Source organism: Haliotis asinina, chromosome 10 (genome assembly GCF_037392515.1).
Source record: "Haliotis asinina isolate JCU_RB_2024 chromosome 10, JCU_Hal_asi_v2, whole genome shotgun sequence".
Lineage (NCBI taxonomy): Eukaryota > Metazoa > Mollusca > Gastropoda > Lepetellida > Haliotidae > Haliotis > Haliotis asinina.
In genome coordinates this window covers 23,859,838-23,931,926 of record NC_090289.1, presented here as the reverse complement: position 1 = coordinate 23,931,926, position 72,089 = coordinate 23,859,838, and the positions used below count along the sequence as shown (strand labels likewise).

At 41.0% G+C, this 72,089-nt stretch overlaps 1 protein-coding gene across 1 annotated transcript; it reads left to right on the top strand.

The window, feature by feature from the left end:
- The first annotated feature begins 22,889 nt into the window (after nucleotides 1–22,889).
- On the top strand, nucleotides 22,890–49,389 carry LOC137254668 (uncharacterized). Its single transcript, XM_067792512.1, has 4 exons — nucleotides 22,890–23,011; nucleotides 38,369–44,522; nucleotides 45,378–45,419; nucleotides 46,340–49,389. The coding sequence occupies exons 1-3, from the start codon at nucleotides 22,982–22,984 to the stop codon at nucleotides 45,407–45,409; spliced, it is 6,216 nt and encodes a 2,071-aa protein (XP_067648613.1). The 5' UTR covers nucleotides 22,890–22,981; the 3' UTR covers nucleotides 45,410–45,419; nucleotides 46,340–49,389.
- The last annotated feature ends 22,700 nt before the right edge of the window (nucleotides 49,390–72,089 follow it).

Sequence of the window (72,089 nt, the reverse complement as noted above, 5' to 3'; positions counted from 1 at the left end):
AGTGAAGTGATGCAAATTTGCTCAGTAACTTATGTCAATGTGAAATGGACATCATAAGTGATGAAATGAAAGTTTGTAGTGATTGTTTCCTTTACCTTGTGCAATTCTCATTTATCAGTATAAGAACTTGGTATACATGCCAAGTTAGGCGACATGTTTCTTTTCATTTGTTATCCTATAAACATCACAAGTGAATGTCCACTGATTGACAGTGTTGGTTTGTTATGATGACCATACAAGGAGTGTTGGGATGTCATCCACTTCCTATCTCTTGTTGGCAGTGTTTGGCAGTGACTCATAACAGGCTCTGTATCCTGACACAGAATCCAGGAGGATCTTGTCAATATTCCTGTGGTTCATTAATGAGAAGTGGCCACCAATGCATCAAACCTAGTGTAAGAACATAGACTTGCTTTGGAAATCTGAGGGATATTTTCTCGTAACATGTTGGTTACACGGTCTGTATTAAGAGTATATAACTTTTATAAAGATAGCTATTTGAAAAATTTAATCTGATGCTCCACCTGAAAAAGGCAAGTAAGTGACTTGTGTTGCTGCACTCAAGTACTTGTGAATATCCAGTCCAGATTTCTTATACATGGAATCTTTCCTTTAACAGTTTCCACATGATGTCACGGGATGCATGGTTAAGTTGGAAAGACATGAATGAAGTCATTGCAACATTCCCACCCACAGACATACCCATGGTATGACTGTGTTCATCATGCAAGTGGCACTGTGCCTGCTCATACCAGTGACAACATAGTTCACTGGATGCCACCTGAAGTGGCAGGGCAGACATGTCCTAAAGAGAATTTGTTTAGCATTTTAATGGGCAATTTCTTTAACAAAGAATTGTATGACTTATTGGGCAAGTTGAAAATAGACTGAAATGAATTATGCATGTTAACGTTATTTGAAACTCTTCATGAGGAGAGTATTTTAGTCATTTTCAAGTGAAGTTGTACACAGAGTGTCATGTCACCATACAAGAAGTTGAAGAAGTGACCATTCCTGTGTTACAAAAAATGATTAGAAGCTGTAATGGTGCATGTGCTCCAACAACTACTGGCACAATTTTCAGGACTTGATTGGTCTGACTCAGCTGCTGACACAATGAAGGACCCATGTGCCAACTCCAGATTGTCTTCTTCTGAATTTTATTTATCTGCTTATCTCTTGTGACTGCTTCAAAGAAACCATGTCTAAAGAGTGCCCAACAAATTCCAGCCTTCAGAGTTGGAAGATTGAAGAGGTAACTGTGGTCATGAAAAAGCATTGCCATAGTTTGTAGAGTTCCAGTTCTATAACAAGAAACCTATTCCTGGCTACTCCTGTAAGCTAAGGGCCATTTCAGACAATTTATTTTTAGCTTATCAGCACAGGATGGCTGCTGACATGTGGTAAAACTTAGAGAAGTGCATGTGAAGCCACAGGCTCCTGTACCCTGATTGTCTTAAAGTGGTTGAAAGTCATTGTATTTAACAAGGAAAACACACTTTGTTTAATGAAATGATTCACAGGATTTGTTATTGCTTCTAACTTGACTTTTTAAATTGTCTTCCTGTCAGGTAAATTGTGTCGCATAAAATCTTTGCATTGTGACATGCATTTCAGTGGACACTGCATTTCCACGTTTTTGCATATAGTAGGATTGTGAAAGCTGGCTGATCTTGTAAATGCAGGCCATGGTGACATGAAGCCAATCCTGTATCAGCTGGTGCTGAGTAATGCTAATTTTAGTACACTTCAAAATCAAAATATTCTAATTGAAACCTTGGCACAACTCCAGTACCAGCACAAAAAAGACTTGGCTGTTGGTATGTAGACAGGGTCAGCCTGGAAGAAGGGAGTATGTAGACAGGGTCCACCTGGGAGAAGGGAGTATGCAGACAGGGTCCACCTGGGAGAAGGGCATATGTAGACATGGTCCACCTGGAAGAAAGGAGTATGTAGACAGGGTCCACCTGGGAGAAGGGCATATGTAGACATGGTCCACCTGGAAGAAGGGAGTATGTAGACAGGATCCACCTGGAAAAAGGGAGTATGTAGACAGGATCCACCTGGTAGGAGGGAGTCATGTAGACAAGGTCGACCTGTGAGAAGGGAGTATGTAGACAGGGTCCACCTGGTAGGAGGGATTCTTTAGACAGGGTCCACCTGGGAGAAGGGCGTCTGTAGACAAGGTCCACTTGGTAGGAGGCAGTCTGTAGACAGCTAGGGTCCATCTGGGAGGAAGGAGTCTGTAGACAGGGTCCATCTGGGGAATAGGGAATCTGTAGACAGGGTCCATCTGGGAGGAAGGAGTCTGTAGCCGGGGTCCACCTAGGAGGAAGGAGTTTTTAGACAGGGTCTACCTGAGAGAAGGGAGTCTGTAGACAGGGTCCACCTGGGAGAAGGGAGTCTGTAGACAGGATCCACCTGGGAGGAAGGAGTCTGTAGACAGGGTCCATCTAGGGAAAAGGGAGTCTGTAAACAGGATCCACCTGGTAGGAAGGAGTCTGTAGATAGGGTCCACCTGGTAGGAGGGAGTCTGTAGACAGGGTCTACCTGGGAGGAGGGAGTCTGTAAACAGGGTCCACCTGGGAGAAGGCAGTCTAGCCAGGGTCTACCTGGGAGGAGGGAGTCTAGCCATGATCCACCTGGTAGGAGGGGGTCTGTAGACAGGGTCCACCAAGGAGAAAGAAGTCTGTAGACAGGGTCCATCTGGGAGGAAGGAGTCTGTAGACAGGGTCCACTGGGGAGAAAGGAGTCTGTAGCCAGGGTCCACCTGGGAGGAAGAAGTTTGTAGACAGGGTTCATCTGGGAGGAAGGAGTCTGTAGACAGGGGCCATCTGGGGAAAAGGGGAGTCTGTAGCCAGGGCCCATATGGGAGAAGGGAGTCTGTAGCCAGGGTTCACCTGGGTGGAAAGAGTCTGTAGACAGGGTCCACGTGGGTGGAGAGAGTCTGTAGACAGGATCCATCTAGGGAAAAGGGAGTCTGTAAACAGGGTCCACTGGGGAAAGGGAAGTCTGTAAACAGCGTCCACCTGGGAGGAAGGAGTCTGTAGCCAGGGTCCACCTGGTAGGAGGGAGTCAGTGGACAGGGTCCACCTGGTAGGAGGGAGTCTGTTGACAGGGTCTACCCAGGAGGAGGGAATTTGTGGACAGGGTCCACCTGGTAGGAGGGAGTCTGTTGACAGGGTCTACCCGGGAGGAGGGAATCTGTGGACAGGGTCCACTGGGAGGAAGGAGTCTGTAGACAGGGTCTACCCGGGAGGAGGGAATATGTGGACAGGGTCCACTGGGAACAGACATGGTTTGCTTTGAAGACAGCAGTGAGGGGTGGTGAGATTGCATGATGGGTATTATGTTGGCTTATTGTTAAGGCTTTGGTTCAGATCCTTGTTAGCCAGTTTTGAAGTCCCACTTTGTTTATTTGTGTAAAAGCAGCATAGAACAACAGCATGCTATTTCACTCAGCTTCTACATCATAGTACATTCATTCAATCATGTCAGGGTGGATGATAATAAGAATTGGTGAGTTTTCCTTTTCTTGAACACATCTATTTTGTACCTTACCAGTATCAACTATGTTGGATGTATGCCCAGGTTTGAAGAGGTCATTTTAAAATTACAGTATGGTGACTATATTAGTAGACTAACAACTAGTGTCTGAAATGAACATACTTTAGTGAAAAAAATGTTCATAGTGAAAAAAAATAATATGATGAAATGGAGTCCTGAGACTTTCTTCATTTTCTAAGGAAATCTAGACTTGTCACATTTTCTAGACTTGCGTGGGCTTTCTTAGATATATATACTTCAGGGTTTGTACGACAGACGACTATATTAGATACATGAGTTAATTATTGAGTCTTGATTCATCACTGTTTCCGCCACATTGCTTATGATGCAAATGCTGAACAGTGCTTTCATAGAAAGACCACTTCCCATGACTTGGCTAGAACACCTAGAGCAGTCCCTCCTGGATTCCGCGATTCCACGGCTGCAGAAAAAATTACGGAATTTACCTTGCCATGCAGAAAAACATCTGGTCCGTGGAAAACACATTTTCGTGCAGAATTTGCCACTTTTGTGCCATGGAATTTGCTTATTTTAAAAACTGTGTGAAAACCGACTCAGCCGAAATGAAAAGTTGAGTTAATGTCTAAAGTAGGATTGGTTACACATAAAAAGGACTGACATATTTATTGTGATAACATTTTCAAAATAATCATAATTAAAGATACTTTATTAATAAAGCAAGTTTTAGGCATCTTTCTGCTCATATTAGATGAATTTGACACTGCAATTACATTCTCAAAATAGATCATTTTGTAAATTGAAATTATTTCACATTTCTTTTAGGTATAAAACTGTTGATTGCAAGAAACCGGAAGTTGTTCATCTGCATCAAAGTTACGATTGAGAGGAGAAAAATAACTTTCAGCGAGTGTTTAATTCTCAAACACAGAAAAAGGTGTGGGTACTTTGTCATCAAACTCAAGACGTGATGTGTACAGTCGACATAACTTTATATCTCTGTTTGAGTTTGAGAATGAAACCATGAAGGTCTGTATAAAGTTTTTGTCATTTTTTGTAAGTGTTATAACCGCAGAATGTTTTGCAGAATATTGAAAACTGGAGTGCAGAATTTGCTTAAATTTGTCGCGGAATTCTGAAAACTTTTCTGCGGAATCCAGGAGGGACTGCTAGAGCAAAAATGTCATACATCTAGAATTACCAAGTTATTTTGAACTGCAAGATGCAAGGCTTCTCAAGTGTGAAAGATAAGTGAAGGGTTATATTTATGTATCTATTTTGGTGCCATCTCAAAAGTAATCTATACCACCTTGTGATGTGCATGGCACATGTTGCTCCAATTAGGGCTTGCATTTAGTCATGGTTTGGCTGTCAGCTATATGTTCAGTTTTACTTCCTGTCTTGTTTCCCTTTGAAAGTGTCAGCATACAGGTATTTGTAAACAGGCATTTACATGTATTTACTTGCTTTAATGAACTACTGCCTGTGTGGAACAAACCACCCCATCCCATCTGACATCATTGTAGCAGACTTTCCAGCAAAGACAGTAGTGTAGTAGATAGAGAACTGTGCCTGAGATAGGGGTAGTGGAGGCTGATTTATAGGGTTAGATGAAGGGTCCAGTGCTAGAAATGGAGGTAGTGGAAACTGATGTTATTGGGTGAGATAAAGGACCCAGTGCCTGAGATGGAGGTAGTGAAAGCTGATGTCATAGGGTGAGATAGAGGATCCAGTGCCTTAGATGGAGGTAGTGGAAGCTGATGTGTAGGGTGAGATAGAGGATCCAGTGCCTGAGATGGACGTAGTGGAAGCTGATGTCATAGGGTGAGATAGAGGATCCAGTGCCTGAGATGGATGTAGTGGAAGCTGATGTCATAGGGTGAGATAGAGGATCCAGTGCCTGAGATGGAGGTAATGGAAGCTGATGTGTAGGGTGAGACAGAGGATCCAGTGCCTGAGATGGAGGTAGTGGAAGCTGATGTCATAGGGTGAGATAGAGGATCTAGTGCCTGAGATGGACGTAGTGGAAGCTGATGTGTAGGGTGAGATAGAGGATCTAGTGCCTGAGATGGAAGTAGTGGAAGCTGATGTGTAGGGTGAGATAGAGGACCCAGTGCCTGAGCTAGATTTGTGGGAACACTGTATTAGATGCTAACAGATATGTAATTGTTTCCCTGCTGGTGTTCGACATTGCAAGAATAAAACAAGGACTGGTGAGATGTGTCAGTGTGAGGTCCTTGGTATAACTACATCTGAACTAGTATACAGACATGTAATTACAATGTGCAACAATCTGGGACCTAACCAAACTATAAGTATGGCACTGGTACGTTTTTGGTGTTAGCTCATGTGGATTTGCACATATTCAAAATACCTCCTTGAAGAGCCTCCATCTCTGAAAGGCCAACAGTTAAGAGTAGAGCATAAGATATGACCCACCTACAGATACCTGCCTGACACCCCATGTCTGAAAGGCCCACAGGTGAGAGTGGAGAGTACTGTAAGATTTAACCCGTCCCAGATACCTGCCTGGCACCATCATTTAGAGCGTCCATGTCTGAAAGGCCAACATGTGAGAGTAGAGAGTAAGATGTAACTCACCATGTTGAGCCTCCATGTCTGAAAGTCCAACAAGTGAGAGTGGAGAGTAACATAAGATTTAACCCCCCTCCAGATACCGGCCTGGCACCGTTGTGTAAAGCGTCCATGTCTGAAAGACCAACATGTGAGAGTAGAGAGTAAGATGTAACTCACCATGTTGAGCCTCCATGTCTGAAAGTCCAACAAGTGAGAGTGGAGATTAACATAAGATTTAACCCCCCTCCAGATACCGGCCTGGCACCGTTGTGTAAAGCGTCCATGTCTGAAAGACCAACAAGAGAAAGGGGAGTGTATGATTTAACCCACCTCCAGATACTGGCCTGGCACTGTCGTGTAAAGCGTCCATGTCTGTAAGGCCAACAGGTGAGAGTAAAGAGTATGATTTAACTTGCCTCCAGATACCTGACAGACACCCGCATGTAGAGCCTCCATGTCTGAAAGGCCAACAGGTGAGAGGGGTGAATGAGACCAAATTATTTCTGAGGTAACTGCAAACCAGATGTGGGAAGAAGGTGCACGCAGGTCATTTAGGAGAAGCTCTCGGGGTTGAAGCTCCTGCAGTCTGACAACATACATGAACATTATTGACTCTCTCTCTCTCTCTACCTCCCACTTTTTCTCTCTCTTTTTCTTTCTCTCTCCCTCCCTCTGTCGCTCTCTCTCTCTTCTTTGTAACTTTATATATTATTCTTTGTGACTTTTTGTATAGCAAAAGAATGTTTCAGTTGATCGGGAAAAAAATGTTCTTGGTTAATTTAAAAGCCTGCATTCTAAAAGTAACATCTCTGGAAATATTCACCTGAGGTTGGAAAATGAATACACATTTATGCTTGGTTTAAATAACTGAAAGTAGTATGCACATTTTCTTTGAAAATGTCTAAATATGTTTCGAAACTGAAATTCTATCTCATGATGATATTCTCTCCCGAGTTTTGGATCAGTTAACATGTAATTGCCTTGATCAGACACAATCTGTACTAGACCTCTCTCATGGCCAGTTTAGTGAAGCCCACCTTAATTGATATCTCAGGGGTACTGTGTGTTATGCAATGTACGTATATTCAAAGAGAAGATTATTAACAGGGATCCATTTCAAGAAGCGATTATTACATTCTTCCTCCAGTGAGTGCACAGTGCATGGTTGTTGCCTACTTCAAATTCCTGCCACTAATGACTTGAGGGAGAGCAGAGAGCACTTCATGTTAGTTTTGTTGAGGAATGTGTGGAAGAACTTTGCTTTGTTCATCCCAGGGTTGTTTCGGTGAAGGAAGCGTTTCTTTATGAGATTTTATAGTGGAAACCAAACAGTTTAAGGATGTTTCTAGAGCATTTGTTCTCTCTACTCCCAATTCAAATCTGGTAAGCTTCAAGTCGAGAGTATGTAGCCTCTTATAGAAAAACTGGTCTGGACTATTGTTGATGTGTGATTCAGTCATGTACATTGATAGGAACAGCGATGCACTGAGATAGGTATTTTGTTTTAACTGGGTGTCATGGGGTTTGATGTTAGTTTAAAGAAAGTGTGTTTGGGTGGGATGATGGCTCAATGAGAAATATGTTGAAACTGAAACCATTTATTGTTTAGTCCCTTGGTTAAAACAATCTTTTTCTTAGAGTATTTGAGTGCATTGTGGTTCAAAGTGGCTTGTGGGTGGTTGGGTGGAGTGGGGTACTTGCTATCCTGATTCAATTCCTGTTGAAGGTACCAAATGCTAGCTCATTTTGTCACTGAAGCAGGAATGCAACATTATGAGCTCATATAAACTATGTTGTTAAGAATTGCTTGTAACACCTTTGTTATGTGGGTTGTTGTGTCTTCTACAGATGCTGCCATAGAGGATGTGATGTGGACAGCAGTCAGGCATCCATGATGAAGGAGATAGTGGTCAGTCTGCCCCTCACAGATCACTACAGATACACCTACAGGTAGGCTGGCTGTTGCACACTGTGAACATCACACTGTAGCCATCCAATCCAACAATATGATTATTATGTCTTGCAAATAGATTATCATGTTTTACTGGAGGGTTTAGTTTTTAACACTTGTATCTAAAATTTCAGGTGTACATTTCTACAATTTGAAATTTTGTAATGAGTCCTATTTCTCAACATCAATGTGTAAGTATAAGACAAAATATGACATGGATAATAGTCTTTGAATACCAACTTCTATATGCCTCTCAAGAACCTCATGATTGTGTAAGTATAAGACAAAATATGACATGGATAATAGTCTTTGAATACCAACTTCTATATGCCTCTCAAGAACCTCATGATTGTGTAAGTATAAGACAAAATATGACATGGATAATAGTCTTTGAATACCAACTTCTATATGCCTCTCAAGAACCTCATGATTGTGTAAGTATAAGACAAAATATGACATGGATAATAGTCTTTGAATACCAACTTCTATATGCCTCTCAAGAACCTCATGATTGTGTAAGTATAAGACAAAATATGACATGGATAATAGTCTTTGAATACCAACTTCTATATGCCTCTCAAGAACCTCATGATTGTGTACGTACTTCATTTGTATTGTGACAATGGGTTTGGTTTGGAAGTTGAACAACAAAACATCACAGTGCCGGAGTATTCATCAGTCATATGTTGTGTCTTTGATAATGTATCTTTGCCTTTCTTGACTGTCTCTCCTTTCATTATTCAATGAAGATGTTGAGAGGGCTGGAACTTGTATAGCCTGTATGACATCAGTTTAGTGTGTGAATAGAAAGAAACTGACAGTTTTGGATGCATGATGTGTGACAAGACTCACAGTGAGAGGGATTGTTGAAGCTTGCTGTCATCTGTGGAACAAGGGATGCAACTCTGTCATCCTTGTTCTACTGGTCACATCCCACATGTCTGTCTTCATGGCATTACACTGTTAGTTATGTGGAGCCTTCCATGGGTTAGTTATATGGATCCTATTGGTGTTATAACTCCTGAAACTTATTTCTTGTTTTTATGCTGACTGGAGCAGCAGGTTAAGTATGCTGTGTATTATCATGTTTCTCGTGGAGCAGTAAGATTAATATCTCCGATCTCAACAAAGTGTAGAGGGTATGACATATAGCTATTGTCACTCAGTGAATGTTCTCAGTATTAGTAACTGTGGTATACCTGATCCCTCTGTTACCACAAGGCCATTGAATGTACAGGCCCCCTGTTACCATGAGGTCACTGATTGTACAGGCCCTCTGTTACCACAAGGCCATTGAATGTACAGGCCCTCTGTTACCACAAGGCCACTGATAGTACAGGCCCAGTGAGTGAATGTTGTCAGCATTAGTAACTGTGGTATACCTGATCCCTCTGTTACCACAAGGCCACTGATTGTACAGGCCCTCTGTTACCATAAGGTCACTGATTGTACAGACCCTCTGTTACCATGAGGCCACTGACTGTAAAAGCTCTCTGTTACCAAGAGGCCACTGATTGTACAGGCCCTCCTTTACCATGAGGCCACTGATAGTACAGGCCCAGTTAGTGAATGTTGCAGGTGTTACTACCTATGGTATATCTGATCTCTCTGTTACCATGAGGCCACTAATTGTACATGCCCAGTCAATGAATGTTGTCAGTATTAGTAACTGTGGTGTACCTCAGTGCTGTCTAGGTTCCACCAGTTACGTTTATCTCTGTATCACCAGCTAACCATCACACAATCTGTTTATGATCTGACAGCACCTTTCCCCTTCCAGTCTGTTCCCCCACCTTACCTCCCATCTTGCCCTGCCACTTCCAATTTTAGACTTACTTAAGTTCTAGCCATGTACTGTCTGCATGGTACGTCCAGTGTAGAGTTGTTCTGTCTCAATAGTAGGCAATTCTAGATGGGGGGCAGAATGTAATGGCAGTCTTTCATAGTGACATATTGTATATATTAATTGTATACCCAGTAATCAAGATATTACTGTTAACTAATAATTATTCAGGTTATGAGACTTGTGTAAGTCAATGTCCTGCTTATCACAGTATCTCCCCTACTGACCATCACCCTACACAATCTCCCCTGTATCTGAAGTGCCCCCCTCCCCTTCCCTCTCTCTTCTATTTCTGTCCTAACAGTATCTGCTTCAGATGAGTAAGTGGAGACTGAAAAGTGCTATTTGTGGATAATTATGATTCATTTGTTTTGATAAAACTAAATCATCTGACCCCACTCATCCCCATTTTGTGCTATCGATAACGAAGTAGTAAGTTGTGATTATACCATCTCAGGGACCAAAACTATCTCAAATCATTTGTGTGTGATAAGGAATTCACTCTTTCAGAACATCACTATTTCAAATGGTCTTGAATTGTCTGTATGTTGTGAAAGAAATATCAAAACAGACGACCTTCAACAGATATTACTGAAAGTGTCTGATAGGTAGAAACTGAATATGTCTACAAAGATATGAGATAACCATTCATTCGGCACAGGAAGTCTTTAAGTTCTTCTGCACACTTGAACAGAATGTTCTGCATTTAGCAGCAGCAGCAGCAGCAGCTTCAACTCCTTGAGGAGAGATCACCTGATAACAGGAGACAGTTTTCACCATCACTGAGTTATGTAACATGCAGTGTTGGAGTTTGCTACACTTCTGTTACTATGAATGTCAGCAGTAGCTGAGACCGGGCTTCCAGATTACAGGATGTGATCATTGCCTTTACTGAGACCAGTGATACTGTCAGGGTTACATGACATTGCCTGGATAGCATTCATGTCACAAATGTGTGGACAGATTCACATTTGTCCTTTTGATAATGTGAGTGTAAGCTGGCACTGCCTGGCTGTGCCTGCTGCTGAGTGTGGAACCAACCAATCAAGATAGCAGGCAGTGGTATACTGGGGGAATGCTGGTAGGGAAACAGGCCTGAGAGTACTTTCAGGAAGTTCTGCTGTAAACTGAATAAATCTGACTCAAGTTTCATGATGGAATATATTGTTGCAGTTTTACATCCTAGTCCAGATAATATCTCACTGAATACTACCTGCTAATCTACAATAAATCTGATAACTGGTCATTGATACAGTTGACAATTTACACTAACTAGTACATGTTCAAATTGTTGGCTTGTCAACTATTCATGGTGCCAGATTGATGAATGACACACTGTTTGAAACTATATGTGATAATAGTGATTTAGGCAGTGATTGGCTTGTTTTATTGCTTCTTTGTAAAGTATTTATCATCAATTTTATAAAATAACATGTTCATAAAGTTATATTTCCTTAAGAAATATGATAAAAATATCAATATGTATATCAGTAATTGTTGTCACGCTTGTATGCGTACACAGGTACTTACATTAGCTCAACAAGAGTAGTGATGGAAGAGACATACTTTTTGCCAATTCAGTGAGAAAAGGCAATTTACCATCACTTTTCACCATGGAATCTAGGGTGTATTTAACCTGGACAGCACTGTCTCACTTAATGTATTGCTGTAATGTACTTCATGAATCCCATATAGCATCAAGAGTGTCTCAGCCATACCATCAAGGCAGAGAAGATAACATTGATGCAACTAGTCTAACTTTCCATTTGTTTGACAGCAATAATGTTTCAGCAGCTTTACTGCTACCTTGATCAAGAGTGTATCATCTGAAACATAATTGTGGAAGAATAAATGTAAGTAACAAAATCCTTTCTGGGAATCACAAGAAATCTCTTTTGAAAGTGCAGTCCTTTGCATGACTCTGGTTAAATTATTGTGCCATTTGTCATGTCAGAAAGCTGATAATATACTTGAAGTCACTTCACTTAAACTAGACATGCATATTTTTAGATGGTTCTAAATTTGATAAACAGTTTTTGTAACCGGTGAAAACGGAGATGAGAACAGCCTTGACTACATGATGCTAATTGGCTGATTTGCCACCTTGGGCAGGCAACTTAACCCTCTATATGCTGCAAAGTGATGACAGTCTCAACTAGCAGGTTGATATTGCCACCTTTACCTTAAACTGGTTGCCATGGAGATGTTATCTGAAGAATTTTAAGGTATTTTATCAGTGTTAGTCATGAGAAGGTTGTTATAGCCTGTTCACTGTGGGTTAGTGGTGGTCCCCCAAGATGTGGCATCTCATGAATACTGCAGTTTAGTGTGCCCGTCTGCTGCTGCTACTGCTGCTCTAACCTGCCTCCTGGATGGAACCTTCATCTCAAGCTGACAGGAACTTGCTGATGACAGATGTCTCATGGGAAAATATTCTTTGATGAAAATCAAAGAGAGTTGTAGACTTCCAAGATAGATAGGTCTAGTGTCTCCAGATTGTGTTGTTGTTTAACACCACTCTCAGCAATATCCAACTGCATGGATGTGGTCTGTAAATAATCAAGTCTGGTCCAGACCATGACAGATAGCATGAGCATGGATCTATGAAACTGGGATATAATGACATGTGTCAACCAAGTCAGTGAGCCTCACCCCCCAATCCTGGTAGTCGCCTCTTATGACAGAATGGCTCTTTATGGGTTAGGTCTCCAGGCATAACATTGGAATGAGTTTATTGTTATTTTACATACTAAGGGTCTTGGTACTGAAACTTGACATATTTCACCTTATGACAGCAAGAAATATGTAACAGGACTGGTGTACCACTGTATGAGAGTGTCAAGTTTCCTTCATTTGATTCTCAGTGGAATGGGCTATGATAAATCCTTGAATCCAATAATCATGAGGGCATTTAGTAGGTAATTGGTAAAGCAGTCATGTTATCAGCTTTTGAAATTAAGGACTGGAATTAAAATCTTAAGTAGTGTAGGAAAAGCATTTGAGAATAAAGTAGTGTTCATCTTGAACCTCTCTTGAGTGTCACATATTATTGAATCATAGCTCACCTGATTTGTGTATTGCAAGTAATAAGTCCATGTGAATATCTACTTCAAGAGTTGTCACGAGTCCAGATCATTTGAGCAAGATGTTGCTCAGAAACCTATGTATAGCTCTCAGTAATTCTACCACAACCTTTTCTTGAACTTGGAGTCTATCTGATAAAAGATATGACATGTATGTCAAAAACTGTAGTAACTTCAGCATTGTGTGGATGTTTCTGTTGTTCTAGCGTGTGTTGTGTGAGAATTACCCAGTAGAATTCACCCCTTTGCAGGGAAGTGGAGCAGTGTATATGTTGGGTGAACTACCTCTACCACCAGGTGGGACTGCCAGGAAGTTGAATCACCATGGAAATGCTTTACTGAGTTGAAAGAAAAATCCCCGACTTCCTGCTGTTCCCTGCTCCCCGTTGTTGCACTGTTACCTGGGAGACAAGTGGAACTCTCATAGTCTGAGATGAAGAAGCACTATACCCTGTTTTTGACATGTCACTGACAGTTTGATACCTAAACTGACATATGAACCCTTTGATACCATAGATGCCACTGAACCTATTGGCCAGAAGCATTACAATGAGGCTGTCTCTACCTGAATACTTAACAAGGAAACTTGGATGGGTGCCACTGAAACTTCTCTCTCACCAGAGGCCTGTTGGCGCTATTTTGGTTAATTGTATATACAAGGGTTAACCGCCTTTCCCATTTCATGATTTTGCATCCTCTCTCAACAGAGGTGTAATTAATCGCTCATCCCTGAGTCAAGAATAGAGCTTCATTTGTCACACTGGGCAACTACCGCTATCTCTGCCTAGCCTTTTTTACTGGCTGCTTATAGGGCAATGTGGCAGCCATTATGTTTGGTAAATTGTGATTGCTGTTTTTGAACAGGAAGCTGCTCGAGTATGTGCCCATAGTTACAGTACTTATGCTCATCTGTTTTCTTCAACCGTGTCAACTGGAATGTGTACTGTGTTATTCATCTGGAATCATCTCTATGTAATTCATATTCCTCATTTTCCTAATTTGTAACATTAATCATTACCCTCAAGTGTTGCTTGTAAATGTGTTCATCTGACTGATATGGTAAAGAAGTTATTTTGTTTGTTCCACAGTAACACACAATTGTTTTTTGTGATGCTGTTTTAAGTTTTGGCAGTGTGTCAAGAATCAAGTGGGGGTCTGAACACTTGTTGACTTCTAACTAATTTAGAAGAATGAGAGTGACTGGAATGTGAGCCAGAACACAGATAAACATAGCAGGATGACGCGCTGCCAGAAAACACTCAGTCCCACAGGACAGACAGTGTTCTGAAGGCTATTGTCCAACAGTACCGAAGGCATGTACACAGTGATGAGAACAGCCTATGCAGGTTGACAGGCAAACTATTTAAGACTATATATTACACTTGTGTGGGTCTGTAGAGACCAGCAAGGGAACTGTAAATTACCTGTTTTTCTCATTGTGAATTGTGGTACTGGAGAGTCTTTCTCCAGAATGCCAGATGCTTCATGGTCCTGAAGGATGCGTTAAGTATTCACCGTTGCTATGCATATTCGGAGGACATTTTTGAAACAGTGACCTCTACAAGGACATGTGACATTGATGAGTTCCAGTCCTATTGGTACAAGAACTCACTCTCCTGAGTGACTGCAATGGTAACCAAGTTGCCTAAGCCACTGAGGAAAATTTGGAAAATGCTCAAATGTGTTCGTGAAAAGATAAAGGTAAGACGTTCTTTGTACTGTTTTGGGTCAGTTTCTGTGGTCTATTAGGGGATATGTATGTGCATCAGGATAAAGCTGAACCTTTTTTTTCAGTAAGGGTAAGTGTGTTAAATATTGGTGAATGTTAATGCAACTGAACTCGTACTGCTAGTTAAGAAACCCTGCTTTCCAGATCATGACAACATTTATTTCTTGTCTGTTTGTTGTTTAATGACACACTGGGCAGTATTCCCGCTATGTGTTGTCAGTATGTGAGTAACTTAGTGTGGACCAGACAATCCAGTGGTTAACATCATGAGGGTATTGATGTACATAATTAGGATACAGTGATGTGTCAACCAAGTTAGTGGGCCTCACCAACCAACTCTGATGGTCACCTCTTTCCACAAGCATTGGTCGCTGAATACCAATTCATCATGGTTAACAATGATAGAGATGCATGCTTGTCAGACTGTTTGATGCACTACATTCGATGCAGCTTGTTATAGAGGTTTCTAGAGACTTAATGGTTAATGGTTTTAATGGTTAAGGAATAGATTTTGTTCCTTTTGTTCTTATGTTTGAAGGTCTATACTCCTTATAACTGAAATGGATGATTACTCTGGGTATAGTACTATCTGGGTATCGATACTTTACTGTATGTGCTTTCAGGAAACATATAAAATGTAGGCACTGAGTATTATTATCACATATATGAATAAATGCAAAAGTTTGTTTTGATGGTGAATATTGTAAATATGATTAAATATAAGCATAGAATGTACGATATGCTTGTTTTGTGAGGATAATATGTCAATTAAATTATTGTCAATTATTGAGAAAGTGGCATGTTGAGGATATGGGCTACTGTTATTGAGAAGGTGTACAACAGCGAAGGAGCTGTGCAGGCACTGGTCAGTGGCGATGTTGAAGAGATCCTAATGGCGTTCTGTGGTACCTAATGAGGTGGCCAGTTGAGACTTACCACTGTCCATCTGTAATGGATGATGGTAGCAAGCTAACTTCTGCACATCAGGTACTTTGTTAACAAGGATGCCATGAAAGCTTTTTGTTTCTCAAGACAGGAAGTGTGTGTTGCTTCAGTCCACTGACATTCATGCACAAGAGGTGTGAACTATGGTTTGTGTGTGTGTAAACAGGTCTGAGTTCTCGACAGACTGATAGCTTTTCCTTTTACATGTTGCTTGGGATCAGTATGCCTGTTTTCTTGTGCGTTGTGGTATACAGAACACAGTGACTAGTGTTTGAGACATGATCATAGCATTGTCATTTTACAATGCATTCAAAGAAAATATAAATCTGATCTTTCTATTCATACTTTACAACTAATATGCAATGTTTATATTTAGTTCTTTAATAATGTTTGCTTAAAGAATCAAAATTTTCTGTTGTGTTGATCATGCAGTTATGTTTTTGTCAGTGTATGAAGTAGCGTCTGTCTGGCGACCCACTGCTTGCTAGATACATAGGGGCTGACAACTTTATTTTATAATCAGCCCAATACATTTTCCAAGGGTATATATTTGACTGTGTCATTGGCATCAGGAACTATTTTGAAAATAATTTACAATTGTGCTAGCTAGACAATGTCTGTATAGTCATAATCATTCAAACCGAATCTCCCACAGATTAACCTACCCATTTATCTAACACTAAATGTGATTGGTCTAGAGATTGCTTTTAGCCAATGTACAATGTTGGTATTTTCTGCTTTTCTGATTCAGATGGCAGTGACATTAAATGAATCAACAGTGACCACCAAGTTATGCTTTTATTAAATTTGCTTTTGCACCTGTTTATTTTTACCTTATTACAAGGAATTCATTAATTACATTATTTTAACAACATATCTGAATTTCTTAATTTATGCCTGCGCCATAAAAGGCTGGGGGCATATAGGTTAACCTCCGTGTCTGTCCATCTGTTTGTATGTAACAGGGAATGTACCCTATCCACTTCTCCTCAAAATATTTGCTCTGAGGAATTCAATGAACTTATACATGGGCTAATGGTTTGCATCTCATTTTTTTTTTTTGTATTATATTGTATTTTTGTAGTTTATTTATTCTAATGCAGTTTGAACTTACATAAATTTTGTTGAATTTCTCTCTGAATATAGTATTATAGGGGAGGTCTATGTTATCCACTTCTCCTCAAAATCTACTTTATTGAATTCATTTAGATTACACTTGTGCTTTACAGGGAATCTAAAGGCGTGCATCTCATATTTTGATTTGTATTATATTTATTTTTCCAATTTTGACGAAGTGTGTCTGCTATCAGTAATAGATACAAACACCATAACTGCAGGTAGTGTATAAGGTAGTATAACTATAGGGTATACAAAGTATAATGACACTTCAGTGTGTAACAATTATAATTACTAGGTGCACAATTTATGATCTGTTTTACAGTCCCTGACCCATATTGTTATCCCTACAACCTAGCCCTTCCTACAAAGCTAAATCCCTAAATGATGCTAGAGTAGGATATCTGGTCTCCTTGGGGCTCCCTAAATGATGCTAGAGTAGGATATCTGGTCTCCTTGGGGCTCCCTAAATGATGCTAGAGTAGGATATCTGGTCTCCTTGAGGCTCCCTAAATGATGCTAGAGTAGAATATCTGGTCTCCTTGGAGCTCCCTAAATGATGCTAGAGTAGAATATCTGGTCTCCTTGGGGCTCCCTAAATGATGCTAGAGTAGAATATCTGGTCTCCTTGGGGCTCCCTAAATGATGCTAGAGTAGGATATCTGGTCTCCTTGGGGCTCCCTAAATGATGCTAGAGTAGGATATCTGGTCTCCTTGGGGCTCCCTAAATGATGCTAGAGTAGGATATCTGGTCTCCTTGGGGCTCCCTAAATGATGCTAGAGTAGGATATCTGGTCTCCTTGGGGCTCCCTAAATGATGCTAGAGTAGGATATCTGGTCTCCTTGGGGCTCCCTAAATGATGCTAGAGTAGGATATCTGGTCTCCTTGGGGCTCCCTAAATGATGCTAGAGTAGGATATCTGGTCTCCTTGGGGCTCCCTAAATGATGCTAGAGTAGGATATCTGGTCTCCTTGGGGCTCCCTAAATGATGCTAGAGTAGGATATCTGGTCTCCTTGAGGCTCCCTAAATGATGCTAGAGTAGAATATCTGGTCTCCTTGGGGCTCCCTAAATGATGCTAGAGTAGGATATCTGGTCTCCTTGGAGCTCCCTAAATGATGCTAGAGTAGAATATCTGGTCTCCTTGGGGCTCCCTAAATGATGCTAGAGTAGAATATCTGGTCTCCTTGGGGCTCCCTAAATGATGCTAGAGTAGGATATCTGGTCTCCTTGGGGCTCCCTAAATGATGCTAGAGTAGGATATCTGGTCTCCTTGGGGCTCCCTAAATGATGCTAGAGTAGGATATCTGGTCTCCTTGAGGCTCCCTAAATGATGCTAGAGTAGAATATCTGGTCTCCTTGGGGCTCCCTAAATGATGCTAGAGTAGGATATCTGGTCTCCTTGGAGCTCCCTAAATGATGCTAGAGTAGAATATCTGGTCTCCTTGGGGCTCCCTAAATGATGCTAGAGTAGAATATCTGGTCTCCTTGGGGCTCCCTAAATGATGCTAGAGTAGGATATCTGGTCTCCTTGGGGCTCCCTAAATGATGCTAGAGTAGAATATCTGGTCTCCTTGGGGCTCCCTAAATGATGCTAGAGTAGGATATCTGGTCTCCTTGGGGCTCCCTAAATGATGCTAGAGTAGGATATCTGGTCTCCTTGGGGCTCCACTTTAATTTATATGTTTTTTTTTCATACAATCAAAATGATAAGTATTGAGAGACTAACTTTAACGTACACACTGTATCACTAACAGCACATTATCTATATAATGATGTGCAGTTTGGTCTGGAAGTCTAATTTTAGGCTAGTGCATAGTCCCTCATGGTAATAATTTGGATAGTAACAAATAAACCCATTTATATTGAAAAAGGAGCCGCAGTGGGATGGGACATGCAACTTGAGGAAATCTAGACTTGAATTAGGGGCTTTAGCATTGCAAGGGAGGGTTTGGCTGTAGGGTAAATAATTTTGTTCAGGGACTGTGAGGCAGAGTAGCTATTAGTCTAATTTGTGAGGGCATGCCTTGATGGTAGGGACTGATCAGTTACCACAAGCACCTGACAGACTGCATATCTGCCTGTCTAAATAAGTAAGCGAAGTAGATGTGGCCATAGAAGCTGGTGTGTTCCAGTCACTCGGTCTCAGACAATGAATTGCTCTGTCAAAGACGATAATGGTTATGTCATTACCATGTATTGACATGCTCTCCTAGTGTTGGAACATTGACAGTATTACAGCTAAAACAAACAAGGTATCATGTACATTTTATTTTCCCATGCAACAAGTTTTTGTGGGGGAGTATTAAAATGCACCCTGTTCGTCTGTGCACATTTATCTTTTCCGGAGCAGAACCCTAAAACCATTCAATATTTCTTCACCAAACTTGACACATAGATTGGTCTGGTGGTGTACTGGTGTCTTTTGATAGTTTTGGAATTCTGAGTAAAATATGTTTGGCTTTTCCATGGCAACAAGTGTGACTTAGACTGAAATTTTAGGCAATGCCGGGGATATTGATGACTGTGTCTTCTTGTTATCTTTTAGAAACTTGGAATGTGATCTGTAACACATGAAAAAATTATTCAATTGTGCAGTATGAAGTACTGGTATTTCAGACACGAAGAATAGCATGTCCCAGCTGTGAGGGGAGCAGTGTCGCAGTGGAGGTTCCACATGCTATTCCATGTTTCTGAACTATGCTGTGCTGTAGGGCATAGTTAAAGGATGATTGGCATAAAAGGACACATCTCATGTGCCAATAATGAAAGTGTCATACACTGTGGAATCCTTACGATACCGTCATAATTTAAATTTATTTGTTTAACTCTCAAAGCAAAACAGTTTACACAAATCTAAATCCAATTTTTCTTTCAACTGGTTTGAAATGTACGTAGTTATCACCAGTGTCTGGTAGTGTGTAATCAGTTGATGGCAGATCTTACAACAATGGGGTCATTGCTCCACAAAGTATTTACATTCAAATGTTCCTGGGCCGATTGTCACAACATCGATAACAAGCTCAGATTGACATACATGAGAAAAGGTTGAAATAGTGACAAGAAATAGTGACAAGAAAATGAAACAAACAAAGAAGACAACACAAACATTTATGGAAACTCTACCATTAGTTTCTGCCCTTAATAACCCCTGCTGAAGATGTTTACTTAATGATACTTTACTTGAACTTTCTGACAATTCCCTCCAAACAGTCCTTGTGTCTGTAAGAAACTCTTTCAACAAAGTGTGGTAAAAAAATAAACTGATCCAATCTTTCATTTGCCCATGTTGAGAAACAACGCCACATCTGAGCATTACAACTGGTTTCCGTTGCTGCAGCATGTGTGCACTATACTGCATGGGAAGATCACAGAACACACTATGCATGATTCTGACCCTCCACAGGCTAGACTGCATGGAGCATGGTCATTGTTATTTATATCCCTCTCAAACAGCGGTACAGCACCAGACTCAACAACTCAGTGTGTCAGTATGAATCTCTGATAATGTTAACATATATCTACTGATTTGGGTGATGAAGAACATTAACAGAAATAGAGGATGAAACACAAAGTTATCTCTTCACTGGAACAATGATGGATTCACTATTACCCTACTTAACTTCCTGTGTGATTTATCACCTTAAACACAGGATATTCCAAGCATCGGTTTCCTTATCACCTCCAGTCTTCTAGATTAGTTATTTGGGCTTGAGTCATTCTGCCCCACCCATGATCTCATACAGGAGATAAAGATAACCATCCCTTGCAGTCAGAGAGGGAAATTTCAGCATGTTCAACAAATGGAATTATGAAAACCCAGATTGGGTAGCAGGTTGCTTTTTCTGGATTTTAAGTAACATCTGATTAGTTTCCACAGTTGATTAAAAATGTCCTGATTTCTGGAAACTATGGTTCCACATATTCTTCCATGTATAATGATGACCCTTATTAGATGTACATAGTGTGCAGTTATGTAGTTATAAGTATCTCAGTAATCAATATATTGTTTGAGAATATGTCTGAGGTGTGATGATAAACTTAGTGATAGGGGTGGATAGTCTATATATATCACTGCACTTAATTGTGCCTTAATTGTGGCCAGTGTGTGTGTGTTAAATCATATATCGTACATGCACACCATACGCAAATACACTTTTGACCTTGTCTATTTTTATGCTATGATAATAAGCCCTCCATCTATGACATACTATACTGATTTATGCAAAATGAAGCCATCAGAGGAAAGCATTTGTGAAAAGTGTTTTCAATACTGACCCAGGTAACTGAACTATGTTGTGGTGAACTGGTGTCCTCCTGTACCCCATTACTTCACTCAGCAGTCTGCCTGTGCACACGGAGGGGATGGGTTCAGCTGCCTGGTGTTGCTGCTAGGAGATCGGCAACTCAGACACAGTCACAGCTTTATCACTTGGATAATGCCAGAAATGTTTTCTTTATCTGACCTACTGTAATATTTCATAGGAGGAAATCTTATTTTCAAATACTGATTTTGAAAATCTGGAATAACAATGTTTAGGGTTACTACTTAGCCCAGTAGTCAACCTGTTCGCTCATCACACCAAAGACCTGGGTTCAGTTCTACACTAGTGCAATGTGTGGAGCCCATTCCTGGTGTCCCCTGGCATGATATTGTTGGAATATGGTGATAAGTGGCGTAAAACCATACTCTCTCACTCGTGGTACCACTGTTTCATGTTTCAACAAAGTAGGATATAATTATCAGTATCTGAAGGATGTCATATCAAACTGCCCTTCTGGGATGTTTACAACATGCCCCATATGTCTGGTACAAGGATCAAGTTTCATGGGTGCTGTAGACTGGTTCTTGTCTGGGTAGTAATGCATTCTGTAAAATGAACATTACAATTGACATAATGCAACATTTATATGTAGCTTACTAGTATTAACTAAACTGGTCAACTGCCTACTGTTGTACCGTGTCCTGATGAAATAAAACTGATGCAGTATTTGACATTCAGACACGGGTAGCATGCAGGAAGACAACCTTATCCAGGTCTATGTTTAGCTGAGGTCCGATCAGTGTAATGCCACAAATGACATCCATTAGGCTTAATTACATTGTAATGTTGAAACAACCCCAACAAGTTATTGTGAGGAACTGATATGATTAATATATTATGTCTGAGGATATGGATATGATAAAGACTGCGGGTTGAAGTTACTCCCGTATCAGTCAGGTGTAAGTATTTAATGGCAGGATCATCTTCATGTATTGTATTCATGAACCAATTGTATTCATCAACCATTGCAAGAATGTTTGACCACCTCGGCCGGCCCAATGGCTTTTGATTTAGACTAATAGTTGGCACTGTGCTGTTTCTGCTGGCCATGAGCCAGAAGATCAGCATCCACTTCAACCACTGTGGGAAAAATTCCATATTGCAATATATAATATTTGATATTTTCACAATCAAAACTGTTTCAAATGAGGCCTGCTGCAAATAAATATGAATGATAAATAAATGAATTGTCTGAATATATGGTGGTGTTAGGGTGAGGTTACTCCAACTGGTGATCTATCGTTTTGATATCTGTATCCTTAGCTGCTTCGGTTGGTGCTGCATGTTGATGTGAGCAGCACCTGGACCAGCAGTGAGAGGGGTGTGTGATGGAGGGGGACTGCCTCCATACTGTTAATGGTTTGATGTGCTGGCAATTTAGTACATGGTGAAGCACTAAAGCTAACCCCCTCTACAAGTGGTTTATCAGACGTCCAGTTCCCCATCTCCCCCACCCACGCCATCACCCCCACATCTGCCCCCCTCCATGCACCTATCTCCTATGAGGGATCATCTTGCCTAGGTACCATCTTAGGAGCCGCAGTGGACTCTTCCAGTGGGGAGAACAGGCTCCACTGAAAAGATAGTATGCTGCTCTTATCTAAGGAATCACATTCAGTGAGTTTCCTGATTTAAATATGTGAATATTCTCAAGCTGCAATCATCCTAGTGAAAGGAAAACAAAGTTGGCCTTGTTTTGCCTCAGTCTGGCCCAGCCTCCCACCCCTGCTTATGTCCTCTCACAGAACACTAAACAGATGATGTAGGAATGCAGTGGCAGGCTACTCGTGAGCTGTAGCTTACTACCTCCTCTGGCCAACTCTAATGTCCTACTGCTAACACCACTCCATACATACAGTCCACGGACACACAGTCTAACTCCTAAAGATGAAGAAACTAGCACTGAATTTACTCAAGGTGAGTTGGCCTTCCTCTAGCAGTCATACTGGCCATTATTCCACCATCTGCCTATCACTGGTATCACCTTTCACCAGTAGCATCCTGCCTGTACCTCCTCTAAATATAGCAGACACCCCAGTATTTATTTTGCCAATGCCCCTAAAATGTAATTAGCCCCTTATTATTTTGTGTTATGTTTACATGTGTGCTAAGGTACCCTAGAAACATATGCTGGACCTTGCAGAGGAAGGATATACTGATGGATGTGGGATATTGCCCAGTAACAAACTGCTATCCCCTACTATGCTGTGTTGTAAACATTTACTTCTCATCTGGATATGGCATAAACACCTTTACACACTTGTATATAATCAATTAGATATAACAGACTAAATAACAGTGATATGCTATGTCCAATATCATAAGTTAATATCATTCACAGAAGATTAGAAAACTGTGATACTCTGATAAATTTAAGATTGTTTTATGCTGTGTAACAAGCTGTCATGGGAGGTTAAGGTGAGGGAAACTATTACTTGTTGTGAATAATTGTGTAGAGTTTGATGTCATGGCTGTTTACAGTTGTCAGTCAACCTCCATGGTCTTACACTAGTAGAATTTCACAGGTTTACTGGAAGGATAAGAATCAGTACATAATGAAAGCAGTCCCCAGCTCCATCCCATACCCAGGCATCGTTGGTAGCAGTATAATGATCATTGTAATTGTTGCTATTATAGTCCACTATTAGGAACCCAAATGGCTGATAGCCTCATTATCATTACTTATATACACCCCATTTACTGCTGACCTATATCACATGTCTGGGAATGCCATTCACAAGGAGATGTGAAATACTCAGGTGTATTAAAGTGAGTAGTCAGTCCCTCAGTAGGACAGTTTGTTGTACATTGTGCTTGAGTGACAATTGTTTATGCTGTGTAGTTGAACTTTGTGTGATCTGTTCAGTGTAACTGAATGATATATTCAGATAATCTGTTGGAACTGGAACTGAAATATGTGAAAGTTTGATGCACATTGTGACTGATGAATGATGAGGCAGGCTGAAGGAAGCAAATGAGCTGATATCACATACAAGTAAGAATTAGATCATATCACTTCATATGATCTTGTAGACCAATAGATAGTCTCTGAAATGAACATATTTTACAGAAAATAGTGACAATATATATATAATGAAAAGAAGCTCTGACTGGTGGAAATCTAGCCTTGCCACATTTTCTAGACCTGCATGGGATTTCTTAGATATCTTTGTTTTATGATCTCGCCGACAGACTAATGATCTTTTTGAAATACTAAAGATCCCATCTAGGAGGGAAATGAATTTTTGAGCATGATGATACATGTCTAATGCATATACTTTTATGTACATTATACAAAGGAGACAGTTTAGACTGTTATACTGTTTTACCTGTTAATGTGGTTTTAAGCATCATTGCTCAGTTTTGTGCCAAACAGAACAAAATTTTATTCTCAAACACACACAAGAAGTTGTATAGAAACCATACAGGTATGTATAAATATTTATATAACCTTCACATGCAACAACACAGATACCTAAAACCCCATATATCCTAGTGATACAACTTATTCCATGCTTACAGCCAGCTCATACCGTACCCTCTGCTTTACGTGTATAACTCAGTGGCCAGTATTGGTCCAGCAGATAATGGAATGATTTGTATACATGTATAATGATTTGTATTCCAATATTCAGTCAAGTTCTATGCATGTGCCTACAGAAGACAAACAATTTCTGACTACCTGGCATCACTGGTCATGTGTCAGTGTCCTGACTGTGAAGAGACCATGCATGGAGTCTGTTTTTGTACAGAATGTCAGTTAAACTGTCTGTTATGTAACATTTTGTTACTCTTTTCCATGTTGTCAAACATTTGAATGGTATCTTTTTCTGAAAGTTCAGCCATCCATGCCACTTTCTGACACCATGTTGTTTGCTATCAAGGTCAACAGTGACCATGTGACCAGTCAACATTCAAGGTCACTGAGATGATTTGACACAACCTTGTTGGGTCAGTTTTCTATTCTAACGTCAGCATTGAAATTCATTGCTCTCCCATATGTATTAGCCAATGAAATTGTAAGATTCTTGATACATGTGACAACAGAACTAGTTCTAAATACTCCATTGGTGAATTTTACTAAAACATTTACATTAGTCTTATATCATCTCAGAATTTCTGAAACATCTAATGAATTGCTACAGTTGTCTGTCATTTATGTCTAGTTATGTTATAGTCTGAAATGTATCAAGGAAACATTGCTTGAACATGCCGATATGCTTGTTATGCGGGGATCTACATAGGATGGCCGCCTTGGCTTTCTAGACGAAGCTAGCTCTGATGGTATTCTGTTGATAAGAGGCCATGTGTGCAGATACAGATACATACTGTGATCTGTAACTGAACCCTGTTTTGTATGGATGCATTCTCAGGTGCTGGATCAAAATTCAGGTTACCAGTGAAGTAGAACTCAAGCTCTAAGAATTGTTTGTGTGCATGTATATAGCAATGGTTACCATGACAACTGGAATAGGAATATTCACTGGAATGGTGATTATCACAAATGATTCTCTTGTACTAAATGCACACAGAGAGATCCATTTTGGACTACTTGTACATGGGGATATCCAACTTGTACTTCTTGTACATGGAGAACATCACTTTTGTACTACTTGTAAATATGGAGAGATCCTTCTTGTACTATTCTTGTAATATGTGTGCATAGAGATAAACTTTTTGTACCACTTTATGTACAACTTGTACATTTAGAGAAGAGAAGTGTCTTGTACTACTTGTACATGAAGAGATTCAGTTTGTGCACAAAGGGATCCTTGTACTATTTATAAATAGAGAGATCCCTCTTGCACTACTTGTACATGGAGAACCCCTCTTTACCCCTTGTACAAGAGATCTGTTTTGTACTAGCACATGTTCAAGGACTACTTGATAAACCAAAGCCAAGTGTTTGTTACATACATATTTGCCTCAGTCAGGGGGTTTAGTCTTAATGAATCAAATGAGAAAGGCAAATGAGTTTAGATGCAGCATAAGAACATTCCACATTTTTGCTTGTTTAATAAATTCCAGAAGTGTTTGCAAAGCAATTGATGATAAGAAGTTACCCTGCATATTGCAATATTTCCTGTTTATCAGTGTTATGGGGAAGAGTATCAGGGAGTAATCAGCTTTGATCCAAGAGCCTTGGGAATACAGGATGTTGTGCATTGGGATGATATAGCTTTGTATTACCTCAGAGAGAGATGTTGTGCAGCACTGGGTCATTTCATTCAGCAGACTAAATCCATGAATGGTGGCATCAATATTTCTTAGATGAGACTTCAGGCCTGGTGAGTTTTAGTTACTTACTTACTTACTTGTCATGTGTTCTGGTAGATCCTTCTCTAGAGCAATCAGGGCAAACTGGTTCGGCTGGTGGAATGTAAATCATATGTTATGGTCCTTGTCTGTTGCAATACATGTGTAATGTAATACATTTATATGAAGTTGTGCCTAACCTGTTGAGTCTGTTAGCACATGGCAAAATTTGGGCATTATTTGGACTTATATTTTATAGAGTTGGTGTGTGGGCTGGGATAGGATGTGTTCTGATTACTGATAAATGCTATTATTAATAGCAAAAACTCAATTATTCTTTAAAAGAACGCTGACATATTTAGAAGAAAGGTACAATATCAGATTTGGAACATATGTTGGAGAATATTTCCTTTGAACTACACACGGAATTTCAACAGAGTCTGTGAGCCTAGAATGCAGACTTGGACATGAATGGGCTGACTGGACAAGAGGTGATACTTCCTTGACCTCAAACATGAGGGTTTAATCCCAACAGTATGCTATGATCCATCCCGAATATTGCATAGCACAATGTGACATGTCCTTCACTGACTGGGTGTCTCTTTCATGGCAGGGGTGGTTGAGATTAGAGTGAGTCACACTGAACACAAGCAGCCTGTGTTGTGAAAGTCAGATGGCAGACAGTATGACTGAAAGGTGCCACTCTGAAACAGCTACAAGAAAAACATGGACAGGTGCTCTCAGCTTTAGGTACAACTGGTGGAAATCACTGTCATGTGTGCATGTGAGTGACTACATCAGACAGAGCCATGTGTTGGTTTCCTCGACATAGCACTGTGTTGGGTATAGAAGGGAAGATATTCTGTTGTACAAGACACCCTCATGGGACAGGGTATTGAAGATAGATATGCATGTACAACCAGGTCTAGTCTGTCTCACAATCCCTGAACCAGATTATTTTCCTACTTCCAAGCCATTTCTGCCATGCGAAAGCCTTAACTTAAACAAGTCTAGATTTCCCCACGTCTGAACCTCTGGTCTTGCTTGAGCTCCTTTTCAATTTATATGTGTTAGTTTGTTACTATCAAAATTATATATATCCAGAGACTAAGCATTAGTCTAAACCAGGTCATGTGTTGTCAATTTACCTGCAATGTCCTTACTAGCAGATATGACATTTTTGGTATTGTAAGACATGTGTTAAGAATGCATGTGTATTTGTGTCAAATGTCTCCCTACACAGACATGAAGTGCTATGTAGCTTCAATGTTATGTGAAAATGGCAATAGTGTTTTAGGAAAACTGGCTGGCATATTCTTGAGGTGATGAGGCAGCTCTGGTGCAGGATATTAAAGTCAGATGATTGTGGAAGAAGCCAAGGAAGTGTATAGGTCAGGTGCTGGCATGCTGGACATACCAGACTCCTGCAGGAGACTTAGCTTGTGGAAGCTTGTGGAAGCTTGTGGAAGCTTGTGGAAGGGAAGAAATCCTCTGTCTCACGTGCCAGTGTTAGATGCACATGCATTCTTTTTCTACAAAAGATTTGTGTCGAATGTATTCCTGTTCATTTAGTGCTTTATAGTTACTAGTTTTTACAAAGATCGGACTCTTGTCATGCTCTACATGTATGTCATGGCTACAAATGAGTAGGAAACTATGCCATTTACCAAATACCTCAGCTTTTCATTTTGGTATCATAAACGAGAACAATTGGGAAGTGTGTTTGCAGGAAAAGTGGTAATGTCTTTTTTGTTTTAAATGTCATGTTTTGCATTTTATTACTTAGATATTTCAAGGAATAGAAAAAATATACAAATTTACAAATATATGGCTTATAATTGCTCATCGCGTCTGTGTGGTGTTGTTTTTATTACACACCCTCAGTACTGAAATGTGAAGATGATGCATGGAAATTCAGGGCACCGACTTGTAAGGAAACTTGGAGCATGAGAGATACATTCTGCTAGAAATGTTTATTTTGTCTTCTTGTTACATTGCCCATCAGTCTTGATGTTCAGCCATGCCACCTGCTTGTCAGTTGGATAAGTATATGTTTGTTTGCCCCACCAATCTCCCCAGCTGTAGACTAGTATCCATAGCAATGTATTGGTGGACAAACAGTATCTGTTTGCCTCACCAGTCTCCCCAGCTGTAGATGGTATCCATAGCAACATGGTGGTGGGGAAACAGTATCTGTTTGTTTGCCCCACCAATCTCCCCAGCTGTAGACTGGGATCCATAGCAACATGTTGGTGAAGTAGCAGTATTTGGTCTGTTTGCCCACTAATCTCCCAAATTGTATGTAGACTGGTATCCATAGCAACTTGGTGGTTGAGGGGCAGTATCAGTTTGTGTACCCCACCTCCATCTGTACTATATCCTCTATAGTGCTCTATTCCAGGACTAATGGCTTCAATAACTATGGATGGTGGGATAGCCAAATGGTTACAGTGTTCGCTCTTCACATTGAAACCCCTCATTTGATTCCCCACATGGATACAATATAAGTTGTTTACTGGTCATGGGTTGATGATTGTTTATGTTTATGAATGTGAAGCAAATCTTTTTGTAGCCATCACTAGATTTTGAAGATGACACAAGGAAAAACAAATTTATAGCTTTCTCCTCCTCCTCCCCCTCCCTACCTCAGTCGATCAGTAATTTGCATGATTCAGTGTTATTTGAGATTAAAAAAGTACTACCACAACAACATGCTGAATGAGTTGCCATTGGCAGCAGAGTAATTGCAATGTACCTCGCTTGTAAGTGAGGTAGACTGAAAATAATAGAAGTGTGCTTAGCCAATCAGAAACGGTGAGGCAGATATTCAGGTGTGCAGTATGCTTACATATGTGAACACCATCATGAGGAACTTGGTAGAATAGAAGAAGAAAGGGAGGCAATGTTGTGGACAACTTGTAAGAAAAGGAAGATGGATGGTAATATCTCTTTTGAGCAGATGATGCTACTTCACCTAATTTCTCCTGAATCATGAGAAGCTGTACCATGTGTTATCAGTGTGGCCACCTGGTGCTGGAGGCAGATATCTAATCTCCCCTTCCCAAAGTTCACCTACTGAGCTCTCCAGCAAATCATGTGCATCCATCCACAAGTGTGCCAGTGCACGTGTTAAAATAGCACAACTTTCTTTCTCATAAACATATCCTAGCACTCTGTTCCAATAACACTCATTCCTGAGTGAAATTATGTAAATAATATGGTTTGAGAAAAATATAAAGTTACATTTTGATTGCATGTAGGCATTAGAGGGATAGATAATTTGTTCACAGCTCATTTGATTGTTCGTGTAAGAAGCAGAAGACAAGCAGCTCCAGGGTGTTGCTAGACAGAATAGTGTAGTAGTTCCCATTGTTGTCAGTTTCCAGATTTGAATAATTTCAGCATGTAATGTATGTGGTCTGTGGTTTCAGCTACAGTTCAGATACATGGGCTGACTTTTAGTGAAATAATTGGATCTGGAGGCACAATTGTAGCAAGGAAAGGCTCATTTAAATAAGTACAGTAAGCATCTTGTGAAACAACCACACAGTTGCATTGTACAAATAATCAACAGATCTTTGTATATGTTTAGATAAATAAGTTGTGTATTTGAGGAGGAAATGTTGTTCAGTATATGTAAAATCATGGTTTGTGTAGTCTTCTAAGGGAGGGATGGTCTTACTGCTTAGTCAGCTGGGCACACAGAGGTAATTGTGTCACTTCCTAACACATCTGTGGTATTTAGGCTGACTGACAGAGACATACAAATCACTCTAACATGATTGTGAGAACCACTCTGGATACATTCCATGTAGCCTAAGACAAACACTAGACATGTTCAGCTCCAGCACACGCTTCCATTCATCACAGACTTCAACAGAAACTGACATGAAGTAAAGTAAATAGCATTATATGCAGAAAATGGACAACCTTAGTGGATAACAATGTCTTTACTATATCCATAGAATTTGTCTAGTTTGTACTTCCCAGCTTCTAAATATGCCACTCAAAAAAGTATTACATGCAGAAGGAAATATAGAAATCTGATTGCATGATGTATTTTGGTAAGTTCATTCATTAAAAAATATGCACTTGCTAAAGTGGAAATAATTGTACATTGGTTCTGAGCCACCTGTCTGCCTGGGAATACAATAGGAATGCTGTTGTCTTACCAGTGTTTGACGTGTTAGTCTTCCTTCATCAACACATCATTTGTGTAATGGAGCATGTCTGTCTTGTGATGTATGACTGTCAGCTCATGAGGCAGAATAATCCCCGTCATTACTCAGTTAGGGGATAGTGAGGCACAACACAAACATGTTGACATACAGAAGCATCATAGGCTATTATCATACTCTAACACCCAGTGATAGACCAGGGAATGAAGTGTGGATGAACTGATGACAGCATTGTGAACAATCTCCTGAGTGGAGATACAATTCACTGTGTAGCTGCTTAATTGACATTTAGGTCATTATCTGAATGGGTGGTGTAGCCTAATAGCTAAAGTGTTTGCTCTTCACAGTGAAGGTCTGGGTTCAATTCATTACAATATCAGCTGTTCACTACTCAAGAGGGGTATATGGCTTGAAGTACATAAATAAAAGTAGAGGGTTTATCAGGATACATACAAAATACGTATTTATCTTACTGAACTCCTCAATGTTAATTTTGAACTGTTTCAAGCACAGGTATTGGAACATAATATGGAGTACCAGAGTTAGGCAACAACCCAAACACTACTAGCATGAAGTACCAAACGAACTGCCACAGTATGGCATTTCCAGCAGGCAAAAGGGCCAGTGGGGTAGCCAAGTGAGAAGCCTGGGTTGTATTCTCTATGTGGGTACAATGTGTGAAGCCTGGTATCCCCACCCAACCATGATATTACCTGAATAGTGCATAAAGCAATGTAAAACTCAACTCACTCGCTTACTCCAGCATGTAACATTAAATGTTATTCAATCTTCGAATTAACCAGTCAGAAAATGACATTTATGTGTGAGGTAAGATAGCTAGGTACAATATCTCGAGCCCATTCCTGGTGTCCATGAAATTGCTGAAATATTGCTGAAAGTTGTGTAAAACCCATCTCACTCACTCACTCACTAATCATCTGGAACTTGTTGAATAAGTATGTCTAAAACAGCAGACAATGCGATCTTCAGTTATGCACTTGACACTGTGTCACTCTTGTTCTTGGGACATATTGTATTTATCTGTGACAGTTTATGTTTTAGTCATATCATGGTATATTTATATATATGCAAATTTCAGATGCTGTCTATCCTAGCATTATGCAGGTAAAAATCAGTGCTCCTCTATCACTTTTCCTTCTCCAGGCACTTGATCCTTTAATGCATAATATTCTGGCCAGTATTTCAGCATGCAATTTCAATAGATAGGAAGTGGGTATTGGGTGCACAAAAACTTGTTGCTTGTTGAGCATAGTTCGTGAGAGGGATATAGGCAAGCATACATGCAGGCCTATATTTACTGGCTTGGAATGGGTTCTATTTATAGGGGAACAGCTGGCAGTGGAAGGCTGCTAGAGACTTGTCTGAATGCAGAGTCTCAGCATTGCTATGACTACTCCACCACCAATGGAAGTCATGCAGACAAATATGCATGCTTGGAAAACAGGAAGAAGAATCACGTCATTTCCATTGATTTAGAACCATTGTTTGAAGCCTGTATGTGTAAAGATGTACACATTTCTGATCCCTGTACATGCAGGCGACTTCTGACAGCATTGTCTGGTCAGGGTGAACCTTCCCTGGCGCCACTGCTCAGGCCTACCAAACAGACAGTGAACAAATTATCAAAACTGAACTCATATACACCAAAAGTGATAGAAAATCACCAAAATTGGAAAGTAAACTTCCATAACAGCATCAGTATCCTCTGTTAATGATAATTGTCATTGCAGCAGTCCATTCTTTAGAAGTCGTTTTCTGTTGACAATTGATCATTTTCAGACAAACAATGTTTTCTGAAATTTATTTGAGTCAGGGGTTGTGAGTCTCTTGATTGGAACACAATGGGTGCCTGTACTTCTCTCATCTGTACTGGGCATGATGTCAAGGCCTACGGTAAATATCAACCTCTCTTTGTTACATTCAAGCAGCTACTTAAAATTTCTTCAGCTGGTAAGTTTTCCATCTTCAACAACCTGTTACAACTGTCATGAAAATAACTACCATTTGTCACATATTCAGTTTTGTAGCAACATGAATTACAGTACGGTTCAAAATTATTGAGAATAGCTAAAGCATTTCATATTATTAAACGAGAACAAATCAGATAAAATTGAATGTATTGTGAAAGTGAAGTGACCTTTACATGTTGTGTAGGTAACAATTTAATATTTTATCAAGTCTCCTTGAGCTTCACGGCACAGTCTAAGACGGGTAGGCATACTTCCTATCACAGAGGTTAGTGTCTCGTGAGTTATGCTGTCCCAGTATCGGACCACTTCTCTCTTCATGTCTTCAATTTTTGTCAACCCCTTTTGATTCACACATTCCTTCATCACCCCCCAAATGTTCTCAATGGGATTTAAGTCAGGACTATATGCAGGAAATGGTAATGCAGTCACATTTTTCTCCTGAAACCACTGCTTGGCATGTTTTGCGGTGTGTTTAGGATCATTTTCTTGCCGCAAAATCTAGTCATTTCCATAAAACACATGTGCACTTGGAAGGAGAAAATTATCTAATATGTTAGTGTAGCGTTGACTTGTCAGATTTCCCTCAAACACACACAGCGGAGTCGTTCCTAATAAGGATATCCCTCCCCATACATGAAGCTTTGGGCTGTATTTAGGTCGTTGATACAACGGTGCTGACGCAAACTTTGTCCATATTTTCACATTATTGGGATATACCCATATTGAGCTTTCATCAGTAAAAATCACATTTTCCCAGTCACAGTTTTCATGTGCCAAACACCACTCAACACGCCTGTCTTTATGTTCTTGTTTCATGAGAGGAGAAGGAATTCCAGTCTTTTTCTCCCATCCAAGATCAATCAAATTTCTTCTAACTGTAGATTTTGATACAACTGTTGATCCCCTTTCTATCATTTCATACCTGATGTTGGAGATGCTTGCCCTTTGCTTTTTAGACGCTAAAATTCCCAGCCGGACGCGATCTGAGAAGTCCAATTTTCTGGGTCTCCCTGCTCCTTTCTGATGCCCAAAATCCTTTCCCTCTTTAAAATTCTTCCAAATCCTATACACAGTAGAAAGAGGAGTTCCTGTTCTCTCTGCCAATGTATTTACATCATCAATTCCTTGATTACACAACTCAAAAATCAACCTTCTTTTATCTTCAGCAGACATTGTTGACAGTGCTGAGGAAAATGACGTCTGCTACAAATTCAGGGGAGGTAACTCTAATTGTACTATACTCAGTAGGCCAAGATGAGTTACCTCCCTTATACCATTACTTAGTTTTAAGTATCAGTGAATCAGTTGAGGTGTTAGGATAGCTCAAAGTAAGAAGAAAAATTCTCAATAATTATGAACCAGACTATATATATAATCAAATACTATAAAGCCATAATCAGTTAAAAGCTATAATATCATATATTTAACTTGTACCATAATGTCATAACTTCAGTCTTGTGCTATAGCGTCATCTTCATTCAAGTGTTTTAATGTCATATCTTCATGTATTTAATCTAGTGCCTTAGCATCATACATTCAATCAAGTGCCCAAATCCCCAAATCGGTGGAGTGCAGTAATGACTTATATTCAGTATAGTGCCACAATGTCATACAATCAATCTAGTGCCTTAATTGAATACATTTAATAAGATGTAATAATGCCAGGAACAGTCTGCTACAAAATTGACTTACGTTCAATCTGGTATCGTAGTGTCATATATTCAGTCTTGTACCTTAATGTCATATTTTCAGTCAAGAGCCTTAATATCATGTTTAAGTCAAGTGCCTTAATCTCATGTTTATGTCAAGAGTCTTGATTTCATGTTTTCAGTCAAGAGACTTAATATCATGTTTTAAGTGAAGAACCTTAATTTTATGCATGCAGTCAAGAGCCTTAGTATCGTGTTTTCAATCAATAGCCTCAGTTATATTGTTTTCAGCTAAGAGCCTTATTATCATGTTTTCAGTCCAGTGCAATGAGGCCATAATGGTACCCTCTTCCTGTTATTCATGTTCATAGTTTGGTAAATGGCTGTTAAGGTATTTGTTGGCAGCGGAAAGCATATTTCCAGTGTTATTCATGCTGTATATATGCAGTACATTAGATACCGTATCATATCAAAGAGACTTACAATAAGATAAGAGGTAAACAGACAAGTTGTATTTTATGCCACATTGAGCATGGAGCAATTAACACCAGGTGTGTACAAGTGTGGTAGGCGCTGAGCATGACCCTCCCTCTAGACCCTCTGAAGAAAGTCTTCCAAATTTAGCCAGGCTTGGCACAACCATGGAAGGTGATTCAAACTAACTGGTGATGTGAGGGAGCAGCCTAGATGATGATCCTCAATTTGATCCAAGATGGAGTTAGAAAGGGAGTCTAGTGTAATGAGGGTTGATTAGAAGACATGGAGAGCCTAGGGTCTAGACACTGAAGGAACACCCTACCTGCATATATACTTGCTTCTGCTGAAGTGATTCAGTGATAGATACCTCCTTCAGGAATTTGGATATTGAGGAACCGTTACCTGTGAAGTGTTATCTCTCTTACCTTTGGGAGGAACCACGATGGATTGTACAGCGTGAGTTGAGCACAGGCGTGAGGAAAGCGACCTGTTACTGTGTTCAGGGGAATGTTGGAGTTGTATCATAGTTTCTTGAATGCTGTGCTGTATATATAACACAGATCTGTCTAGTTTGATCTTAGAAGCGAAGTATGAGGTGTAGCCCTCATGTAAATTATTTGTGAAGAGAAAGTAAACCAGTTTTAATAATGGATATGGGGTAAAGATGTCACATTTCAAATTAATGTAAGTCAGTATCAGTTAATTATGCACTACATCCTCAGATGGGCATGTATTAATGCATGAGTTTGACTTGTATGTATATTAGTCATGTGTAACTGTCTTAGTTCATTGGCTAAACAGACAGAAGTTACGAAAACATGGATTTGTTTTAGACAAAAAACACTACTTGCAAAACAAAACACAACTGTACTTGGGAATGTTTTTTTTTTCATGTTATATGACAGTACCAGATGATGTAAACAATTGAGTACTGAATAGTAGTTTGCCTACTGAGAAGAACAATAACTAGATGATTGCTGGCTGTTGAGAGTGTTCTGTCTGTGTAACCTACACATGTTTAGGGGCAGCCCTTGTGTTATTCAAAGTTGTTTTGTTTCAGCCTACTCAAGGAAAAAGTTCACATTTATCTTAAACAGTGTTGTATAAATAGTGTATCTTTACTTAAAACATTACTTTCAGTTTCACCTGTTAAGCAACAGAGTTTCGCTGCAGTTTTATCTCCTTGATAAATACATTTTCAAACAGACTTTGAACCTTTTGATTACTGAGCAAGTCAGAGGTAGCAATTTATTACTTTCATGATCAAAAGATTGCTCCCAGCAGTTACTGTTGTTGTGTTTTCTTCAATATGGGTGTCTCTACTATATTTTGTTTGAATGGTTGTAATATTTTTGTTATAAGTAATCATAATTGATTCCATGGCATTTTATCAGAGAATTTGTTCGGCCACACCCACTAGTGAAATGCCTGATATTTACCTATTAATTTGGGCAGGTCCTGGGTTATTTCATTGTTACACATTATTACATTGAACTTTGTCCCTGATTTCATATTGTTCTCCACAATTATTTGTGTTAATAACGTCCTTAGCAGTATGTGATATGGGTATTGTTTACTTATATGTTTATGAATTTTTTTTTAAGAATTATGTCTGCGTTCCAATTTTCAGTATGTTTGGCATACGTCTCAATAAATATGTAAAATATTCAGTTAAAAAATATTTTGACCTGCAAAAATGACTGTGGTCAAGACCTAGATTGAATATCACTTGTTCCTCACAAATGCTTTTTACATACAGTATTCCATATCCTTATGTCACGTCTTTGACATACCTGTACTCCGGCATTATTACATATGCATATATTCCATCCTGAAATTATTCCATAACTTTATGTCATGTTTTTCACACGTCTGTATTCCATGATTACAACTTTCCATAACCTTATGTCCTGTTTAACACATATCTGTACTCCATCCTGACAATATTCCATAACTTTATGTCATGTTTATCACATACCTGTACTCTATCCTGACAATATTCCGTAACCTTATGTCATGTTTATTATATACCTGTACTCCATCCTGACAATATTCTGTAACCTTATGTCATGTTTATCACATACCTTTACTCCATCCTGACAATATTCCATATCCTTATGTCATGTCTATCACATATCTGTATTCCATCCTGACAATATTCCATAACCTTATGTCATGTTAATACCATACCTGTACTCTGTTCTGGACAATATTCCGTAACCTTATGTCATGTTTATCGCATACCTGTACCCCATCCTGGCAATATTCCACATCCTTATGCCATGTTTATCACATACCTTTACTCCATCCTGACAATATTCCATATCCTTATGTCATGTCTATCACATATCTGTACTCTATCCTGACAATATTCCATAACCTTATGTCCTGTTTAACACATATCTGTACTCCATCCTGACAATATTCCATAACTTTATGTCATGTTTATCACATACCTTTACTCCATCCTGACAATATTCCATATCCTTATGTCATGTCTATCACATATCTGTATTCCATCCTGACAATATTCCATAACCTTATGTCATGTTAATACCATACCTGTACTCTGTTCTGGACAATATTCCGTAACCTTATGTCATGTTTATCGCATACCTGTACCCCATCCTGGCAATATTCCACATCCTTATGCCATGTTTATCACATACCTTTACTCCATCCTGACAATATTCCATATCCTTATGTCATGTCTATCACATATCTGTATTCCATCCTGACAATATTCTATATCCTTTTGTCATGTCTATCACATATCTGTACTCTATCCTGACAATATTCCATAACCTTATGTCCTGTTTAACACATATCTGTACTCCATCCTGACAATATTCCATAACTTTATGTCATGTTTATCACATACCTTTACTCCATCCTGACAATATTCCATATCCTTATGTCATGTCTATCACATATCTGTATTCCATCCTGACAATATTCCATATCCTTATGTCATGTCTATCACATATCTGTACTCTATCCTGACAATATTCCATAACCTTATGTCCTGTTTAACACATATCTGTACTCCATCCTGACAATATTCCATAACTTTATGTCATGTTTATCACATACCTTTACTCCATCCTGACAATATTCCATATCCTTATGTCATGTCTATCACATATCTGTATTCCATCCTGACAATATTCCATATCCTTATGTCATGTCTATCACATATCTGTACTCTATCCTGACAATATTCCATAACCTTATGTCCTGTTTAACACATATCTGTACTCCATCCTGACAATATTCCATAACTTTATGTCATGTTTATCACATACCTTTACTCCATCCTGACAATATTCCATATCCTTATGTCATGTCTATCACATATCTGTATTCCATCCTGACAATATTCCATAACCTTATGTCATGTTAATACCATACCTGTACTCTGTTCTGGACAATATTCCGTAACCTTATGTCATGTTTATCGCATACCTGTACCCCATCCTGGCAATATTCCACATCCTTATGCCATGTTTATCACATACCTTTACTCCATCCTGACAATATTCCATATCCTTATGTCATGTCTATCACATATCTGTATTCCATCCTGACAATATTCTATATCCTTTTGTCATGTCTATCACATATCTGTATTCCATCTTGACAATATTCTATAACCTTATGTCATGTTTATCACATAGCTGTACACCATCCTGACAATAATACCCAACTGTCCTGTATTTGCAGAGTGCTGATGAAAAGATAAGGAGCATTAGTAAACAGCCGGGATCCAAACCGGTGAGTCCATCTACCCCGGAGGCACAGCAAAGGGAGGGGGACAACATGGCAGAAAGGCGCATCCAACAGCGCCAGGGAAGACGGGATCGCTTTCGAGGTAATGAAGGAGGACGAGGGGATCAGCCAAGCAAAGCAGAAATTAAACGGCGGTCTCGGAGTGAGGGGCCCACCAACAGGGTGACTCGTGAGAGACAACCTTTAGAAGAAGGCAGGCAGGATGACAATTTCGCATCATATGGGAAGAAAAATGAGAGAATTGTTGGTCCAATATGGGCCGTTACTCACAGTTCTACAGCCACACGGGTGTCACGGTATTCACCACCCTTATCCGATGATGGGAATCTGGTTCATGTGCAGGCTCAGAGACCAGCAGGAAGTGACTCAGACTCTAATGACAGTGACACAAAAGTGTGGACCAAAAATCCTCTTGTTATGAGGAAGACAAAGAGAACTGGGAAAATAGACAAACGCCAGTCAAACAGTGAGAATGGGTTTTCAACAGGGATACCAACACCAATCAAAACTAATCGTGAAAGTTTTGTGTACTATGGTTCTCAAGACAAGGGGGACAGTGGAGGTGGGGGCAGTTTAAAAGGGAACAAATACCAAAAGCTTGAAGAATTAAGGCGGAAACGAATTGACATTCAAATGACCTCTGACGAAGAGAACACTCCTGAGTCACGGATATCTCGACTCAGACAACGTGCAATTCAAAGTGGCCTTGGGAAACAGCCAAGACCAGATAGCTTCAGACAAAGTGCAGTCATACCAGGAAGTCCAACACAAAATTACTCTCCCAAATCTCAAGGAGTTTTCTTCCAGAATGGTTCATCTGATCCCAGGTCTGGTGGGACCTCCCACCAATTAGGGAATCAAAGGTCTTCTGTCATACAGTCATCTTACCAAGGCGTGAACGGTGCTCCCTCATCTTCTGCCTATGGTTCGCCTTATGGAGTAAAGCAAACAAGTAGTGGCCAAACTAGACAGCCTCTTATTCGGCCTTTTGATCCAAAGGGTTTTTCTGATTCTGGGATATCAACAAGGGCTGATGCTCCAGCTAATGCTAACAGGTTTTCCCAACATAATGAGGTTCGATCCCCTGTCACAAAGACAGCTGTGTACAACAGTTCCCCAGAGGTGGTCAAACGGCCATTTGACCGCCCACGTGTGCCATCTGTGGACTCTATATATGAAGGGAGTAGCAACCAGCAACCTGAGCTTCAGTCTCCAGGTCTGGATTATAGCAGAAAGTTCGGGGCTGGTACTACTTACCAGAATGTTGGCCATGGTTTTGTGTTCATGAGGCCTGCAAGCAGTGGGACAATGGAGGTACCTAAAGGAGAATTAGTTCATGCTCCCATTCGTCAAGGACTAGGACAGAAATCGCCATCAAACTTCAATGAGGTGGTGGAGTTGCGGTTAAAGACCAGTCGTGTCATAGATAGGCCTCCTTCACAAAGTGTCCTGGATCAGCAGAGGAGGTTACGAGCTAATATAGCTGCTAATAGTGATGACTCACTAGATGAACTGATAGAGTCCAACATTCAGTATCTAGAGAGTGAGATAGAAAGTGGACGTACTAAGAAGGTCTCTGCACCAGTGTCCAGATCAGCCAGTTTACCAGACCCAAGAAGGAGTTCTGGTCATTATACCAGTGTACGCTCAGGTCCCCTACATTCAGGAGTCCTCCCTACATCATATGCATCTGCCCAACAGCAAAGAACCACCCATACTATTCCTTCACAACCACACATAAAACCTGGAAGTGAACTCAAGTTTCATATCCCTATACCAGGGAATAAGCAACAACCAGCGGATATTCGTATCGCAAGTGAGAACAGATTTGATTCTGGTGTTCATTATGGTAATAGCCCTACTGCCCCCAACCAGAGATACAGTACCTCATCTTCGTCAGGGTACTCAGGCTATGGTATCCCCCCAGAACGGAAACTTTCCTACGATAGTAGGTCAGTTATACCTACAAGTGACATCTCTAGAGATGCCTTCTCTAAATCAGACACACAGCTGAATTCAGCTCCACCAATACCAGCAGCATTCAGGGAGGGTGCTCTGCATCCATCATATGTGCATCCTAAATCTAGTTCAGCAGACCAACTGAAGCCTGATGGCACGGCGGTCATCACAGATAGTTTGAACATTCCTCATCTTGACCGTGGTATGTTTTCAGATGTGGATTACGATATCGAAGTGTCAGAAAGAGTGAACAGATGGGAAACTTACATGAAAAAGAGGAGTGATCCTGATCTTGGAACCATACAAGAGAGGACAGAACAGGATCTACTGCCAAGGAATATTCGTAGATCAGTATATGTGGAGCAGAAACTAGAGATACCACAATCCCCAGTTGGACCTGTGGCCCAGAGCTTCACTTGGAGTAACCTGCAAACTCTGAAACCATCTAATTCTGACCCAATGATTCATATTGCCACAGATCCTCAGATGATAGCACAAGAGACCAAAAGTTTATTCCACCTGATCAGAGAGCCAGTGTCAGGTGCCCAGTACCACACAGCAACCAGTGCAGTGAGCACTTTCTATAATGCCCCAGTTCCACAGATAGCTACTGGTGGTGTATTGACTGCAGCAGAACTGCGAGAACAAATGCTAGCTCACAAACAGCCAGCTATCGAGGCATCCAAGCATGCAAATAGTGGAAAATGTGTTTCTCGTTATGAAGAACTGGAAGAAATGAAAGATGCTAAGAGTGACAGTGTGAAGGATTTGTGTAGAAGGTTTGATCTGGACTTCCAGCCAGATTCGGACAGTCAGTTTCAAGGGCAGTTACCATCAAAACATGACGATGATACTGATTGGTCAAAACTTATATCTGACCTGGAAGATAAAATCAAAGAAACTGAGGTTTGGTCTCCTAACATGGAGAGTAACAAGGGAGATATGGTCAGCATAGAAAGAGTGAAAGCAAGAACATTGCAAACAATACCCTTCTCTGAGGACCCTTTCTGGAAAGAAATTGAGGAAATGACAAGTTTTGAGAAAATGTTTAATGGAACAGGTTTAGATGACCCCCTATCTTTTAGACAGCATCAGCTTGATTATCCCCATAGTCAGAGCTACACACTCCCCACCCAGCCTCGGACCTCAGCTAGAGACAGAATACATAGGTCAAAGTCACTTTACACACCCAATATAACACCGTTAACCATTTCTGTAGATAAATATAGTGCCCCCAGTGCTTTAGATGATGTCTTAGATGACATCAAAACATCCTTGGAGAAACAGTCCAGCCCTAAAGTACGGAAGGCTGGGGACAGCTCTGACTCACATAAGTCTTCTCCAGGTCCTTCATTCACTGAGGTGAACATCACAAGTTCTTCGAGACCTAGAACATATGCAGATGTTTCTAGGAGCTACTGGGATGATAGTCACCTCGGGGCAGCACCAAGTATGGGTCCTGGTCCAACTGCTGCTCCTGCTGCTCAAGGTTTGTTGTTGACATATGCCACTCAGCAGCCAGCCCAGCCTGTTCTTGGCATGCAGGAGTACCCCAATGTTGTGAATGGCAACTATCAGCTTGACCCTAATATACTCAAACAGAAGCTGCTTAACACTGGTCTTGCACAAGATCAGCTTCTCACGAAGTCACCAGGGCGTATACGACCCAAGCCACCTCCTCCGCTTATCATACCACAAAGCTCCCAGCAGCCTCCCACCTTGTTCTCAGTAACCCATCCTGCTCCTCTGAAGTCCCAGCCTGTACCACCTCGCAATGTGCCTTCCTCTGAAGAAAAGATTAATCAGGTAAATCAGTCTATGGAGGATCTAAGACAAATTGCTAAAGATGTTGAAAGTAAGATAAATCAAATTAAAACCAAACTAGTTAAAGCTGATGAAAAGAACCTTGATAAAATTTTGCTGACACTTAGAAAGTTTGCTCCAGCAGCAAGTCCAAAATCTTTTGAATCACGTAATGAATCTTTCCAAGATTTCTATGTGAAAAAAAAGTCCAAACTATCAGATGCCCTGACTGAACTGGAACGCATTTACAAGAGTTTGAATCTGGATGATGAAAGCCTTCTGGATAGAGCAGAGAGAAGGGACTACCCTTCTTATAGGTCCCAACGTCCACTTCAGGCTCCAAGTTTTACAGAGAGACCCGAGCAGAAGATTGAGACCAGTAGTATCTCCTTCCAAGTTGCAAAACCAGACAGATTTAGAAGCAGAGAACCTGAAAAAAAGACAGAAGCAGACTATGAGGCCATCTCAAAGTCTTTTCAGGCCATACTTGATGAAGTGAATCAGACATCAGCTGTGATAGCAGGACCCAGCAGGATGCAGACTTCACCAGGTAATGCTGTGTCAAAGTTGAACTATTATCCTCCTCAAACAGGACCAAGTCCCGAGCCAGTAAGGAAAATATCAGCTCCACAGATGTCTCCAGTATCATCAATAACATTTCAGCCAGAAATTCCTGTCAGTCCAGAACCTCTAAGAAAAACTTCTCTTAAAACTGGCATTCCTCGACCTTTGAATCTTCCTGTAGTAAGTCCTGACCCAGGCAGAAAGAGTCTTGCCCTCGTGTCAACAACAGCCAAGGTTATTCAGCCAGGGACACATAGGACTGTCACACAGGAACCTCTGATAGCACGACAAGGTGTACAAGAACCTCCGATTGGGAAATCAGGGAAAGCAATGGTTCCAATTCCCAAGAAGAGTAGTACTTTGGATGATCCACAGAGGCAGACTTTGTCAGCAAATGTGAGTAAGTTGATGACTCAAAGTGGGATTCCCCAAGAAACTCGAAGTCAGAGTGTTTCAATTGTCCTGAAGTCTCCTGCAGCATCATCCACAAGCAGCTCTCAGCCAGCAATGTCAGTCAGCTCCTCGCAGACTCCCCCAGCCGTAGCGCCCAGAAAGGCCCGTGGCCGTTTTCGCTCCAAGAATCCTGATTTAGTGGATGATGACGTGGCTGTTAGGAAAGCCAGATCCAAATCAACCCCACGAGCTGAAACACAGTCAACAACAGGCGTGTCTCCCACAACAGCTGATTACCTGAGGCCAAGGGAATCATCACCACCTCAGTCACATCTCAGACTTAGGCCAGAGAAAGATGCTGACATTATGCATGATGACCTGGCGTATCGTTCTCTACGCAAGGATGTTGCCACAGAAACACAGAAACCTTCCACAGCGACTTCATCAGTGGAATTTCAGATAAAGCAGCCAGGAACACCACCATCAATTCCAAAATTTGAAAAGTCCTTTGACATCCATGCAACTAGAGTGGGTGAGAAGAAGCCTCCTTCACCGCATGGGTCACCAAAACAGCGGACAGTGGAGACCCAGACATCATCACAAGAACTGATGAAAAAAACTCTTCGTGGAAGACACCCTCATCTGAAGAATGAGGCCGCAGAGGGTTCAGATAGTAAGCGTCGAGGAGCCAAGATAGGTCGAGGAATTGCCAAGATGGTTGAAATGTTTAGCTCAAGTGATGAGGAAAAGAGTAGGAAATCCAAACCCCTTCATACCCGAAGTGCCCCTGACTTGACTTTAGCTTTCACTGATGGTGATGATCTGGATCTGAAAGATGAGTCCAAAGAAAGTGATATTGGTTCAAAGACACTAGGGCATATTAAGATGCCGAAGGATGTCAGTGTTTCAGACAAAGTTGTGAGCAGTGAAACATCTGAGGTTTCCACTCCCACATCTCCCAGTGCAAAACCTCCCGTCCACCCACTGAAGAAACAAGCTGCAAGCCCCGAGAAGACAGTAGCTGTTCCAGAGCAGAAAATCATGAAAGATGTGAGTGGGATGAGTGAGGGTGACAATTTGGAAAGAGTATTTGTGTCAAGTAGAGGAAAGCGTGGTAAATCAGCTGAGAGGGGAGCAGAAAGTGATAGCGCAGTTCTAGAAAAGCCAGAGAGACCAAAGAGTTTCCATGAACTTCTGGCATCATTTGAGCCAAATACAAATCGCCTTCAGCGACTGAAGACATTACGGAAGTGTGCATCTGAAGATATTGTGATGCCCGAGACTGTGGTGCAGCGGACATACCACTCCCAGCCCTACCACTCTGAGCCGTACTTGGCAGAGCAGCGAGAGAAGGCACCAACCAGAGAAGGTAGAGCTTGTCTAAAAGTTCAGTTGACTGTAGTGGGATAGTGTAACAATAACATCACCAGTCCACTGTCATGGGCACTTAGTAACAAGAACCATCAAAGACATTTGTTTCATTTTGTATAATAGTCTAATAGTGCCCTTATTTATATTCATTTATTCACCATCAGGTTGTGATTTTTCAAAGTATTGATTTTCTTTGTTATTATTTATTGAAATTCATGATTTTGTGTGAAACATCGTTGTGCTGTATTCAAAGTATTGGTGTAATAGAATCTTCCTGTTTAAGTATGCTGTTTCTGTGCATGCATATCACAACACAAACTTTTCAAACTGCATCTTTGGAGTGACTGATTCAAGTTCAGTTTTTGTAAACCATACCACTTTGCTAAATCAGTACTGCATTCATACAAATATGGCACCTTCCTGATGCCAGTTGTGGACCTAATTCCTGAGATTACATAACAGAGTGTGGTTGTGTAATGAGTTGTTTATATGACTGAAGCCAAATGATGAAAAAGACATGTATCTGGGTGTTGTGGCATACATCAGACTGGACAGTGTTTATGTTAAACACCATGTGGTGACTGTCATGTTTGGGGAGCTGATGATCACAGACTCTTGTCATTTCCAGGACGATTGCCAACATCTGATAACAGTTGAACCCTGTGGATTCAGAACTGTTAACTGATGTTTATGTGGCATATTTATCTCCTCTTTTGAAATTCATTTTGGGTAAATGTTTCAATTTAAAATATACACTTTGTAAGAAAGGTGGGCCATGTGATCATCAGTGCTCACCCAGTGTTCATCATGTGGAGGAGTGTATCACATGTTGATGGTGTCATGCTTCTTTCAGAGGTTCGCAGCTGGAGGTTAACTGTGCCTTAACATTCAAAGGGTAAAATCTGGTTGATTCGTACGAGACATTGGTGTCATTGACTGGCTGAGAGTGTTGTTTCATATGAAATTAAGCTTTAAATGTGGCAGTTGTTTCACCTAGACCATTTATAGAACGTAGACATTGTATAACAATACTTGCTTCCACACTAACAGGGTTTCGTTTAATCCGCACTGACACTTGGGCAGAAGGGGTGTGCAGTCATGGGAGACAAGGCTAGAACGTTTCTGTTCACATCATGCACTTCAACAATACCACATTCAGTTTTCTTGCTCAGACTTGTAAGCAGTTTAGTTAATTCTTCAACATAAGGTTAGTTATATATGCTAAGATTTAGGAATGAGTCTTATTTTTCAGTGATAATGCTGGTATTATAAGAAAAAAGTCCTAAACAAACAACAGTTTATTCAGGATTTATCTACGCTTTAATTTTATGTTAATTACGTCAAGAGTGCAAGAAAGAACTTGCAATATTTTGTAGAATATTTGCATTTGTTTGTTGTGAATTGTGTTGCTTTTGATGTTGTGTAGAAATAAAGGAAACAATATTTCACTGTAGTTGGTTTTTTGCTGTTGCATGTTGTGATATTTTAATGTGTTCTTACCCATATATACCCACTTGACTTCAGCATAAATCATGTGCTGACAGTTTCTGTAATGCATGCTGCCATTTTGTAGGCATGGATAAGCTGATTTAAAGTAATAGTCATTTCAGATATATAATTTTAAAGGCTTCTAAGGAAATGTATTTCCCATTGATTTGAAGAAAATATATATCCTGGTTTGGGCATGCATTAAATCCATGATTTCAATACTCTGGTTGTGCCTCAGGTATGGTATTAGTGTTTTGTTGGAAGTTCCTCCTGTATCAAGTAGCAGCCGTTTTAATGATTTATTGACTGTGTTTTTGTTCTTTGTAGGAGCTGCGATGTCCCCTGCATCTAGGAATGTCGTCTGTACAGCTCAGTCTCGCATGAACTTTAAGTCAGAGCTGGTTCTCAGAGTGGGCATGTGTACACTTTGAGTGGGTGAATGTGCCTTAGACTGAGGAATAGCTCAGGGATACATCTCAAGGCGATTTGCATGATGGTATCAAAACATCAGTATCTCTTGTCAGACATCCTCATAACTTCACTGGTCTTCTGCACTCTGTTCCTCCACCACCTTGAATGCATACAGCTACTCTGCAGCGTGGTCACTAGTTTAACCAGAAATGAATCCAAGGTCTTGCTCCTGCAAGATGGAAGCAACGTGTGCTGCCCAAAGACAATCTGATTACTACCATGTCCCTTTCACCCCATTGTCAGGAGGTGAGCACATTGCACAGACCTCTGTGTCATCTAAATGCTTATTTCACTACCTGAATAGTCATTTATCATTATGCCTCAGCATGCATACAACTAAATTAGTAGGTATTTATTTGTTTTGATATACCATTACTTGACATGACAAAAGATGGAGATAACGAACACAGATCTTGACAGTAAACTATTACACTACACATGGTAGTGTAAAGTAAATGTACACAATCCTATAGGAACATTTCTTAATCCTTTTGGAACATAACAAAATCCTACAGGAACATTGTGTATGATCAGCCCATGAAGTATTGATGATGCATATTTTAGTGAACACTTTGTTGTTTTGTTGGGGGGGGGGTGGGGTGTTTGAAGCAGTTGTAAGCAATTGGGGTTCATGTTATTTGTACACAATGAAGTTTAATACCTCCCTTGTCAGTGGGTCCGACGACAACCTATACAGATGGTGGGCTTGATTTGGAACAATTGGCATAATCCTAACTCAAGCTTGTTCTTAAATTGTCTCCCTTTGTTTAGACAACATTCACCCAATGAAAGGGGCATAACTCTGTATGAACCAGGTCTGACCATCCTCCCATAGAGAAATAGCTATGTATATATACACATACAGTCTTACTTATTGGACTTCACTCGTTGTTTTGTTTAAGACATCCGGTCAGGTTGGATGATAGTGAAGTATTACACTCTGACGTTAAAAGTAACATGACACTTTAATGTTTGTAGATATTCTGTGTGACTATATCATTTCTACTCATCTGTTTGACAGACCATATTGTCTCTCTAACATTTTTCTTGTTAATGTTTTATTTAACTCTCGTATGACACTAGTAAAGTTTTTCATCTTTTTAACACTTATTCTCTGTTGATAAAGAAACATATTGTGTGTTTAATACCAAGACGGAGATAGAGATGTATGTTTCTGAAACTGCTCTAACTGTATTGATACACATATTTGTCAGAGGTAAGAGGAATAATGCTTCTCTGGAGACAATAGTGAATTCCTTCAAGCTGTTCGAGCTATCAGTCATTCAGCACAAAGCAAACAATACAGTTCTGAAGTCATAGTACTATTTCTGAGTTTCCACAACAAACGATCTAGCAGTAACATTAGTTAGTTAGATGACAGCAGTCCCACAGTGTGCAGATTTTATGGTTATTTTGGAACATGGATCAACCACTGATTTGTTATACTGAGATAATATATACTGTGAGATGTGATATAAACAGAAATATACTACATGTCCAAATGGTGTATACAGTGATGTATTCTATGTTAAAATGGTGTATAACCTGTTACCTGTTTGTTGTGCAGTTAGTTACACTGCATTGAGTAGTACAAGTTCATTAACAAGCCAAAGGGATCCATGTACAAATGAATCCAAGCTTAATTTATTGCATATTGGAGCAACTGTACATAAATGTATAAACTGTTACTGTTACCAAGTGAAACATCTGTGAGGAATTGATGTTATGGTTGTGGCTTTTGGTGATTTGGACATCAAAACTACAAGTGCAATAGTGTATGAACAATCCCCAAGTGCCGTCTGCCCAGAGACTGATGTGGACCTACACTCCTGGTTTTCTGTGGATGCTGATACTACCAGGCTGCAAGGTCCTGGGGCATTTTTTGCTGCGTTATGTGTTCCTATGGAATCGTGTCTTGAGCTTCTGAGGGATGAGCCTGTTACTCTGTGAGGGACTACAACATTGAAGCTATGTGATATGAGTGTCGTTGGGATGTGCACATCGCAAACACAAACGCCCAGCCATCTCGTGATAACCATTTGCAGGACCAGGATGTACGATATAGCTCTTTTATTTACTTGGATATCTCATCATTGTGATGAATTTGGTGCTATATCTTCCATGTTTCATCTGTTTTTATTCTTATCCGATAATTCTTGGTTTTCTGTGCAATATGTTGTTATTTTAGCCATTAAGTTATGTTAGTTCTGGACTGAGCAATGGCCAGTATGGCAGATCATGATACTATAGGCAAAGGCAGTACACTCTAGCATTGGTTTGATGTTACTTATGCCGACCGACTTTTATTTTCAAAATTATTGAAAATAAATTGATTTTAAAACTTTGCTAATTTACTCTAACATTTGTTTGTTTGCAAAATATATTATTGTATATGATACTATATCAGACCTAACTACCTAAAGGTATTTAATTTTTTCAGTAACTGGCTTAGCAGATATTTGTGATATCTTATATCCTCTGTATCCCATATTTCGCTACTAAATGAGACATACGAATGTGCTGACATTATCCGATATTATTCCTTATGTTTGTTGAGCCAGGGAGACATGCCATCTAGTGTCTAACTTTGTACATCCCTGGCAGTATTGTTGATGTAGTGTGCTGCAACAACCAATGTACCCAGCTGTTACATGGGCCAGGCAGCCAGGCATACAGGCCACATATGTGACGTGGTGTCATGTTTGACAATGAGAGAAAGAAAGACACACACACACTTTCAACTGACAAGGTAACCCTTCATGTTTGAGAATATGTGCTGTGCATGTTACCCTTGAAGAAAGACAGGTGTCTGTCCCTGCCTTTGCCAGCCTTGGTACCACCCTGTGTCAACATCTGTAGGATATACTTGTCACCACTATAGACAATAAAGAGATCTATTTTTCAAAGATCCTTCTGGGTTTGTTTACACCAAGCATTTCAGGAAGCATAATTATAATAGGGTAGAACAAGGACTGAAATATAACTTACAAACACAATAGAGAAGCGTGTTTGTTGGTAAAGCTTGCAGGTGCATTGATGACAAATATCATGATTAAAACAGAATACACCAAGTTGTACCAGGCTGAGTTGCTAAGATAAGTAATAAAAAACCAAAGAATCAACTGTAGAACCAGGAGGTATGCATATTGATGTCTTCCAAGTATAGGTTTCCTATGGAACTACTTGCCAGAAGTTACCAGCCTTACTCAATATTTGTAACATCTACAGGAAGTAGTTCCATCAGATAATTGTACTTAATAATGAATATATAACAATAATATATATAATATAAGTAATAATGAATTTGCATACCTTTTGGTTCTACCGTTGATTCTTTGTACATAAGATGGTTACTAAGGCTATAATTACTTACCTCAGTTCTTATTCATACTATCAATCTCTGCTAAGGCGTGTATGTTTGATATGGATCACTTTGCATTTCGCGTCCCAAAAGTATAGTGGAAGTTAGGGCAGTGATTGCTACAAATAGCATCAAGAACTCAGAATCTCTGATGCTTAACACTTGATCGATCCTATCAATCAGAGTTGGAGGTTATGGTGGTAACTTACGTAATTATTTCCTTGGTCCCATGTTAACACAAGATGATCGTGCGTACTTCGAACTCCGGCGTGAACTGGTGGAAATTCCTGACACTGCACAATCAGATACTAGTACATTACGTGTTTTTATCTCTCCGTACCGTATCGTTCAGCGTGAAGTGAACCGTGATGTTTATTCCGTATTGTTTGGAATTTTTCTTCTAACACGAGCTCTTTACCTTACCAAATCAGCATTCTGCGTGGATTAAGAAATTGTCAAATGGCTGAGATGGTATCTATGTGATGTGATTTGTATGTAGGGATGGACGTTTGGTTTGTAACTCGTTTCATATCATAATACTTGAACATCTCTTTGCTGACGTATTTCTTTGTGAATGTTGGTCTTGCCTTATTTCCTTTCGATGATCAAATCAGCTGACAGGAACTGTCCAGCTGACCGTTTTAAAAGTATTAACGGTATGCACGTAAACTATTTCCTCTCCATAAGAAGTCTATAGATAAGATAACACTAAATCGTGTCTGAAATTGGGGATGAGGAAGCTCGACCTTTAAGAATATATATAAAGTCCAAGACCAAGTTTGATTTAAGTACTACCATTGCCACTGAGTAGACCTAAGACAAATTTGGTGCTAATCAAGTTTCAAACTCAAGACACTTTCATGATCCCGGTGCCGATTTCCGAGAAAGACGGTTCTCCTGGAATGCCCCACAGTCCGGTAGTCAGCACGAACCAACAAATACAACTGGACAATCTGTGCTGCACATTACCCATATTGTCTCCATTCCAACATGATACAATACCAAATCTCTATTTGCACCAACATAAAAGCATTTTGCTAAAAATCTCCAGCTACATACCATGCAGTGATCGACATAGCCACTGGCCCGCTAGCCTGTGGCTAGAAAATTTCCAGTCAGATCAGAAAATATCCACAGGAATTTTCCTGTGGTCATTTTGTAAATCTATCACTCTCTCCGCCTTGTCAAATTGTAGTGCAGTTAAAAATAATGCGTAGCCACATGATGCCGATAGTGTCTTATCTTCGTCTATTTTTGTAATCCTTTGCTTAGTTTCTACGTGTAAATTTCGGGCTAGTGAATGATTTTGTGAGCTAACTTTCACGCATAGCTAGCTCGCAAAATCTAGCGAAACCTTGAAACTAATTTATATATTACAAGGTATATTTTAGACGTACATTTCAAAACGGCCGAAGGTACTTTTATAACTGAAGCCCATCACGTATAACCAGAGATAAAAACAAAAACAAAACCCATATGTCTGGAACTGTGTTCCCTCAACGTATGCCGCACTACCACGCATTATTAAGCGCACACATATATACAAAACATCATATTTGTAAAGCTTTTTCATTTAAATAAATTCATTAAATAAAAGAAAACTGTCAAGAAATAAATATGAAATTTAGCAGGTAGTGTGGCAAAACCATAAAATAACTCTTACACTAACGCAACCGACAGCCGTAGGAAACAATCAGTGATCCGTTGAAGAGTATAGGCTTAGTACAAGAGGATTTGTCCTCTTTCCAAAGAGCATCAGGCATCGTAAGCGAGATCATGGGGATTATCGTGGCGGAGGGAAGGGTGCAGACCTCAAATCCAGACAACAGGGTTCCTGGTTCTGGAAGAAACAAGTGTCAAGGACAAGCATCATAAATCACACTTCTCACGTAGGCAGAGGTGGTAACATGGCCTCCTTGAGGCTCTGTCGTCTTCTTAGCAGTTGCCTTGCCTCCAGAACTGTTCTTGGTCCACTGTACATGGAATGTCTTCTTAGCAGTTGCCTTGTCTCCAGAACTGTTCTTGGTCCACTGTACATGGAATGTCTTCTTAGCAGTTGCCTTGCCTCCAGAACTGTTCTTGGTCCACTGTACATGGAATGTCTTCTTAGCAGTTGCCTTGCCTCCAGAACTGTTCTTGGCCCACTGTACATGGAATGTCTTCTTAGCAGTTGCCTTGCCTCCAGAACTGTTCTTGGTCCACTGTACATGGAATGTCTTCTTAGCAGTTGCCTTGCCTCCAGAACTGTTCTTGGTCCACTGTACATGGAATGTCTTCTTAGCAGTCCCCCTGCCTCTGGAGAACTTCAAGGTCCACGTGTGCCCGTGGACGTCCTCTTTTAGCCATTTACGGTCCTCTTTTGTGGTCCCTTGAATCCTGGGCAGTCCCGTTTTGCCATGTGTGAAAGATACATTGATATTCTGAAAGCGTTATTGTGGATAATGGAGAAATTAGCTAATGACATCGTTGGCCTGTCACAGCCCGGACCGGTGTGGAATCCTCTGTGGTACACATGGCTGACTCAGGTCATTAGAAGTATCCATTGACTCAAATCAGTAGATACATCAGTAGAGATATGTGTTGTAGTAACCATGGCTAACGCAGGTTAGTAGATGTATCTACTGCAGGAGATGGCCGATGTAGCATCTGTCCAGTGGAACTGATTGAGGTTTCTCTTTCATAATTGTAAATGCTATAGATCGTACAGACGGCCCACTCTCTTTGGTCTAATCGGCTTCCGATGCGATCATTTTAAGGGAGCTTCAGTTGCTTCAAACTTTTGAAAGTATGTCTTGTTTTATTTGCAAGCAGGGCGACGTTCACTTATATACTTTAAGAACTACAACAGAGAAAACGGTGTGTTCCTTGGGTGGGTGTTCAACCTTCTTACAGAGTTCGGGGATGCCTTGCATGTCGTTTAGAATACACCTTTATGAAGTGTTGTAAAATATCGCCATGTAACCCTTTCTCGCCATCTCGGGTTCATGCTGAAGGGCTGCTCGTCTCGCATTGAAGAATGAATCCATGGTACTTCGCACCTCTCTTGCCGTTATCGAAGTGCAGTGTATGGTGTTGTTTTGAATAGAAGATATTGGTCGCGATTGGCTATGGTGTTGGCGTGTTGTATTGAAACTGGCCAAGTTATCGGAACAACAACTGGAATAGAGATACGGCATGGCATATTTCGAAATACATTATTTGTAATCCAAAGGTTACGTACAATGCCACTGATATAGTTGATGGTATATTTAGCATTTTCATTTAAACACAATTTGATAAACTGAACTATAATGAAATACATTGATAATTAGGTAATGTACGCACCTGAACACATTTTTGTTCTTATTCTTTCCAGCTGCATTAATGAGAGAGCTACGTTCCTATATCAAGCTCCGATACATAGTAGGCGAAAGGCAGACGCTATGACGAGTCACGCTCACACAAATGAACACACAAGCAGCCCAGAAAACAAATACTAGTAGAGCCAAGGAATACACACAGATTGTGCCACATCGTACAATCAAGAACAAGCCCCTTAAATAAGTTATGTGTTAAGAGAACGCGAAACTAGAATCTAGTGATACCAACTTTTCATTTACACCTTGTCACATGTATCTACTCATCCAGTATGTTCAGAAAGGTCAATGGTTTTGATAACGACGTTACCGACACCGATGGTCAAGTACTGTAGAGGTTTGACAACCGTAGGCTAGGTTTGTGGAATGGGGTGGTGGTTGATGGTTGATGACTCTGAATATAAATAATGTTGATGGCAACACAAAATCCCATTTATATTGAAAAAGAGACACAGTGAAATGGGAAATTACGTACCAAAGGAAATCTCGACTAGCTTCTTTTAAGGCTTTAGAATTGCAGGAAGGGAAGTAACGTGTTTCTGTACTGTGAGCCATACTGTGTGTACATCTGCCTTTTTATATATACTGCCAGGCGTCTCCTGCCCTGTCGCCGTCATCCGCAGCAGGCACAACATCCACCGCAGTTCAAGTCCCACTAATTCATCAGCCTAATATTTTCCGGTCTATAATTACGATCCGCTACATGAAACAGTTAACATTTTCTTGAAGTGCATATGTTTACAAGAGGCTACTAATTAGTGGTGAGCTATAGGGCTTGTCATGGTTTTAACTCTGAAATGAGAATTTGGCGCTATAAATACCTTCTTACACCGTGTAAACCACGACATGGTCTTTACCTCCAGCTAACCATACGGGAAACGTGCGGTAATAACAGACGTGTACAAATTTTGCTTGGAAACAGATCGCGATATAGGACACCATAATGAGGCCTGATACAAGTGATAAATTCCATGTGCTTCAAACCGTACAATGCTGACTTGGCTACGAGTCAAGAAACCTATTACCAAGCAAACTCCAGGTCCTGCTTCATCTCAGAGGGATTGTACCCAACATAATGATCAGACAGACGGGCTCATCACCGCTCGGTAAAGGTGAAATCACTTAGATACTCCTGAACTGTCTACAGACAACTAAATGTTTCTCTACGTAACACGGTCTTACAGGACTGCAACATCTAGTGAATGGCTTAAGTATGATTTCCAATAAATAGAAGACCTCCGGATGTTGGTTTACACCTGGATGCCGTAAAGATGGCAGTAAATGGGAGAAAACCCTTTCCATAATCATACTCATCTCTGCTGAAGTCTGCACGAGTCCGACTATGTGTCAGTTAAGTGAACATCTCTATCCAGTAGTGATGACACCAGGCAAAGGCAAGTCAGCTGACGGGGACAAGACACGGGACCTTCGGGACCTGGGGGGCCCTTTCACGAAGCAACCTTTACTAAGCTTAAGGTTAACTTTAACTCCCATTCTTTAACATTGCACTAAGGTTACCTTAGTGACTTACGATCACCTTAGGGCGTTGTGAAAGAAGGCCCAGATCAAAACAGATCATCATCGGACAATGTGTTTGTCGCTCATTCGTTATGTTCAGACGCGTCTTCCACGAGTTGGCCATTACAAAATCCTTCTATACCTTTACACTGTGGCCTTGAGGATGGAGCAGCTGTCATATTTCTCGACTAGAAGTGAGAGTTGACTATCGGAGTGTTAGGTCTATGCAGTTTGTGTATCACTTTGTATCACTTAGTGCCTCATCCTCAGTATGAACTGATTAAAAGGTTTGATTGCTTTCTTGAGGGTAAATCAGAACTGTGTGTATACACATGGACAAAAGTATCGCAAAACCTACAGCATGTTATTTGTCTTCCATCGACATTGGGTTGACTGGCCAGCAAGCTAATGACGCCGAGGACCGTTCAGCGTTCTTGTCAAATCTTGCTAATGAAGATTCTCAGAATCACAAAACTTCATCAGGTCATATTAAGTGGAGAACAAGGAGACTTCAGCCCCGTCGTGTGTCCAGTTGAACCACGATGGCCATATGAAGACATACTGAGAACCTGCCGTGTCTGCGTGACAGTGTTTGACATCTATCACAGCTGAAGACATATTGACAACCTGCCGTGTCTACGTGACAATGTTTGACATCTATCACAGGTGAAGTCATACTGACAACCTGATGTGTCTACGTGACAATGTTTGACATCTATCACAGCTGAAGACATACTGACAACCTGACGTGTCTACGTGACAATGTTTGACATCTATCACAGCTGAAGACATACTGACAGCCTGACGTGTCTACGTGACAATGTTTGACATCTATCACAGCTGAAGACATACTGACAACCTGCTGTGTCTACGTGACAATGTTTGACATCTATCACAGCTGAAGACATACTGACAGCCTGACGTGTCTACGTGACAATGTTTGACATCTATCACAGGTGAAGACATACTGACAACCTGACGTGCTTACGTGACAATGTTTGACATCTATCACAGTTGAAGACATATTGACAACCTGACGTGTCTACGTGACAATGTTTGACATCTATCACAGCTGAAGACATACTGACAACCTGCCGTGTCTACGTGACAGTGTTTGACATCTATCACAGCTGAAGACATACTGACAACCTGACGTGTCTACGTGACAATGTTTGACATCTATCACAGCTGAAGACATACTGACCACCTGACGTGTCTACGTGACAATGTTTGACATCTATCACAGCTGAAGACATACTGACCACCTGACGTGTCTACATGACAATGTTTGACATCTATCACAGTTAAAGAAATACTGACAATCTGACGTATCTACATAACAATGTTTGCTTGATGTAGTAGCTGCTGGAACACAACATGCTAACGTCACCACTTTTTTAAATCATATATTCCTGTATCAAACATCACCTGCATTTTATACCTACATGCTAAACTCACTGTACACATATATGTGGGTATAGAGTTCTTTCGCTGACGAAATCCTGTTCATGAGGGAAAGTGATATATGCCAGGCATGTGTGGAGAATCATTCTAGCTCCACTGTAAATAGTTTTCGCACACAACCACCGAAGTGCATGTGGTAGACGCCATGGGATACAGGTATTCCCCAGACCGTGTGGGACAGTGCAGGGTATCTGACACACGTCATGTTGGAACCATTCCTTTAATCACCACTTTGAAGGCACATGCCAGGGCAGTGTACTGCCTCATTAACAGGTGACTGGGGAAAGGGGTTTGTGTTTACCCACACATACTTTCGATCACTATATGAGTTCTCATGTGTTGGTACTGTATCAAACTGCCGGGGAAGCTGACCCGATGCATAGACCGCGTGATCCTCTACAGTTTAACAATCCTACAAAATCGACAAGGTGTTGTCTGATGATAGAAAAAGAAATATATAACAATAGAATATGGTGCACCTTTCCCAACTTCTTTGGCAAAGGGATCTCTTTTACACTTTTTTCATCTGGCAAACTGTGAAAGTTGTATCAGTTCTTTGTTTTCTGCAATCACTAGGAACCCGCTAGGTATATATAATCTGTAGTGACATTCCACTTAGTGCACCAAACGAGACCTTCTGAAGCTCCCCAGCTTTCTCTCTGAAGCTGAACGAACGCCAGAATACTTTTGATAAATGTTTGACTGCAAAGGGAACTAAAAAGTTTGACCAAATTATGTCAATCTCTCTATAAATCTTTCTTGTGATTTGCTTTATACTGGATTGGGGATACCAATGTAACAATTATAAGTACCATGGTAACAACATTTCAAGTTGCACGCAACCGCTCATTTTCAAACGGGCGTGGCATAACCTCCACGAGCTTTAGCGGCCAACAAAGTAATTTTTCACTCTTTAAACTCAACGGTGTTACCTTTGTTTGATCTGACTTGGTATTGACTTAGTACTGACTGGGGACTCATTGGGGACTGACTTGGGACTGACCATGTCCTGCGAAAGTCTTACTCGTGTGAATTTAGGTAAGCAATTACTGGAATGGATGTCCATCATGGGTAATCCTGACAACGTGATCATCATGCATGATTCTGAAATATTCATCATTATTTTTACGTGACTTTTTAAAAATGAAGCTCAGGAATGGTGTGCATGATTAATATCACCCAGCTGGTATTTGCTGAACCCACACCTGTCATACCGTTGGCTTCAAGCATGACACTGCCACCATAACATATGCTACTCAGTCTACGAAGACATTTTCAATATGTTGAATAACGTTAAACATATCTTTTCGTCGTTTTATCGCCGTATTCAGATAAAATATGCTCATACTATAAAATGACAATAGGTTGTTTTCAGTCATCAATATGTGTTTTTGGTACAGAACGTGTTGAAACTTTTCCATGAAATCTTCTGTCCATACACCCACAGATTCCAACTCCCCAGCAAGGGATAACCGCAGTGTCGGTTATAGAGGAGCTAATCACATAATAATGATCAAGATAACGAGAGACTCGATAAGCCACTACATCGAAATAAAAATCCAAAATCAATATGTTCATGCAAATATTTTTAAAACGATCTCCAGTTCCAGTTCATTCCGTCTGTATCAACTTCTATTCTCGGGTGACACCTTTATACCCTCTTCCACTTTCCAGAGACGGGAAATGATTAAAGAATGGTTTGACATCTCCAGAGTTAGTACCAAATATACTTAACTTCACTCGAAGACACACTTTGTGTCAGTGCAGGTAAGCGACGTACACAATGCATCGTGCATGACTTGATGAAATCTCATACAACACACCTGCAATCCCTCCTAATGTCATTCCCGATATATAAATACAAATCGGTGATAGTAAGAAATGTGTGGGCATGTATAGGGAAAAAAAATACTTATCAGCGTCAGAAAATAGTCAGTATAGATCAGCATTTGAAGCGGATTCATTTGACCGTACAATGAAACATAACGGTAAAATGTTATGTTTGAAAATCAGGGTACCAGTCAATATGAGGGTGTGTACGGTCGGCCAAATGTGCGTTAGGATACAGAGTCTTGGGTGCCGTTGTTAAAGCGATCTTAGCGCTAAGGTGACATAGACATAGCCTTAATGTAGTCTTAGAGCTGAGGCTGTTTTGTAAATGGCTTACTGGTGCTATTAAACCAGTCCGGGTGATTCTGGGATTTGAACCAACGACCAGGTGATCATTGCACCGCTACGGGTAGACCACACCCGAGACCATTATGTAATAAGTTGCTTTTCATTACTTGTATATTTACTTTACGGCTTCACCATGTCGGCAATCGGACAGCGTTGATGGACAGTTCCTGTCATTGAGTTTACAAGGAACCTTCACAGCATCAACAAGTGAAATAAACAGTCTGCCACAGCCAGGGCCACCCCCCTCCCAGGGTCGCGGGGATACAAGGAATTTATACCTGGAGGAGGAGGGGCCTGGTCGTTAACCCTTATATCCCACTGTGTGCTAAAGGTTGTAATAGTTTAATGATAAAGTAAACAGTCAAGAGGAACCCAATACGACACATACAATAATCACGGGTATATTCATTACATGAGGTTCAGGAGGATCATGGTCACACATTGTATAAACCAGATTGGTACAAGAAGGGTTAAGACGTCTAAATTGGTATAAAAACCTTTGTCTGAGACGCCGTGAAGAACATATGTATTAGAGATACATGCAGATGTACATCTACAAGTGAGATGTGTTATGGTGATAACAGCTGACACTGTGACTGTAACACACTACCACTGTGACAGTGATAATACCATTGCAGTGAAATGCAGTTGACAGACATGGACAAGTCAAAACTAAGCACCAAGTCAGTTTCTGGAGTGTTCAACAAACTGCTATTATCGGCATATCTGGGTGACCATTCGTCTCAGTGACTTTTACCAACATTCTCTGAACTTACTTAAAATAGCGTTGTCTGGTGTGTGTGACAATGTTGTTGGGTACACCAACAGAAGTCGTGTATACGGTTGTGTCTTGCACGAGATATTGCGGTAAGTAGACATTCTGATTGATCCAACTCATGAGATCACAAATCTGCATAACCTACACCATAAACTGCAGCATCATACTTTTGTAAAGCTTTAAGATATGATCTAAAATATGTTTCTGAAATGGTAATAAACTTACAACAGAGAATAATTACTAGAACAATCTTCCAAACTATCCACCATTTAAAAAACTCATGAAAAAAGAACCTCTCCATCCATGGGTGCCTTGTATCTTACACAATCTATCTAATGAACAAATGTTTACTTGTTTACCTGACATAACGTTAACTAGAATACGCTTCTCTTTGTACTCCGTCAGCGTACATGTTAGAAAAGACATTCCGTACCGGGAAACAAGAGATGGTTATTCGATGGTAATGCATGTGATACCGGTGTTATTTGTCTTATTTATTATACGTCGGCTGTGTTTGTAACACTTTGATAACGTTTGCAATTGTGCTCATATCAAACATACATATCAAATCTGTTTGTATGTCGTGTTTGTGACTCATTGAGACATAATCATCTATAAGAATGTTTTTATTGTATAAGGATACGTATGATTAAGGCAAAGTGCTTCGAATGTCTAGGACTTGTCTGAAACAACATACTTAATACTGTCATGATTAATATCAGATAATATGTATACTCTAGGGTCAGAGATGGTGGAGGTGATTGTATAGTGTAAAACGGGTGGGCAGCGAGTAGCATCGCAGGGTCATATTTGTATATATTGGTCCAGGTAAACTGAAAAGGTGTCATTCCTTAGGATCAGAGTCGTGAGACCGGACCACTTCAAGGACAGCTTGTTAGACTTGTTGCTGGTGGTAGAGTTGTTTGTGGTTAGTCAACGATATGTGTAACAGATGTCCAGAGCCAAGATTTTTTAAGCTCCCTTAGCTCTAAGATTGTCGTAAGCGCCATACACTAAAATTAACTTACGACAATTTTAGCTCTATGACAGGCGTCAGACGCAGGTTGAAGTGACATCAACTCAAGTACAGGAGTATGGTTGGCAGTTGATCAGGCTAAAACATTCACCAAGCACTGGTCCCTAACAACCTGTTATGAAGACAACCAAAGGGATCGGGTGGTCAAGCTCCACCAACTGTTTAGTTTGTTTTGGCTGTTGTTTAACGCCTCACTCAGCTATATTCTATTATATGACGGCAGTTTGTAAATAATCAAATCTGGACGAGACAATCTAGTCGTCAACAGCATGAGCATTTATCTGGGCATTTTGGATACGATTACATTCGTCAACCAAGTGAGAGAGCCTGACGCCGCGATCCTGTTAGTCGCCTCTTACGACAGGCATGTTTTGTTGAAGATCAATTCTAACCCTGATCTTCATGGGTCCTCCAGCAACTAGACAACTAGATAGATGACGTGTCAGCGTGGATCTAGGCTCATATTATCAATCACTGGATTGGCCTCTAACACCTGCGTTGTACACAATATTGCGTAAGCTCTTGTGTGCTTAACCAAATCTGATACATTTATTAATCTGGTGATGGAAGTATCACATTAACAACATGTCCATGGCCAAGTGTCTCCATGCCATCGCTACAAACTGTAGTTTATCACCAGTTCAAGTGGACAGTAACTGATTGGATCGCCACGATGCGTCATTACGTAATCCTCTTTCCATGAAACGTTTTGGAGTCCAGGCGTTATTATGTAATTCACATTACATAGGTGTGGTTTCATCATCATGTGAACCTCATTACAGTGAGAACGTGGGTGTTGACGCATGACGGAATTAAGACGCTAAACAGATTCCATGTCATAATGTGCTTGTTTTCTACACCCAACACGCTAATGCCAGAATGATAAATACTGATACGTGAGCAAGAGCCATCTCGTGAGGTTTAATTTTTTACGTGTTTATCGCTCGAGAGCGGAAATAACATAAACGATGGCTTCATCATTAGGCTAATAAGGATGTGTCTTTCAAAAGATGAACTTCAAGATTCGACCTGACAGATATCACAAACAGTAGTTTGTAGATGCTGACGAACTACGAAGTGCCGTTCTGAACATGTGTGGTCTTCACAACAGAGATGCGGATCTCTCAAGAAGATGGTCACTGTTGGTGTAGACGTTGTAAACAGTGTCTTATGTATGAATCTTGATTAAGACGTCCGGAGCTATTCACGTGTACTGTTCATGGTGGCTGCGTAGTTCATACGCAATGATAGCTCACGTGAGTGAGTGAGTTCGGTTGTACGCCGCTTTTAACAAAAGTCAAGTAACATCACGGCCGAGGACACCAACAATTAGCTTTACACACTGTATACATGTGGTATTCTGCGTAACCAGAGGACGTTTTAACCACTAGGTTACCGCCTTTACAACACAGGTATCCCTAGTAAGGCACTAGCTCAAGGGTGTCTCTACTCACAACCTCAGAATAGCACTAACAAGCAGGTCTCTACTCACGTCCACAGTAAGGCACTAGCACATAGGTGTCTCTACACATGCCCAGTGTAAGGCACTAGCACATGGGTGTCACTACTCACAACCTCAGAATATCACTAACACGCAGGTCTCTACTCACGTCCACAGTAAGGCACTAGCACATAGGTGTCTCTACACATGCCCAGTGTAAGGCACTAGCACATGGGTGTCACTACTCACAACCTCAGAATAGCACTAACACGCAGGTCTCTACTCACGTCCACAGTAAGGCACTAGCACATAGGTGTCTCTACACATGCCCAGTGTAAGGCACTAGCACATGGGTGTCACTACTCACAACCTCAGAATATCACTAACACGCAGGTCTCTACTCACGTCCACAGTAAGGCACTAGCACATAGGTGTCTCTACACATGCCCAGTGTAAGGCACTAGCACATGGGTGTCACTACTCACAACCTCAGAATAGCACTAACACGCAGGTCTCTACTCACGTCCACAGTAAGGCACTAGCACATAGGTGTCTCTACACATGCCCAGTGTAAGGCACTAGCACATGGGTGTCACTACTCACAACCTCAGAATATCACTAACACGCAGGTCTCTACTCACGTCCACAGTAAGGCACTAGCACATAGGTGTCTCTACACATGCCCAGTGTAAGGCACTAGCACACGGGTGTCTCTTCTGACAACCCCAGAATAGCACTAATACACGGGTGTCTCTACACATGCCCTCAGTAACTGAGGCACTAGAACACAGGTGGCTCTACACACGTCCTAAGTATAGCACTAACACACAGGTTTCTCTACACACGCACTCAGTATATTACTAACACACATGTGTCTCTACACACGCACTCAGTATATTACTAACACACATGTGTCTCTACACACGCACTCAATACATCACTAACACACAGATGTCTCTACACACGCACTCAATATATCACTAACACACAGATGTCTCTACACACGCACTCAATATATCACTAACACACAGATGTCTCTACACACGCACTCAATATATCACTAAAACACAGATGTCTCTACACAAGCTCCTAGTGTAGCACTAACACACAGGTGTCTCTACACATGTCCTGAGTAAGGCCTCGGTAATCGAGTTAACCGGACACCTCGCTATCCAGACGATTTCCGAATATGTCCAAACTGTCCGGATAAAGGGGGTTCGACTGTATGTTTAAAGTTGATAAAATTGTAAGATCATCAATTGCTTTGTGTGTGAGGATCTCGACATTCCGCTCTTTGTGTGATACTCCCAGTAGGGAGTGCCCATGGGATTGTTAATCCAATACTGATCCAGTACAACCTTCCATGTACAGAAAAAACTTTCATGTTCCACAGATAAGTACTGCTGTGTACGAAATCGTACACAGGATATTGCCCGACAGATCATCCATAGATTCAAAATCATTTTCCGGAATTATATTCATCCAGTCGAATACTTTCTCAACGATATGAGACAGTGATGTGACAATGTATTACTTCTTAAACGGAGCTGTCTATTGCCTTACATACTTGAGAAACATGTCAACATAAGATATGCCATGACAAGCGACGGCTTCCCTTTGACAACAAAGCAGTCCTGTATGCCGTTTTTTGTGAGTCGTGACCTGGTCAGTGTCACACCGTTAATGAGGGACTACCTGAGCGCCCTGCTGGCTCACAGCTTACATCTAAAGGTAACCTCTAACTGACATGCTTAACATCTTGTACTTAGCATGATCAGCGGCTAAATAACATGTCAACACTCACACGACAGTCTTTGACGAGAACACACACGTCTCGTTCAACACTGGAGTAGATCTACATTACCATGCCAGGTAAGCGATATGCTTTACCATCTCTACATAATTCGATATGTACATGGTTATACACTACATGTAGTTTTAAAATACTTGGTCAGTGTGTTACGCAGTTATCAACATCAGTGTGCTTAGTAAGAACGACCATGTCCTTGTACGTCCATGGCGGAGTTGGTCAGAAGGTTGACTTTGTAGGCTGGCAATTCAGTGCCTGGCTCTCGGGGTGTGGATTCGAATCCCGGATGAAACTCCTCCCAACAAAGTACAGGAATCTGTCTAAAGTGTAGAACCGAAAAAATAAGCGCAAATGTGTTTCTATTCGTGGCGCCGCCAAGTACACTATTCGTACTGAGTAGACTCACAAAGGGAGACATACTTTCGGATCAGTCATATAAAAAAAGTAAACTCGCTCAAAACCTCTGTTTGATTTGTCACCTGAAGAGGGGGCCTCCTGCTCCCTAAAGGATCGAAATGTTCCTTTCGTGACATCTATGTGTTTTTCCAGCTGGTTAACTCTGGTGATTAATTAAGGTATCTTGTCAAAATGTTTATCTGTTAAGCAGCGTGTTGTACATCAAGCCTGGGTACTTTTCACCGAGATATGTCTGTACTTCCAAGTTTCTTTTCTTCAACATTAGCACATCAGTGTTAACGACGAGAGGCGCGAGTCTCTTATGTTTAAAGTGTTTAATTCAAAAGTCAAACAAAGGATAGATAATCACTAGAAGAGGGATGTAGCAGACCGAAAACGTATCCAACATGAGTAACTGTCATTGTCAGTGACTGGTCAATCTCGGCGAGGGACCAAAATACCTCGCTGGCCCTCATCTGATTTATCTGGCATCCAGCTAGACGCGTCTCATGCCCTCAGCAAGCACTTACCTGGTATTCTGACACTTACCTGGACTTTCACTAGACACGTACCTGGCATCCAAGTGGACACGTACCTGGCATCCAAGTGGACACGTACCTGGCATCCAACTAGACACGTGCCTGGCATACAACTAGACACGTACCTGACATCCAAGAGGACACGTATCTGACATACAACTGGACACGTGCCTGGCATACAACTGGACACGTGCCTGGCATACAACCGGACTTCAACTGGACACATACCAGACATATCACTGGACACGTACCTGACATCCAACTGGACACCTACCTGGCATCCAACTGGACACGTGCCTGGCATACAACTAGACACACACCTGACATCCAAGTGGACACGTACCTGGCATCCAAGTGGACACGTACCTGGCATCCAACTAGACACGTGCCTGGCATACAACTAGACACGTACCTGACATCCAAGTGGACACGTATCTTGCATACAACTGGACACGTAACTGGCATACAAATGGACACGTGCCTGGTATACAACCGGACTTCATCTGTACACATACCAGAGATATCACTGGACACGTGTATGTTCATCTGACACTTACCTAGACAACAGCACTGGCCTTTGACAAACACGATGCCCTCGGTGCTAACGAACACCATAATTACTTCTGTATCAGAAACATCACGATCGGAGGAGTGTAAGCAACGCTAGACTTTCAAGCAACACGGAAAGCTATATACTTTTTATCTTTTCATATGAATGTTGATTGACATCATTCCAAGAGACACAAGACTCGCTACTTATGACAGGTTGAGTAGTAACTGCTCACAGTAGCATATATACAAGGAATTACAGAGAGTGCTGAGTGCTGGTATGCTGACACCCATCACATCCGACTGAACAAGTGGGTCTGGCAGACAGCTACGTCAGAACCAATACCTCCTTAGTCCATCACACAGGTAACCACGTCCATATAGACAAAACAGACACACAAACAGATACCACCTGCACGTTGCAATCCGTTTTAACTAACTGAGACAAGGCTTGTGTCTTCCCTCTGAGAACTGAGGTCATTTATCCTCCAAATACACATCGGTCGCTTTCCGACACCTGTTGTGTGTATTGGGTAGTCCGGCACTGATCTTGATACACTGGCGGTCGATTTACCACAACCCTTAAGGAGGTCTAAATAGGCTGTTTTTGTGAAAATATATTCGCTGGCATGAGATATGAGTGAGTGAGTTTCATGTTACGCCAAGCGATAATGGCCGCGGGCTGTAAATAATCGAGTCTGGACCAGACAATCCAGTGATCAACAGTACGATCACGTTAGTCGCCTCTTACAATCAGATATGAGAGGTTCCAGAGTTAAATGGCAAAACACCAGAGTTATACGGCTCATAGTTCTTCACCCCTATGCTTAACGTTATGGGTAGTTGCATACTAATCTTGTACGTCTCACGTGTGTCGTATCACGTTGGCACTGCAACATGAACGTGGACCTCTCAGGTACGTACCGTCATGACGGAATTACTTTGTCGTTCATAACAAACACGTGAATTCATTCATTCTACACCGTGTTATAATACACTTTAAGGATAGTACATGGAAAAAGTGTACTTTATTACATAGGGATAGGGCCAACTGTATTTCCTTTCTTAGATGCCGAATTTAAAATTTAAAGACGATAAATCTAGGGCAGAAAAGAAACAGGAAAACAACGGTGCCGGTGACCTAAACGAACAATCCTTGTTCAGGGCTAAATGACGCCGTTTTATTGTGACGTGTCTACTCCACTTTCAGGCGCACGTTACCAGAAAAACAAACGAAAAACATTTTACGGTTTACTTTCGACTTAAAGATGCCACATTTATACAACAAATGTGAAAATCGGAATGTACACCAAGAAACAGAGTGCTAGGGAGAAGTTTACAATCGGGGGCTATACCACGTGATCACAACTGACATATATCGTGACGTCGGTTATCAAGGGTACGTTTGATAACGAGGGCGCAGAAAAGAATGGCTTAGTGACGTCAATACAGAGTGATTTCATGGGAAAAGTATACGTTATCGTCTGATGAAGTTCTGTCGACGCCTTTGATCTTAAAGCGAAATTTAATAATAAAAAATGTTTGCTTCTTTTGAAGTTGTGTGTTTACTGTTATTAAGATTTGAAAACGTTTCCACATGTTTTGTCTTCCTTATTAAGTTAAACAGATAAGAACTATATTCAGCTGCGCATATTCAGGAAAGTCAAAAGAAGTGCAAAGGTTAGTTCTCAACAAATTTCTTCCATCACCTCTCTATGGAACACATGTTGCATAAAGTGAGAATTATCAGAGGATTTACTTCAGTGAACGAGTGTTGATATATTTTATATCAGAAGTCACGAGGTTGAGATTTTATTTATCATCCGAAATATTTCTTTATCAGTAATCAATAAAAGAATGATTTATCTAAACACAAAACTTCCATCATGATTCTTGAGCAATGATCTCTGATCTACTGATCATAGCATTATGATGTCATGAGCTTTATGACGTCACAGTGTTGTGACATTATCAACTGTGTGACGTCACAGCATTGTCAGCTGTGTCCTTAGTGATGCCAAAGTATTGTGAGGTCATTAACTGATGATGTAAATAGATGATATCAGTCATTATATAATGTACCGCTGTACAGTATGTCTGACATTGGTTGTAGTACTGCAACATGACTGTACAGAATGTCTGACACTGGTTGATGCACTGCAACATGACTGTACAGTGTGTCTGACACTGGTGGGTGCACTGCAAAATGACAGTACAGTATGTCTGACCCTGGTGGGTGCACTGAATCAGGACTGTACAGTGTGTCTGACACTGGTTGGTGCACTGCAAGCTGACTGTACAGTATGTCAAACAATAAGAATGTGATTTGAACCACTTGACTTGTGTGTGTGTGTGCGTGCGTGCGTGCGTGCGTGCGTGACGGTTGTGATTCACCTTTGAAGTTAAGAGTATATAATGACCCTGAAGGAGGTTAACGTAGAGTTGAGAGTCGGAGCTGTTACTGTGCAACATTAGGGAGACATTAGCGACTGACATAACAATAAAACGTCACCCCATCTCGAGCCGGCTTCAACTGGCGACTGGCGACAGTCAGCAGTCTACATTTTGTGGTACTACTGCGAGCAGGCGATTCTATTTCACGCATTCTCGCCACTTTATGAGACGTGTGTTTACAAAAGGTGTATTTACATAAAAAAGTAAGCTTACCACGGGAACACCTATCATTGTGGCAATGAAACAAACATTTGGTGCACGTTAACGATCCCTGTAGCATATCTGTTCCACAGGGAGGTCAGCTGCCGTTGTGATTGCAGTTTCAGGACGCTAATAACAACTACAACAACCTTCGTATGAAACACCTAATACCGTTGATGGGTGGTGACCAGCTTCTCGTCGCTTCTACCTGTATAACCCCTCCCCGCCCGCATGCTGTCACCAGCCTTCATTCCCTTTCAAAGTACCCGAACAAAACCCCACGAGGCCACGCGTTCAAACACGCTTCACAGGCATCTCAAATAAACGTACATAGTATCGGGTATCCGGGTGGATACGGGTGGATACGGGTGGAATGCATGTAGGTCTACCTGGCCTCTACATGAACTGTTTGGGCGTGGATGGGAGAATATAGGGACTAGACAAAAAATCACACAGTCTTAATATCTCGGTAGTGTCTTCAGTACCTTCCCCTCGTCGAGATGATGTCAGAAATCTGATAAACAGATCATATATAAGATAAAAGTATATCTGATCAATAGTGATCACATATATGATAGGTGAAGACATAGGTTTTCTCCACGACTTTATGTTTCATTGTTAATCATTATTGATACCCTCCTATGCGGGCCCATATTCACATGCTCGGGAGACATGCCTTAGTTATGAAGGTGAAGCAGAACTGCCTTCCTTCATGAAACACTGAGAGGCGGGAGTACCTGATGTCGCGACCAATGTGACGCTGTGCCCACTCTATCGCCGCCTCTGTGTAAGGATATATAGTCTGACAATGGTGTTTTTGTATAGCGAACAAATGTGACGTACTTCCCCTGCCCCGTCTGTTGGATAATCCCGTTGAAAACAGATACTGTAATTAACTAGACCCTTCTGTCACCTGAAACATGAACGAATCCAAAGGTAAATATCACCGGCATTCAGGTATGGTGCTTCTTGCCTCATCTCACACGACCAGTTGACCAACCCAAACGAAGGGGACGAGGCATGTGGTATATCTAATGTTAATTTCATACACACAGAACAATGACAAAGCGAGAACACAATGCCACCAGGTCTGTTCTGACCTAGGAATTCAAACAGGTATTTTAGTTTGCGATGATTAAGCAAGATTCAGATGTGGTATTTGCTGCTCCCGCCCGCCCCCATCACCCCTCCTCTCAAATTTCACGGCCTGAATTTACCCACCGCGACCATGTGGAGTTATGTCGAACATCACAGTATGTTTTCTGTGGATTCGGTTTAATGGAAGCTTGTTGATATGCCATTGAACTATGATGTGACGGTTTTCTCATACACTGGTGAAGACCGATGAAACAATGGGCAAGTAACTCGAGATCACGATGTACCTGCTTCTCAGCGAACCTGTCAAGACGTCTGTTGTCCTTATAGAGAGGGCCGGGTACTTCAAACATGGTAAGGACAATGATCACGGTATACTCTCCTTAGTACTTGTAGCACTAGATCATCAGTTTTTCAAGAACCGACTGAGATGGGTGTTGAGGCTATGTGATTTGGCTTGTGTCATCGTATGGCGAAGGTGAATATGTTCCCTGGCTCCTCTGATCCAGAAGATTGGATGACATATCAACCATTATATACCTGGCATATTGCTGGCCTTATACAAACTTCACCCATTTCACTGTAAATTCTTCAACACGTGACTTCTGTGTGAAGTTTTCTCTGAATAGAGACATACCCGCATCTTGCCATTCCGGAATGTTCTTCCTCTTCCTGAAAGGTAACGCAATGTGTCAAAATAAAGTAAAATTTATTGTTCAGATACACGAGTCACTTAATGTACTTCGTGGGATATTTACCACGGGAATGTTATCTGCGAGGAATAAACCTACTATCTTTGTAATCAGGTTTTAACGACTGGAGTGATTGTTCCTCTTGGTTTTTATATCACATGAGTACCTTTGCACCCTACTTAGTGTGATCTTTGTAGGGTGGTAGAATGTCGCTTAACTCGCCACTCCGTTGACTACCCATTCTCTTCCCACAGAGGTTACTTGTCATATCTTCCTACGAACCTGTGTTCTAATACGGCCACATTTCTCGGTTCTCATACAATTCCCTTTCTGTCCAATCAACACGTGTTACGTCGACTTAGATTCAACTTGACAAATGCAAGCAATGTGGAGAAACAAAAATGACATGACCGAGTTCTGTCTAGAAGAAACATTTGAGTATTGCGCTCAGGAAGAGGTTCCGATGCATCCGGAAATTACCGAGATTTTTCGAACGATCGCTTTTGAAACGGGTCACTGATTGCACTACTAAATCTGATTGCCTCCAATCACGAATCTTGAACACTCGTACCATGAAAGGGTCGTATTAGAACAGAGGTTACGTAGGAAGATGCGACACGTAACCACTGTGGGAAGAGAATGTTGGCTACCAGTCTGTCTCACAATCCCTGAATTGCATTATTTCCCCGTCACAAAACCCATTCGTTAATGCAAGAGCTCCAAACGAAGCAAGGTTTTCTCTGGTTCTGAGTCTCTGAACTCACTGAGATTCTATAAATCAAACATAAATATTTAGAGTCTTGTCCGACTCTATACCAGCTGTTGCATATTGGTACACGGGGTTTTGTTATTGATGGAGGTTTATGGTAACAGTGTCTCTGGAGTGCAACTAAACAGAAGTATCCTCTCTGCTAGTTTTTCAGGTGTCTGTTATGATCACGGCAATGATATTCTTCTCTTTTTGTTTGATTTTGACAGTTCGATGTAGACGGAAAAAGACATCGTTCATGTATAATAATTTAGGTAAAGGCCAGATATTCATAAGTATAAGCACATGAGCCAAGTCAGGGATATGTAGCATTGATACCGGGACAGGTATTTAGCCGGATGCACATAGCTACTGTTTGTACCAGGACGAGGTATCTGAACAAGGCAAGAAACCAGGGCCTAGATATTCGAAGCTCTCTTAGCGGTAAGATAGTCGTAAGTGCCATACATTGACTAAAGTCTATTTTAGCGCTAAGAGAGCTTCGAAAATACAGACTCAGGTCTCTTGCCTTGACCAGATCCGGTGAAAGGATGTTTTCAGTTGTCTACTGGGAAACGTGTTTGTCCCACAACCAGGACAGGCCATCTGCGACATCTGTAAATCGTAACAATTGAATATCTCGACCTTGCCAACGTTGTCGTCGTCGGGATGTCCAAAACAAAGCTCTAAGCGCTGTTTCTAGCAGTTGGGTAAGAACATTATCAAATTCAACATGAAGTCAGAAGAAGCGCCTTTCTTATGCATGCACGAGTGCGTGTGCGCGCATGGGCGAAAGTGTAGCAGTTTGTAGTTTTACTGTAGGAACATGCATAGTTTGCCCTCATATCCCACTCAAAATATGCACAGTGCACCTACACGTACAAGTAAATATAAATATACTCAGTGCATAGCAGTTTGTAGGTTTTTTATATTGCGTTCGTCACTCTGTAAAACAGCTTTCAATACATTTTGAGCGATGTGAAGCCTGACACAATGCGTGTATTTCTAACTTTAATGTCCAGCTGCTGATTACGTGTCTGCTTGGTGCAGTCTTACGCTAACAGGTGTTGAGAGTGTGAAGCCCAGTGTACACACAGCCGCTGCAGATGGCATACGTAGCACTTCTTCAGGGCTGCACAAAGTGCAGGTGTTGTCGGGCGTTGAGGCAGTTGAGGGGGATGTCGGGTGTTGAAGGGGTTGTTATATGTTGATTGAGTTGAGGGGGCTGTCAGAGATTGGGGTTGTCAGGTTTTGAGGGGGTTGTCCGACGTTAAGGGACCTGTGAGAAGTTGAGGGGGTTGTCAGAGGTTTAGGGAGTTGTTAGGTGTTGAAGGATCTGTGAGAAGTTGACGGAGTTGAGGGGATGATCAGATATTAATGGAGTCAGGTGTTAATGGAGTTGAAGGGGCTGTCAGGTGTTGAGAGATGATCAGGTGTCGAGGGGTATGTCAAGTGTTGTCAGACTTTGAGGGAGTTGTCAGAAGTTAAGGGTGTTGTCAGGTGTTGAAGGACTTGATGGGGCTATCAGGTGCTGAGGGGAAGGTCAGACATTGAGGGAGCTGTCAGGTGTTGAGGGAGTTGAGGAGGTTGCCAAGCGTTGAGGGAGTTGTCAGGTGTTGAGTTGTGTTGTCAGGTGGTGAGGGGGTTGTCAGGTGTTGAGTTGGGTTGTCAGGTGGTGAGGGGCTGTCAGGTGTTGAAGTAGTTGGGGGGGCTGTCAGATATTAAAGGAGGTGAGGGGATTGCCAGGTGTTGAAGGGGTTATCTGGTGTTGAGGGAGTTGTCAGGTGTTGTTGGAGTTGTCAGGTGTTGAGGGGGTCATCAGATGTTGAGGGGGTTGTCAGAAGTTGAGGAAGTTATCTGGGGTTCAAGGGGGTGGATGTCGTAAGTTAAGGTGGTTGTTGGGTGCCGAGGGAGTTTGATGGGGTCATCAGATGTTGAGGGGGTTGTCAGGTGTTGAGGGGATTGTCAGAAGTTAAGAGTGTTGTCAGGT

What these genes read in the sequence shown, in the direction of transcription:
- LOC137254668 (XM_067792512.1), top strand. Translation starts at nt 22,982, where the DNA reads ATGAAGAAACTAGCACTGAATTTACTCAAG. An exon ending in TAGCACTGAATTTACTCAAG is followed by an intron (nt 23,012 to 38,368) that starts GTGAGTTGGCCT and finishes CTGTATTTGCAG; the next exon opens with AGTGCTGATGAAAAGATAAG. An exon ending in GAAGGCACCAACCAGAGAAG is followed by an intron (nt 44,523 to 45,377) that starts GTAGAGCTTGTC and finishes TGCTTCTTTCAG; the next exon opens with AGGTTCGCAGCTGGAGGTTA.